Source organism: Podarcis pityusensis (assembly GCF_964106645.2).
Source record: "Podarcis pityusensis genome assembly, chromosome: 7".
NCBI classification, from domain to species: Eukaryota; Metazoa; Chordata; class Lepidosauria; order Squamata; family Lacertidae; genus Podarcis; species Podarcis pityusensis.
This window is the reverse complement of record NC_138031.1, coordinates 29601443-29673531: the sequence shown is the minus strand read 5'-3', so window position 1 is coordinate 29673531 and position 72089 is coordinate 29601443.

Here is a 72089-nt window from a genome sequence, read left to right as displayed (position 1 = left end):
TATTAAATCATTATTGAGTTTTCAATATTTAATGTAAAAATGTAATTGCTCATGGGTTGCCTAATTTCATGATGTTGAACAAATATTAATTTCTGTCTCTGTACTGAGACCAGGGCTGTTGAAGGGAAATGGCCTTCCAGCCACCTGAATTTCACTCACACCTTACCCAGTTTTAAGCAGGGAGAGTTGTAAGCAAGGGAGAGATGGAGAAACAATAGCGGAACTGCTAGGCAACCTAGCCAGAATTTCTTCATCATCGTTGTCACCACTACCACCATCATACAGTGCTTCCAATAGATGTATTTAAGTGGTGTGCAATGATATCAGTACCCTGTACTGTGGCAGGATGAATCTAATGCTGAAAGCCAACCTTGTTTCTATGGATATGACATTCTGGGCTTGTTGGGAGGAGGGTTGAACTTAGAAACCCAGAAAGCTGCCTCACACTGGGTCAGACCACTGGTCCATGTAGTCAACACTCACTGACAGCAGCTCTCCAGGGTTTCAGGCAACAGTCTTGCCAGTTCCTACCTGGAGATGCTGAGGATTAAACTTGGGACCTTCTCCATGCAAAACAAGAGCCCTGCACTTGTTTTGCACACAACCTTTCCCTAAACAATTAATTATCAGAAGCATTCCAATCTGGGAACGCAGGAAGCTGTGTTATACTGAGTCAGACATTAGGAACATAAGAAGAGCTTGCTGCACCAGGCCAAAGGCCCATCTAGTCCAGCATCCTGTTACAAATCACATGCCCATGGTAAGCTCACAAGCAGGACCTGAGCACAACGGCACCCTTTGCTGTGGTTTCCAGCAACTAGTATTCAGAAGCCTACTGATTCTGAGCATGGAGGCAGAGCATAAGCACTGTGGCTAGTAGCCATTGATTCTTTACCTGCCTTGCCAATAATTATGTCTAAACCTCTTGTAAAGCCATAAAAATGTCAGGAGCTCGTCCTACACTTGAGTAGGACCTGTTACCATAAAGCACCAATGCTGCAGCAAGCAAAGGCTCCAGCAGCTCAGCCAGCTGCTTGTGGCTGGAAAGCCAGACAGGATGTTTGTGACTGTTGCCATGGGAACAAAGGGGCAGTCCATTCTGTACTGAGCACCGGATGTTAGCTCAGTGTGTGTGTGTCATATGACCCGTACTGGATGTACTTGGGAGGAGTTTTCTTCTTGCTGTTGTTGAGTGCAGACATGATTCTCTGTACTGATGTAAGAGGCAGAAATAAATGATGTAAATAGTTTTCTGTCTGCTTCTTTCCCCTCCCTGGGAACACCAAAGGGGAGAGAGGAAGAACGGTGTGTTCCTCTCATACATCTGAGAAGAATCGCCGGACCTCGCCTGCTTATCAGCAGAGGTTGGAAGACACGGGGAGGTCGACAGGAATATCTGCCGGTGCCTGCTTGTGGCACATTCCTCTGACCCAGGCAGAATTCCAACAGGACCTTGGCAGAGACACATGCCCTACTGGCACGTTCTCTCCCTCCTGATCATTCATCCGGGAGCTTCAAAAGCTTTCTTCTGCCCGAACATCACAGCGCCCGATGCCAACAGACATCGACACACTTAGGGATCTGCAGAGTCCTCGCAGATTGCGTAACAGACCTCAGCAACCCAGCATTTTGGCTAATCTACTTTATTTACATATAAACACACAGAGAGCACTGCAACATGGTTCCCTCTCTCTTTAGCATCAGATAGCAAAGAGAAAGAACAAATGACAATAGTCCCACTTCATGGAACACAGTAAAACGAACATCCTGTCTCTGTCACTTCCCACTCTGTGGAGTCAAAACATATACTGTCATGTGAAAGACAATAATCCCAAGACTGCAATCACGGAGCAGGAATTCTAACAAAAAGTTGGCAGCCATCTCTGTAATGTATACATTATCAACTAAATATCTGCCATGTGGCTTCTTTAAGAGAAAGAATTATGACCCAGGAGGCCAGCTCCTGGAGGGCTGACTCAGAGGTGTGGCATGGCTGGATACGTTTGTCTCCAATCTTTGTGTGCTCCCAGGCCTCTTCAGAAACAAAGTTTGTCAACCATTAACTCAGCTTGTAGTGAGTTGGGAACTCGTTCATAATTGACACGGGCGCCACGGTTCATATGTGCCCGCACAGAGAACTGTTTTCGACGTTGAAGAAGCAAAGCTTCACTGTGAAACAGGCCAACGGTCAGGAGTTGGAAGCGACTGGAATTGGGACTGTGTATCTTGAGAGTCTGAACTTGACTATAAGTGATGTTTACCTGGTTCCAGAACTGAGATTTAATCTGCTGAGCGTGTCGCAGATTGCAAAGAAAGGACTGAAACTGTCCTATGATGCTAAAGGCTGCAAGATCTACAAAGATGGAGAACTGTTTCTTACTGCCAAAGAGAAAGATGGACTGTATTTGTTGACTTTTGATCAAAGTGATTACATGAAATGTAATTCTTCTGTTTCTAACGAAATCTCTCTTGCAGGGGTGAGCATGACCAGTGTGAGCACCAGGAAGGTGACTAAGACGAAGAAGGTCGACAGAGCATTTCAGCGGGTGTATGCTGATGTGATTGGTCCTCTAGAACCATCTAGAGGCGGTGCACGATATTACCTTTTGTGTGTGGATTGTTTCACTAATTATTCTTGGGTTTATATGATGGAGAAACCGCAAGAAACTTTAGAAAAGTTTCAGGAGTTTTGTGACAAGGTTAAAAGTATGCATGATGCTAACATTGATTGTCTTTTCACAGATGAGAAGCAAATTTTTCTGTTACAGAAGTTTCAGAAGTTCCTGGATGGAAAAGGGATAGACCACAAAGTGGCAGTTTCACAAGAAGCGTGTAACAGGGGGGTCTGTGTAAAAGTGAACAAAGAATTGCAAAAGGGGATGAATGCGCAATTGCTGAGTTCACATTTGCCACATGAATATTGGGCCGAATCGCTAGCGTCCTATCTTCATGTGTGGTTGAGAAAGGTCTCAACAGAGTTGGGATGTTCTCCTTTTGAGAAGCTGTTCAATAGAAAACCTTCTGTTGCCTATTTTAAGGTTTTCGGGTCTCATGTGAGAACAGAAGCTCCAGGTGGTGTAAAGAATGCCAGAGGCATTTTTGTGGGTTATGAAAAAGGTCTCTACAGAGTAATTTTGTCTGAATCTGGTCAGGTGATTCTCACAAAGTTCCTAGAGAGTGCTCCAGAGCAAGAGCGGATAGTACAGACATTTCCCACAGGAAACGATGATGATGATGATGATGAGTTTGATCTTATTGAGTTCAGTAGTACTGATGATGACACTGATAGCTCAGAGAGTTCAGTTGTAACAGTCATTGAGAGAAAATCTCACACAATGGATAGACCTTCACAGGTGAAGGAAGAACCACTGATTGCTACTGGTTCTCGACAGAGTCCAAAGGTTGAACCAGTGAGCACAGAGGATCAGAACCTCATGCGTAGGTCTGAGAGAGCAACGAAGGGTGTACCACCCAAGAGGTATTCAAAGGAGTTTGCTAACCTTGCATATGTTGCTATTGTAAACGACCAAGGACAGATTGAAGCTGTGTCTGAGTCAGAGACAAAGGCACAACAGAGAGTTGTTAACCGAGGTAATGCGAAGTCACACAACCAGAGAGGTACATTGGTTAAACCAGTGGCGGGTAGTTCCAAGGGGGGAACTGAAACAACAGGGGAATGTTATAAATATAACAACTGTTTGTTTTCTTCTCTGGATGACGCTTTGCTCGCAGCACACATTGATACTTTAGGGGGAGTATGTTACCATAAAGCACCAATGCTGCAGCAAGCAAAGGCTCCAGCAGCTCAGCCAGCTGCTTGTGGCTGGAAAGCCAGACAGGATGTTTGTGACTGTTGCCATGGGAACAAAGGGGCAGTCCATTCTGTACTGAGCACCGGATGTTAGCTCAGTGTGTGTGTGTCATATGACCCGTACTGGATGTACTTGGGAGGAGTTTTCTTCTTGCTGTTGTTGAGTGCAGACATGATTCTCTGTACTGATGTAAGAGGCAGAAATAAATGATGTAAATAGTTTTCTGTCTGCTTCTTTCCCCTCCCTGGGAACACCAAAGGGGAGAGAGGAAGAACGGTGTGTTCCTCTCATACATCTGAGAAGAATCGCCGGACCTCGCCTGCTTATCAGCAGAGGTTGGAAGACACGGGGAGGTCGACAGGAATATCTGCCGGTGCCTGCTTGTGGCACATTCCTCTGACCCAGGCAGAATTCCAACAGGACCTTGGCAGAGACACATGCCCTACTGGCACGTTCTCTCCCTCCTGATCATTCATCCGGGAGCTTCAAAAGCTTTCTTCTGCCCGAACATCACAGCGCCCGATGCCAACAGACATCGACACACTTAGGGATCTGCAGAGTCCTCGCAGATTGCGTAACAGACCTCAGCAACCCAGCATTTTGGCTAATCTACTTTATTTACATATAAACACACAGAGAGCACTGCAACATGGTTCCCTCTCTCTTTAGCATCAGATAGCAAAGAGAAAGAACAAATGACAATAGTCCCACTTCATGGAACACAGTAAAACGAACATCCTGTCTCTGTCACTTCCCACTCTGTGGAGTCAAAACATATACTGTCATGTGAAAGACAATAATCCCAAGACTGCAATCACGGAGCAGGAATTCTAACAAAAAGTTGGCAGCCATCTCTGTAATGTATACATTATCAACTAAATATCTGCCATGTGGCTTCTTTAAGAGAAAGAATTATGACCCAGGAGGCCAGCTCCTGGAGGGCTGACTCAGAGGTGTGGCATGGCTGGATACGTTTGTCTCCAATCTTTGTGTGCTCCCAGGCCTCTTCAGAAACAAAGTTTGTCAACCATTAACTCAGCTTGTAGTGAGTTTCTACATAAATAGCTGAAGACAACACATGGTGTCAGAAGTAACACTGCCTTCTGTGGGAGCAAATTCCATAGTGTGAAGAAGTACCTGCTTTTGCCTGTTCTAAATATTCCAATATTCAGCTTAATTAGGTGTCCCCAAGCTCTTAGTCTTATGAGAGATGGAGGAAAAAAGCTTTTCTCTATGCATACTTAATTTTATGTACTTCTAGCTGAGTGTTGAGTCCTGAAGCTGAGACTCCAATACTTTGGCCACCTCATGAGAAGGGAAGAGTCCCTGGAAAAGACCCTGATGTTGGGAAAGATGGAGGGCACAAGGAGAAGGGGACGACAGAGGACGAGATGGTTGGACAGTGTTCTCGGAGCTACCAGCATGAGTTTGACCAAACTGCGGGAGGCAGTGGAAGACAGGAGTGCCTGGCATGCTCTGGTCCATGGGGTCACGAAGAGTCAGACACGACTAAACGACTAAACAACAACAACAAGCTGAGTGTTGTTTACACTGACTGGTAGCAGCTTTCTAGGGTTTCAGACTGGGAATCTCCCAGTGCTACCAGGAGATGCTGGGTATTGAACATAGGGCAAAAGCTCTACCAGTGAACTACAGCTATAACTCTAGGCATACCTTAGTTCTCCTGCACCAGTGTGGTTAAGCCCAGAAGAAACCCAAGCTATGAAACCAGAGGAGAAAACTCCCATTGTCAAGATGCAAGAAAAAGATGAAAAGGAGAATGCTATATAATCTCTTTGGCTGCTAAAATCAGACCCCCACTTTTTTTTACTAACTGTGTCCAAAAGTTAGTGCATTATAACGTCATCATAATTTTTCTTACAGGGTAGTAATATCATGTGCAGCACACTTATAGCAACCATTAATCACACAGACACTTGGAATGCAAAAGGGCTTGACTTAATCAGATCGTGGTACATATAGCATGTTTCACCGCCTGACAGAAAGAAGAAAACATCGTGGTTATTAACTTGTAGGAAGGAAAGAGAGAACTGCATGAACCATAGTCTCAGAAAGACCTTCACAGTGCATGTGTGTGTGTGTGAAGAACTGGTAAGGAAGTCATCGTTCATGCATTCTAAGGTCAAGAGAATCACCACTGTGATTCTCTTTTACACGCTTCTGCATAACAGAAGCTGGAGCATATAGTAGAAGTGGAAAATTCCTTTTTGAAAAGACATTTTGGTTACAGTATTCAAAGAACTGATTAAAGCTGCTATTCTAAAGCATAAGAGTGACCACCCAACCCACACACTAATAATAATAATAATAATAATAATAATAATAATAATAATAATATATTTCTACCCCACCCATCTGGCTGGGTTTCCCCAGCCAATCTGGGCGGCTTCCAACAAAAGCTTAAAGACATCAGTCATTGAAAATTTCCCTAAAGCAGTACCTCCCCCCCCCCCCGATGATGCAGGGCTGTGTGTTGGGGTCTGATTCTTGAAATTACAGGCTAAACCTCATTAAAACCATAGGAATGGGAAACTGAACCATGCTCATCTCCATGGTCTACATACAACTAACTCTTGAACCATAGTGGTCTTCCCTACTTCCTTCTCCAACACTAAGAATAAATGTCTTTACACCAGGCTCACAATTATTTCAAGCTCTTTCAGACACCTTGCTTTATTCTGAATCCACCCCAGCTACTGCAATAATTATATAGTACAGTGGTACCTTGGGTTAAGAACTTAATTCGTTCTGGAGGTCCATTCTTAACCTGAAACTGTTCTTAACCTGAGGTACCACTTTAGCTAATGGGGCCTCTTGCTGCTGCTGCGCTGCTGCAGCATGATTTCTGTTCTCATCCTGAAGCAAAGTTCTTAACCCGAGGTACTATTTCTGGGTTAGCGGAGTCTGTAACCTGAAGCGTCTGTAACCTGAAGTGTCTGTAACCCGAGGTACCACTGTATTGTGTAAAAAAAGCTGAATATACTGATATTTAGCTTCAAGGCAAAAATACTGGGTTGAAAACATACAGGCAGGGAGGCAGGAGAAAGTCTGCCTAAGTGGTGGTCAATCTGCTTCCATGGTTACCAAACAACTGCTGAGATTTAAATATGGAAGTAGAAGGCAATCTCCTTAATCTTATTAACTAATCCAGATTGATTAACCAGACATAAAAATTATTCAAAAATCCATATACTACAGCTTGAGCACAGCAATGCTTATTTATCTTGCTGGCTGTTATTTATTTCCTTTGCATCATATATTAGATTCTTCTTAATTATTTTAATTAGAGAGTAGGCTTGTGCAAACGTTTATTTACTACAAATAATTTCCATTTGACATTAAACATTTTTTTAAAAATAGTCTCTGTCCAATGTTCCCAATACCTCATCTGCTTTTGAACAAAAAACACTGATGGTGCTCTTGGGTGCCTAGTTCAACAATTAATTACTTACAGTGGTACCTCGGGTTAAGTACTCAATTCGTTCTGGAGGTCTGTTCTTAACCTGAAATTGTTCTTAACCCGAAGCACCACTTTAGCTAATGGGGCCTCCTGCTGCTGCCGCGCCGCTGCTGCACGATTTCTGTTCTCATCCTGAAGCAAAGTTCTTAACCCGAGGTAATATTTCTGGGTTAGTGGAGTCTGTAACCTGAAGCGTATGTAACCTGAAGCGTATGTAACCCGAGGTACCACTGTATTTTAAAAGTTATTTCTAACTCGCCTTTCATGGCAAAGCAATCCCAGCAAAAACATCAAAAACAAAAAAAACCCATAGAACAGATGAAAACAGCATAATCCAGCACATCAAGTAGCTAGGAACTCAAACCCTGGATAAAGAAATAGGAGTTTAGTTGGTGATGAAAGCTCAAAGAAGATAGTGCCAGCTGTATCTCTGAGGAGTGGGCGTTCCATAGATGGGGCACCACTACAGAGGAGCTTTCTGATGCTGCATACAAGATCTCAATTGGCTTTGGCGCAACTAAAGGACCTCCTGTTTGCCATGCAGCCAGTGTGATGTAGTGGTTAAGAGCGGTAGACTCGTAATCTGGTGAACCAGGTTCGCATCTCTGCTCCTCCACATGCAGCTGCTGGGTGACCTTGGGCTAGTCACACTTCTCTGAAGTCTCTCAGCCCCACTCACCTCACAGAGTGTTTGTTGTAGGGGAGGAAGAGAAAGGAGGTTGTTAGCTGCTTTGAGACTCCTTCGGGTAGTGATAAAGTGGGATATCAAATCCAAACTCCTCCTCTTCTCCTCCTCCTCCCTGCTCATCTTTTCTTTTCAGATTTGCCTGTCTTTCAGCTTATGCCATTTAGCATTTTTCCTTGTTTCCTTTGTGGTTTTATAGCTTGTTTGCCCCCCCCCCCCTTGTTTAAGTGCCAGTGTAACTTAAGTTGAAAAATGTGTCAGAATATCAATATTGGAGTGACATTTCTATTCTGTTTATACTGAGCATGTAATAGAGTGTACAATTTTGAATATGATGGATGCTAAGACGAATGATTGGCAGCCTATCTTTAAGCATCTGGTTGTGTTGCAGCTTTTACTTCCCATCCGCTTTTATCCACCCGTGAAATAGTCCAAAAACAAGCATATTGATGCAGAAAATGTCAACAATAGGAGAATCTGAGAAATCCCGCCACAGAATTTTCCCATTTAAGTCATCAGAAAACAAACATTATGCAGTTCGGAATGGTGAATGTGTCATTTTTACTTTCTCTAAGTTTCTAATGTTCCAGATCTTAGGTTCTCCACATTCCCATATCAGTTTGTAGTTTGTTTGTTTGTTTGTTTGTGGTAAAAATTTTTTTAAAATAAAAAAGTTACGAAAATTATAAGCAAATTTTCATAGTTGCCCCTTTTTAAAAGGCAATTCTGTATAATGTACACGTTTCACTGGTAGAACACATTTTCAGCAGTGAAATATATGCATTTAATGTGCACTTTATTCTAGTATATGACCTTTTCTACACATTGCGTGGCTGTAAAACTGCATTGCAAAATTCAGAGAAGTGCATTGCAAAATTCAACATCTTTCTCAACGACTTGGATGATGGACTCAAGGGCATCCTGATCAAATTTGCAGATGACACCAAACTGGGAGGGGTGGCTAACACCCCAGAGGACAGGATCACACTTCAAAACGACCTTGACAGATTAGAGAACTGGGCCAAAACAAACAAGATGAATTTTAACAGGGAGAAATGTCAAGTATTGCACTTGGGCAAAAAAAATGAAAGGCACAAATACAAGATGGGTGACACCTGGCTTGAGAGCAGTACATGTGAAAAGGATCTAGGAGTCTTGGTTGACCACAAACTTGACATGAGCCAACAGTGTGACGCGGCAGCTAAAAAAGCCAATGCAATTCTGGGCTGCATCAATAGGAGTATAGCATCTCGATCAAGGGAAGTAATAGTGCCACTGTATTCTGCTCTGGTCAGACCTCACCTGGAGTACTGTGTCCAGTTCTGGGCACCACAGTTCAAGAAGGACACTGACAAACTGGAACGTGTCCAGAGGAGGGCAACCAAAATGGTCAAAGGCCTGGAAACGATGCCTTATGAGGAACGGCTAAGGGAGCTGGGCATGTTTAGCCTGGAGAAGAGGAGGTTAAGGGGTGATATGATAGCCATGTTCAAATATATAAAAGGATGTCACATAGAGGAGGGAGAAAGGTTGTTTTCTGCTGCTCCAGAGAAGCGGACACGGAGCAATGGATCCAAACTACAAGAAAGAAGATTCCACCTAAACATTAGGAAGAACTTCCTGACAGTAAGAGCTGTTCGACAGTGGAATTTGCTGCCAAGGAGTGTGGTGGAGTCTCCTTCTTTGGAGGTCTTTAAGCAGAGGCTTGACAACCATATGTCAGGAGTGCTCTGATGGTGTTTCCTGCTTGGCAGGGGGTTGGACTCGATGGCCCTTGTGGTCTCTTCCAACTCTATGATTCTATGATTCTATGATTCTAAGTGTGAATTTGGAGGATGGCTGCATATTGGTTCAAGTATTGTTTCAGGAAGAACAAATTTGGTAGGCATATCAAATTGAAAATGTGAGGCTACACAATGATATGTCCTGGTGTAAAGGAATCAGCAGTTGATTACATACTATGATCCTTGTCTGAGCTTCTAATTAACCCCTGCAAATGTGAAATTACAGAATTATAGGCAGCAGAGAGAAAATTATTTTGGGTCATATAGTTCATTTCGTTACTAGCGCTAAATTTTTCTTAATTTTCTTTATTAACTGTTTATTCTTTCTTTCTTTCTTTCTTTCTTTCTTTCTTTCTTTCTTTCTTTCTTTCTTTCTAATTAGGAAAGAAAGGAAGCAGTCATCTCTCTATAGCAGGTGAGGGAAACCTGTGATTCCAGTTGCCATCACACCTGATCATTGGCAATGCTGGCTGGGGCTGATAAGACTTGGACAAACTCTTGGAGGTCATAGATTCCCACCTCTGCTCTGTAGCGTGCAGGCTACTCCAGCTGACAATTACTAATTAATTTAATTTCTATATTGCCCGAGGATCACAGGGTGGTTAACAATATAGAAGCAGGAAAATACATAACATAGTAACAAACAAAAACAATACCCCAACAGTTTAAAAGGCCATAGGTAGTTTAATTTGCCAAAGGCCTGTGAGAAAAGGAATGCTTTTGCCTGGAGCCTAAAGATATGTAATGAAGGCACCCAGTGAGCCTCCTTCGAGAGAGCGTTCCACAAGCAGGGAGCCACCACGGAAAAGGCCTGTTCTTGTGTTGCCACCCTCTGGATCTCTTGTGGACAAGGAACAAGAAGAAGGGCCTCAGATGCTGATTTCAGGGTCCAGGTCAGTTCATATGGTGGGAGGCGGTCCTTGAAATATTGGGGTCAATATAAATTGAAAACCAACGAGGGAAATTGGAAGGAAAAAGCAACAGGACAACAGGGGAGGAGAAAGAAAAAAACACTGAGAAAAAGCCAGTAGGATAAGTGGAATTAGATAATTATTCAAAATACAAGTCTCCCTAATCTTCATTAAAAGATTTCAGGTTATGTTGACTATCTTTTTCTGATTTTCCTTGCCTGTAGAATATTATACATCTGCTCACTACAAATTCATAAGAATATTTTGCGTCATTTATCTAGATGAAGCAATAATCATACATTTTTGACACCATGAATGTGTATTTACCTCTATTCCACTAAATTTCCCAGTGTTCGAAAAAGTCTTATGACTGCTTTTATGATCGATAGAAAGTAGCTAGAGGTCCAGCTACGCTATGATGATAGATTTAAGAACATGTTTCCATTATTGATGCTGAACGAGCTGTGTCAATTGTGTCTTCTGTCTTAGGTTTAGAATTGTCCTGGGGGAAATCTTTACATCTGTATTTCATAGTTCTTACTAGGCTTAAGCAAAATAGGAAGAAAGATTAGTAAATATTTGAGGGTAGCTGGCCAGTTTTTCCTATTTTGGATTATTTTTTTAGTTCAAATAACAAAGGCTTCACATTTTAATTGGGACTGAATTCTATATACGTCAGCAAACATGCCATTTATCCAGTGATGCACAATGGTTTTCCCCACCATAGCTGTCGACTATTCCCTTTTCTTGTGAGGAAACCTATTTGGAATAAAGGAATTTCCCTTTAAAAAAGGGAAACATTGACAGCCATGTTCCCCACCCATTTTGCTGCAAATTTTTCCTATACATATTTTTATATGCAATTTTGCGAAATATACACATTTCTGCAGTGCAATTTTCTCCAATAGTTTTGTATGTTATTTTCATTAATATATGCATTCATGGGCACTTTACAGTTGTACATGCTTTTCAGCCTTGGGCTTGCCGATCAGAAGGTCAACGGTTCGAATCCTGTTGCTTGGTCCCAGCTCCTGCCAACCTAGCAGTTCAAAAGCACACTAGTGCAAGTAGATAAATAGGTACCACTTTGGAAGGAAGGTAAATGGCATTTCCATGCGCTGCCTTGGTTTCAGTGTTCCATTGCGCCAGAAGCGGTTTAGTCATGCTCGCCACATGACCTGGAAAAACTGTTTGCAGAGTGAACAAATGTTGGCTCCCCAGAGTCGTTCGTGACTGGACTTAACTGTCAGGGGTCCCTTTACCTTTACTTTTACCTTTACTGGAGAGCTGTAATGCAAAATTCAGAAAAGTGAAACACATTTCAAAAGATGGCTGTGTTTTGGTTCACATATTGTTTCAGAAAGTGCAAATGATGTAAGCTTGCCTTTAAATAAGCACTGAACAGAATTTTCCCCACATTACTATTTGCGAGTGCCTTTTCTTTCATCCTGGGCCTGTGAAGGAGGTAGGATCTAAACATATGAGATAGGCAGCAGGCAACACTGGCCCATGACTGACTCATTGAACTTGGATTTCTAAGATAATCTATGATTTCTTTTTTGCAATTATTTATTTATAATTAATTATCTGTATTTCATGTCAGTCCTCATTTACAGCTTTCTCTCTCTCTCTGTGGGGGTTTATTACATGAAATAAGCACAACTCAATAAAATGAAAACTTATCTAGAAATCACACACGTCCACCACTTTGTTTCTGCAGAACATATTCTAGTCCAACTAATTACATTCTGACTTATCTTTATTGCCACTGGAGATCTAAGGATAAATTATTTCTCACTTGGTAGTTTAAACAACAATATGGTCATATATATTCCATTGCAGGGGTTACAATGTAGCTATAGGGCTACATTGTTTCAAAGCTCCTGTGCTAAATTCTGCATTTTTCTTGAGTATTATCTGAATGTCACCAATAAACTTGAGGTTAACATTGCTCTTTGATGTTGCTGTTTAATTGCAGAAGGCAAACTCTGCTCATTTTATCTCAATGAGGACAATAGGGAGCTTTTCTTCCCAGAGTCCACTGAATTTCATATTTCCATTTCTTTTTAGGGTGCCGCAAGCCCAACGCTCACAGTGGAATCCTATACATGTCTACTCAATTGAGTTTAGAGGAGCTTGCTTCCATTAAGTGGGTACTGGATTGAAACTTTTGTGGGCTGTTTGCAGTAGTCAAAATGTCGAAACCATGTCGAGAGAGCACTTCACCATGTCCCAATAAACAGCAGCTGCCCTTTTGACTTTCACACATTGAACATGAAGGTCTGAATGTGGTTTGTAACTGCATTCAATTGAACACACATCAAAATCCTTCCCACAATCAAGGTTCCCGATCAAAGGAGGACTGTAACTACCTTCAGCTGAATGTCCTTAGAATCTCCATGCAAACTTGTGGTTTCAGTGCATGAAAGTCAGGAGATGAGATGGTGTTGCAAAGTAGGGAGACTGGGTGCAGGCAGGGCTAGTGTAACCTGCTGGAATATGTTCCTTTTAAGAATTATGGAGGGAGGATATTCCTGCACCTGCTCAGTAGAGAGTTGAAGCATGGAGCAGCCACTACTACTATGGGCAAAATGCCTATATTAAGAAAGGAAGATTACTTTCCTCAGTGCATGTAGGAAGTGCTGGTTAGATTAGATGATTCCTGGCTTCCTCCTTTGTGCAAAGTCCTGAAACCTCTAGGGACAGGTTGGTATTGAGGTTTCCTTTAAAAATGTAAAAGGAGTTATGAAGTTCTCCAAAAGTATAAGTTCCTTGTCTGTTGATATTCTTTTGTGTTATAAAATGGACTTTAAAGTTTCCTTTCTTCATGGAACTATTGGCACTGGAAGCCATTTTAAGAAGACTGGTGTGGAACTGAGGTGACTGAATAGAGACAATTGTTCCTCTTTGTGGCCAGCAAGGACTAAACTTCAAAGGAGAAAAACTGAACCAACTAAAAAGCTTCTGTAGTAGCAGCCTGAAAGAGAGCACTTTAAAAGCACAGTGCTCTGTTTTATTGTGTCATTTATGTAAAATCCTTATATATGTATGTATGATAGAAAATTGTGCTTGCTTGGTGTTTGAGAGTTACATGTTGTTTGTCTCATTATAAATCCTTTGTTGTGAAGTCATCACACACACACACACACACATACACACACACACACACACAGTGTGTCCCCCCCCCGGGATACGCAGGGGTACCCCTAAATATTTTGTGAATCTAAGTTTGACCTCACTGAGGGGCAGTATTTCAATATGAGTAGAAAAATGAGAGTACCCCTAAACTTTTTTAAAAAGAAAAAAGCACTCTCTGTGTGGGTGTGGGTGTGTATGTATGCAGAGTAACTTTTGAAAAATTATATTGCACATCTCATACACCCTGGGGTATATAGGGTGTTAGGGGAGGAGTAGTACCACTGGTGGGGGACACATCACACTCCTTCTGGGGTAGTTTGTCACAAGGCAGGGCCATGAAAAGGCAGGCTGCAAAAATAATCAGCACCTGCTTGGTATGCATAGAGAATTGTTTTTAAAATGTCTGGAAAGCACAACCCTGTGGTTGTGAGTGAGCTCTGGTATGAAGGAATCCACAAATCCTTAGGAGGTCAGCAGTTACCATGTCCCAGAAGAGCAAGGCAACCCTCAAGGTCAAGATTCTCCAAGATCCAAGGCTCTATTTTCTTGTAGGGTTCTGAACTCCCTCCCTCTAAGAGGCAGAGCCTGTTGATGTAATAATCGAAAGCATTGCTTTGGTTTCGAAGCATATGTTTCATTCTTCTTAACTTGATATAACAAAAAGTAGAGTTGGCAAGCGATCAAAATCGCCATATGCCTTTCTTCTGCTCAAAAAAGTGTGTAAATATTTTGGCACCAGAAGTTGAGAATTTTATTTGAATGCTAAGTACTAAAGCAAAATGGATTAGCCTTTAGTAAGGGGAGTTTGAAATTGCCCAGTGCCAGGGGGTTAATGGAAAGCAGTATGTCATATATGCTAGCTTCTCCTTTTGCTATCTCGGCCAGAACACCTGGGTAATGTGTTCTGCATAAATTAAAATTCCATCAATATTCTGAGAATCTTAACATTGGCTCTCCTTATATGTTTGAGGGGAAATTTCTGTTGTTAGAGCTAGGCATCTGGTTAAGTATTCTGTTCTGATTAGTCTTATCATTGATATTCTACATGCAAGAAAGGGTATATAATGCAATGTGGAAATCATCTGCATTTTTTATTGCTTTAGGGCCTTCTGAAATACAGTGATCTGCCACCCATTTTCTCAATGTGACATTTAGGAAGCATCCCCATGAGTTTCAAATGGTTCCTTTTAACTAGATTTGCAATATTACTTTGCCAGGGAATGCAGAAAGGTTTTTATCTTAGACTATAAACCAGAAAATTAAAAATGTATTTCCTGCACCTATTTAAGTTCTGCTGGCTTGTCACTGGGTTTCAATTGGAAAAAGGCAAGACACTATATTCTTACCAGCCAGCCATTATGCATTGCTTTACATTTGCAGTACATAGCTGTTGCTTTATCAATGGGGCTCATGCATCATTAGGTGACAGTGCGTGGCGTTTTTGAAATTTAACATTGAAAGCTTGACGAGAAAGCAAAATTGACATATTCCTGGCGGGGTAAGCCTATCTGAAATCTGGAGGGCGGGGGAAGCCTATCTGAAATCCAAAGTTTTACACCTTGTTATGGATAAATGGCCTGTTTAGCTCCGGGTCCAAATATAACAAGATAGATGGCTCTCTTCAGGCACTACCAATAAATGTTGCCTGTGTGTGTGCATATGTGTGTGTGCAAGGAGGAGTGTGCTAGTTCCACCCCTGGTCACTGTTCTCACCATCCTCCAGCCTCCTGAAGTGAGGAGCCTTCTGTGCTCATGGAGTTTTCATACCTTTTCATCACAGGACTCCTTTTCTGTCTTTTTAATCTACACTTGTGGTGATTTTTCTGTAGCACAGTGGTTCCCTTTGCTCGCCAGCAGGACTCTACAGAGTTCTTTTAGCTTGCCACTGGCTTACCAATGTAGAATTTCTCTGTTAGTCTACTCAGCGTAGACTGAAATTAATGAACATGGCTAAGTTAGGTGCATTGATTTCAATGTCATTTCTCTGCATAAGACTTTGTTGAATTTTAGTGGAACCCTTTATCTCTTTCCCACCTCTGAATCCAGTTTTCTTCCTCCAGCCACTCTCTCTTCCTTCTGCAAACTTTTTTCATCTGGTCTCTATGTATATTTCTGCCTCTGTTCTTATTCACTTGTACATTTCTTGGGACCTTCCCTCAGTTCTCCAGCATCCTGCCTTTGGTGGAGCTGCTGTGAGCATCTGGGTAAAGCTTCAAAGCAAAAAAAGAGAACATGCTTGAAAATCTCCACCTCCTGTAAAAAGACAGACTGTCTCTTTCATTCACCACATAACATCTTTCAGACTGTTTTTCTAGCTACCTGAACAGAACAGTGCTTTATCCACCCACCCCTGTAGCTTTTTCTAGTAACCAGCCACCAAGCAGGAAGCATAGCAGTTAAACAAAGGACTGCAAAATGTTATCTCTTTACCTTTTGACCATTACAGTTTGTGAGCACATTATCTTTAGTCAGGTTTTCATGCCTCCTGTCCTTTCAATTCAGGACTTCATGCTAGAATTGTAACTTGGATACCTTTATTGCAGTGTTACTGCAAATCTCTGTTCTAAAGCCAAGTGTTTTCCAAACAGTGTGAGAACCAACATTATAGATATGTTTTAACACCTTACCTCTCTGGCTTGTCTCACCAGGCAATCAACAAAATTCACAACCATTATATAAATGGCGGAACACCACATGACTAGGAGAAAGTGGAAAAATAGTGAGCTGAAATATTAAGATGTCTGAATTTCATGCAGACCATAAAAAATAAAACATAGCTGCTCTAAGCTGTTTTTATGCAAACAGTTCATAGGTTTTATGATGGTGAACATCAGTCCCTCTTTAAGGGAGAATAAGAATTTTCAAACTGCAAGTCATTTTGAGAGGTTCTACTATACTGTCTTCTGTCAGTTCATGTCAGATAGCTGAATGGGAGACCATATGAACCAGTCCAAATTGAAACAGATAAATTATATAGACTGGTAGATTACTGGGAATAGCAATTAGAAATCTGATACTTTTAATCAGTATGAACAAAGTAGGGCACCGTCAGTTAGGATATGGGGTAAAGGGGCTCAAAGATGTACTTCTGCCTTGATACAGCCAGAGTGTGCAGTATATAGAAGCAGGATTCCATATGTGGATTGCTGATGGAGGCTGGATCCTGCACACAAAATGGAACACCTCATAGGTGAAAACACACAACACCTAGGAATGAGTGAAGCCACTACATTATGCTATGAAATGTCTGAAGGGAAAGTACAATAGATTGTAGAATCTGGAATTCAGCAGTGACCAATTTAGTGCCCTCCTCCAGATATTGTTTGACTCCCAACTCTCAACAGCCCCAGTCAACATGACCAATGGTCAGGGTTGATGGGAATTATAGTTCAAGAAAATCTGGGAACCAAAGTTGCATGGGCAACTAGGCTGCCCATCTCAACTGTCCCAAGGCCTTAGCACAGTGAGAGTTCAGTAACATCACTGGATTGCTGCTACACAGGATACTTTCAGGCATGTACATTGAGAGTTCAGGACATTCTTTCCAAGCTTAGTCCCCTCCAGAAGTTTTGGACTACAGCTACCATTAGCAACAGCCAGTGTGGCAAAGTTGTAGTCCAAAATATCTGAAGGGCACCAGGTTAAGAAGACTAGCTTTAGGTGCCCTGGAAAGTTCCTGATGCATATTGGTGCATAGCCTGATTTCATCCCTACCCACACAGCACTGAAGAACCTTTATCCCATGCATGACACCAAACTGGAGCTCTCATCTCTGAAAGACCAGATCACCTGTTAGTGAAGAGATCTGAAAACAGGCATCATATCATCCCTTGCATCAGATGATTGGTAGTGGCAGTGATTACTTTGCCAACCATTTGTTTTGCAGAGATGGTAGCATGGAGATCCATGCATACAGCGGTATATATCATATTTATACCCCATATTTTATCCAAGGAGCTGAGGGCAGCATACATTATCTTCTCCTCCTCCCATATTATCCATCACAACAATCTTGTAAGATAGGCTAGGCTGAAAGAGCATCTGGCTCAAGGTCAGCCAGTAAGCTTTATAGCTGAGTAGGGATTTGAATCACCACAGTTTGAAGCAAGTCAAGCAATATATGTTAAGAGTTAAAGAGGACTCTCCCTGTAAGACCATTAAGTCTAGAGTCTAAAATTATCCAACTGCACCACTGCTAATAAGGTCAATTCAGGGCATTTATATTATAATGCATGGGCAGTATGGAGAGTAAAGTTTTAACTGAGAAAGTCTCTCCCCCCCCCCCAAGTTCCAACTTCTATTTTGTTTTATTTCTAATATGTATAATTTACCTTAGTGTTTGAATTGTTGAGCTTTTTTCTTGTTGTAGACTATGTTCAAAAGGATTGACCAAGACCTGTTTCAATCCTATTGATCAAATGAGCGCTTTTGAAAGTAGATGTTCCGTGATAACATCACACTTGTGCACAAAAGTTTTTTCTTTGCATAGTTTTTCTTATCTTTGTCTATTTTGACAAGTGTCTACACAAAGATTTTCTCAATAGTTATAAGTATGGAACTGGCAGAGATACATAATTAATCTCTCTCTATCTCATGGAAACATTTCTGAATGACAGCATGAAGGTAAAATTGTTACTATTGTTACTTGCCACATAGACTTTCCATAGTTTAATAAGTCATTTCCATTTCCAGCTGTTTCTCATGGGCCTTAAATATGCCTGCTTAAAATACATTTTCAGCAGGAAACTGGAATATTATTATGTTCCATTAATATAGCCTAGCTAACCCCTTAGCAATAGAGGCACGTAAAATGTAAGGTGGGAATTTCTGCATAACACAGGAAAGGAGAGAACATAAATATGGCACCCATTATAAATTAGAACAGTGAAGAAGTCTTCTGCTCACTCAGCCGTCATCTCTGCTGATAATCATATGTTAGAATACAAAGACTTACTTCCTGGAAAAGATGCTAATATTTTATTTGTCGAAAGTCACAGTCTTGTGCTGAAAGTTATAACTATGCAAGTCAAACAAGAAATCACAGATGTTCTTTTGAGAAATGCTAATCAATTTACTAAAATTATGGTAATTTAAGAAGGACTTGCAACTAGGTGTTCCATTTGAGCTCCTATGTGTGCTTTTAAAGTAACCAGTTTGAAAAATCAAGTTTCAGATTTTCACAAATTACCCATAAAAATTGTGTAGAATAGGGGCTCGGAAATCTGATGTTCTTTGACCACAACTCCCATTAGCTCCAGCCAGCATGGCCAATGACCAGGACTGATGGGAATTGAAGTTGGGGTTCAAAGTTTCCTCATTTTGGGATTTAAAAAATGAATGCAAAATTAATACGGGGTCTTAATAGAAATTCCTAGCATCTTCCTCCCACCCCTATCTATAAAGTAAAGCCAAGAGAGAAAGACACAAGCTGCTCCATCATGGTAAGGCGGTAAGCCAAGGAACCATATGGAATTAAGTCTTCAATCTCAATTTCATTGTAATTGGTCCAGTTGGATACAATATATTTCCTTTGGCACAAACTGGAAGAAGACTAAATGAAAAAGAAACAAACAAATAAAAGCATTAGAAGATCGGCATTTGAAAACTAATGTTTTGTAGTCAACAAGACTTAATGTTTGGAAGACCATAGTAACACTTCAGTGAAATCATTAAAGAAAATATAAAAGTCATGCTAGTGCATTGGCAAGGTCCATTTAGATCAAAGCCTGTTGTATTATTTATGTACATTTGTCAGTGTGACAAAGGATCGCTACCACCCACCACCACCATAGCAGGAATAGGATATGTGGCAGTGTCCAGGTGAGTGGAAACTTTCTGGGACCTAGAGACTCCAGGCTATTAGAATCAGCAGTATCAGTCAGCTAAAAGACAGCACAGGAACTCAAGAGGGAGAGTGAAGTGTTTGAGTACGTGGATGTAGATATGTCACAAACCTGCTTGTTACCATTTTCTCCACTCTAACAGTACTCAGTCCCTCTTATGCCACAAGTATGCTACTAAACCCCTTTCAGGTGCTTTATGGATGGACTCAGAGTAGTTAAACTAGTGATGCTCTTGCTATAAAGGAAGGCTGTGGGACCTTTTCCAACTCCAGGGCTGCATTCCTTTCTGGGTAACCTCCTGAGAATTACATGGCAGTGAAGGGCAGGGCCAGGGGCAAAAGTGGGCAAAGCTGTTAATGTAAATTTTACCTTGTACAGCAGGCTAGTTTCTTTACACAGTCCCACTCGCCTCTCTATTCTCTATCCAGGCAGGCAAGAGGAATTAACAGAATTCAAGGACTCATTCTAGCCAGGCAAAAACAATTGAGGAGGGTGTGAAGTGAGGCTGGTGAGGGGGTATGGCTTGGGGAAGAGGCTGGGGAGAGGTCCAAGGTCCAGACAGAGAGGCCTGGAGGCCACCAGGCCTGAGGTTCCCCACCCTTGATGTAAAGTGTAAAAGGGGAACTTGTGCCTTGCAAAGAGCGTACAGAATTACCTACAGAATCAGGGAATTGCATGGCTCATTGCACAGGTGATGCTGAAGTTCCCTCTTGAATTTTGTATAGTATTCAAAACATTAATTTGGACCTTTACATACTACCACCCATTCTCCTAGAACTCAGTTAACGGGGTGGCATGTCCCATTTAGCCGCTTGATGTGAATGGGGAACATGCCACCCACATCTGCTGCCCGCTGAATCACGTCTTTCTTACCTGTGTTGCACAGGTGTTGTCTGTGAAGCACTAGCAGCAGCACCAGCTTCCAGTAAGATCTCATGAGATCTCTGGGCGAGTGGCAGAGGTGAGGTGGGTGCCACCTCTTGGGCTTCAGCCACTTGAGGTGGGCGCCTCACCTTGCCTCATCAGTGGGCCAGGACTGTTGGTTAAGGAGGTTTTATTCTGAGAAAACCTGGTGTCTATAAAAAATACTAATGCCAGCAGTCCATGGGATCAGCTGGCTGGCACCCCCCAAATTCTGAAACATTGTAGTTGAAGGAGAGGGAGCAAGAGCCTTGAGGTAACTAGCCCTCCTTCTCTCATCCATATACCTTGGTTTCTCCTGCCCCTTGAACCTAGACATATAATTCCCCTGACCTATCATTGATTTAAAAAACCCTGGAAACTTAAAAGGACAGTACATAAATATCTAAAGAAGTAATATTTGGTTTTCAGTGTGTTAACAGTGACACTGAAAAAAAATCTATGAAGACCAATTGCCTCCTTAGTTTCACTTTCTCTCCTTACTCTGCTCCTCTCTAGCGCACTTTCCAGGTCAGTAAAATAGGATACCTTCTACCCTTTCTTGAACTCCTCCTTGCTCTCCTGTCTATCTATTTCACATAAAGTCTATATGTAGCATTTCAAGTACTTTCTCTAAAGATGACCTGAAGTATATTAGAGTGCTTCAATGACTCCTTGTCCATTTTTAGCATTGATTCACCTGACCTGTAATGGAGAGGTGGTAACACATTACAATTTTTCCACTATCTCCATTGATTGCTGTGGTTCAAAGGAATCCCTGCCCTTCTTAATAGAGCTATGAACTCGTATCAGAGAGGGCAAAGCCTGAAATATCAGAGGAATCATTTTCTCTTCCATTTCTTCTCAGATTTTTCCTAACATTTGAGCCAGGAGAGTCTCTGTTTCTTTTATTTAGTATGCAAGTGGATGACCTTTACAAATCATGTGTACCACTTTGACTTTGACTTCCCAGCAGTGGAGTTTTCTTCCTTGATTTATGCCAATGAAAATGAGAGGGGGAACCCAATTCGTTATGTAATGGATGCTCCGAATGAGGCCTATTAGGTCATAGAATACATTATTAATGTTCTCAGACAGTTATATGATTATGGTTGCAAATGAGTTTAACATGCCAAAGCTGAAGGAAGTATTTGGCCTTCTCCATACATTATTAGATTAATTATGCATCTTTGCCATTTCCATATTTCTAGTATAGGTAGTGATAAAATCTTTGTGTAGAAATTTGTCAAGATAGGCAAAGTCCCTTCATTGTAGAAGAGTCTTTGGCCCACCATGCACTTCTTGTAAAGCATAACTTCAGAGATTAATGTATGTTTGATAGCATAGTTCATGTGATCCATGCCCTTTGCCTAAAGGGCTTGAATGAACATTCTCCTCAGGTTTGATACAAATAACAAGAAGGGAAAGGCTTCAAGTCTCATAACAAAGCATTCAACCACAAGCAACCTGATGCAGACTCAATTCCTGCCATTGGTCCTTACAATGCTTTGAGCACATATTCACTAGAATTGTTTGATAAAATATTAAGAATCTGTGGTGAGATTCATGTTTGTATGGTCACTTTTGGACCATATTATTATATTACCCTTTGTTTTTCACAGAAGACATGCTATGGCAGAAACAAATGTGTAAAATGCTACATACTTCAGAATTCAGAGCAGATTCAGATTTGGCAGAAAAGAGCTGAAAGCAGGAATCTGTCGCAACTAGCCCTGACTTTGTAGCAGATGCTGAGCCGGACACTCCACAGATCAAGGAGCAGGCAGGGTCCCCTGAAACCAGAGCAGAGGATCCATTTGAGGGGCCCACCAGGTACTGCAGGACATGCACCTGACATCTCCAGGTAGACGTGGGGAAAATGCTTGTTTGAAATTCTAGAGAACTTCTACCAGTCAATTTATACAATGCATTCAATATGGAGATGGATAGACATAGCAATGTAGGAAGCTGTCATATACCACCAGACAGTTGAACCTGGTTCATTACCAGCAAGCTGCGGTTGGTGGAACTGGGTTTGGTGAGACTTCCCAGGCAAACAACTGCCCAGTTCCATATTATGGGGGAGAGATGGTGAGGCAGCCACCACCAACGGCTGGTAACTTCTGCATTGCACCAAGCAGTCATACTCCCTGGTGTGCAATGGGAAACAATCATGCAATGGGGAATTATCCAGCTGCAAATCCTGAGTTATGATTTAAGTGGTCTAGGCTCTCAGTTCTTATCTTTTGGTCTGGTTTCAGAACAAAGGAGCCTGACTGCCAATGGGGATTATCAAGCTGCAAACCCAGTACAAATGTTGCCTGAAGATTCCCAAAGTTGGCAGCAAAGCAATGTCTTTCCTTCCCTCATCACCTTCCAGGGTTACCCATATATAGAAGATTGGTTTTCTATCTTTTAAATTTAGTATATTTTAAAGTTTTTCACCATTTAGTGGCTTTGACTGGAATCATCATCTAGCTTTCCATTTACTGAAGCATTCACTTCCCTTTGTCCAAGCAAGCTAAAAGCACTTGGATATTGAAATAAAAAAATAAAAGCTTAACAATTAATTGGTCACTTGTTCATTGCAGCCAGATTGACATTGCCCAAACACTGGAGAGACTTATAATGTGTGCCATTGGACTACAGGTGTGATACTTAGCCCTCATGGAAATTGTGACTCAAAATGATATTTCTTCATGGTATTAAAAAAAAAAAATCAAATAAATTTGTTTTGATTTGGCACTCACTTTTTTATGTTAGCAATAAGAGCCACAGTAAAAATCCACCTTCCTATTATGCTTGAATTTGGAATGCATGGCACTGTATGTTTTTTTATTAACACACACACAAAACTTTATTGCATTCCATAGACCCAAAATACACAGTAATTCTTTTTATTTACATTGTCACTTTTGTTTTTATTTTATTCTTGCATTATTCCCTTGTATTCATAGATGCATATTTGTACTTACTGTCACACTGATTTTGAAGCCACTTTGTGTCCTTCCCAACAGAGGTTTCTGGGAGGCTCTATAGGCCGAGGGAACCGGCATTTGTCCACAGACAGCTTCCAGGTCATGTGGCCAGCATGACTAAGCCGCCTCTGGTGAACCAGAGCAGTGCACGGAAACGCCGTTTACCCCCCCTCCAGAGCGGTACCTATTTATCTACTTGCACTTTGACGTGCTTTTGAACTGCTAGGTGGGCAGGAGCTGGGACCGAACAACGAGAGCTCACCCCGTTGCAGGGATTCGAACCGCCAACCTTCTGATTGGCAAGCCTTAGGCTCTGTGGTTTAGACCACAGCGCCACCTGCGTCCCCAGCTAGCAATTGTGGTTATTGCAAATGTTAGTATTGTGTAGCTTGAAGCAATAGGATGCATAAAAACTGACTCCTCTTGGAATAAAAATTGTCCAGACCCATAAATATGATTCAAAATATTCTTTCACAGAACTTTCTTCATAACAGAAACAAAAAACAAGTAATGATACATGCAAATAGTTCCATAATATGACCTATGCTTGTCAAAGCATTGGTTAATCTTCTTAGTAAATTGAAGCAACTCCAAACAGACCTAAAATCAGAGGTTTGTCTCTCTCTACATCCTCCAATAGCCTGTAGCTGTTTTTCTCTCCGGGAGAGACTCATTTGCATATCTTTCTCCCACTGTGGCTGGGAACAAAAGACCAAAGTCAACTTCCTTCAAAATGGTGATTTGCAACTAAATACCTTACTCTCATGATCTAAAGTTAAACACCTCTTGTGAGCTAGCAAATAACACTCTAAGTTAATTATCAACCCTTTTAGAGAGCTATCCTTAGCTTTAGTATACCCCATTGGAATTTTCCAGTGTTAAACCCTTCAGCAATACACAAACAGGCATTTTCCATTTCAGTGTTCAATTAAACAATTATACTTAACAAGAGTGTGGTCTTGGAAGCCAGAGTATATAAGGGCTCCCACACGAGCTTTCTAGTTGCTGGAAATGACACAAGTCTCTGGCTCTTCGCTACTGAGTCTAGACCTCCCTGCACCCCCCCCCACCCGCCGCCGCCCCATGATGTTGACTTTCTCTCTGAATCACATTTGGACTTAGAGTGGCTCTCTGTGTTTGACATTTATTTGTTTGGACTATGCTGTGCCTGCATGTGACTTTCTTAGCATTGCCAAATGAAAGATTATTTTGCCTCCACTTTTCAGTTGTACGCTAAAGTGGAGCTGCATTTAAATCAATTTGATTTTCTAATTCCCCTTTGATTCTTGAAAGGATTTTTTTTTAAAAAAATTGCTATTTCCTCTGCACTTTCTTAATACGCATAGTGTAAATACCAAAACAAATTGCTTCTTGGCCTGCTCAGTACCAATTTAGCAATCTTATATATTTGCATAAAGGCTTATTGCAGTGTATCTTTTGTTATTCTTAGTGAGCCAGCCAGCAGAGCACACGTGGGAGAGAATTTTCTAGAGCTGCGTGAAAGATGAGTTATATCTAAAGGAACGCTGGGGGGGAAATGTGGGCATGTCTGGCACACACGTAGCTTGGCTACTGTGGGAGTGTCAAGATTAAACCATTGTAAAACTTTTGGTTTACACTTTCAGTGACCCCCGTTGCAAACGCCTGAGGAGCTTGGGAGGGAAGGCAAAGTTTACAGACGACGATTATTTGTGAAAACTGGAATATCCATCATCAGCATTATTAATTATTACTATTATGATTATTGAATTTATTACCCACTATTCACCTTTAGGTCCCAGGGTGGGTTACAACATTAAAATACAACATTGCAACACAATATTAAAAAAAAACTTTGGAACAACTTACAGTTACAGAAACAAAGTGGATCCTAAAAACATACACTTCAAGTGTCAAAAGCCAGGACTAAAAGGTGTGTCTTCAGTATTTGCTGGAAGCTGTCTAATGAAGGTACCAGACACACCTCTGTGGGGAGGGAATTCCACAGCTTAGGATCTGCCACAGAGAATGTCTTCTCCTCAGTTGCCATCTCTTGGGCTTCTGAAGCTGGAGGAACTACCAGGAGGGTGGCCTCTGGCAATCTAAGCACTCAGGAGGGTCTGTAGGGCGGGAGGTGGTATTTGAGGTATTTTGGGCCTGCATTGATTCAGTCTTTGAATATGGGGGCTATATAAAGGTAAAGAGACCCCGACCATTAGGTCCAGTCGTGGCCGACTCTGGGGTTGCGGCGCTCATCTCGCTTTATTGGCCGAGGGAACCAATACAGCTTCCGGGTCATGTGGCCAGCATGACTAAGCCGCTTCTGGCGAACCAGAGCAGCACATGCAAATGCCGTTTACCTTCCCGCCGGAGCGGTACCTATTTATCTACTTGCACTTTGACGTGCTTTCAAACTGCTAGGTTGGCAGGAGCAGGGACTGAGCAACGGGAGCTCACCCCGTCGTGGGGATTCAAACCACCAGCCTTCTGATAGGCAAGTCCTAGGCTCTGTGGTTTAACCCACAGCGCCACCCACGTCCCTATGGGGCTATATACAGAGGCACTAATTAGTATGATTGTGGCAGCCCTTGGGTCTGTAACAAGCATGAAGGGTTACTGAAGGACAGAATAGGTCAAGCAGCAGAAAACAAAAGAGAAGGTACTCAAAGCATCCCCCCCCCTTTATTGCAGGTAATGCTGATCAGCAGATCAAAGCAGGTGCATCAAAATATTGGTTCTGAATATAGGATTCCCCCCTCCCCCACAAACAACTTAGGCATCAGTGAGAATGATAAATTGAGAGGGGGGTCTTTGAGAACCTTATTTCTTCTTCATCTTCATCATCTTCTTTTGTATCCAGTGCCTCACTTTCCTTCTTTTTGGTTTAAGTAAAATAAAATGCTGCAACAAGAAAAAATAAGAAATGGGTCACTTTCAAGTATTGCCAGTAGCTTGATACTGATAGGAACTATCTCTATTGTGTCACATTCACAAGCAATATACAGTGGTACCTCAGGTTACAGATGCTTCAGGTTACAGACTCCGCTAACCAAGAAATAGTACCTCGGGTTAAGAACTTTGCTTCAGGAGGAGAACAGAAATCATGCGGTGGGAGGCCCCATTAGCTAGAGTGGTACCTCAGGTTAAGAACAGTTTCAGGTTAAGAACGGACCTCCAGAACAAATTAAGTTCTTAACGCGAGGTACCACTTTATATTTGGAGGCATATTGCTCCTGAACCTGGAAACTGTTTCAGCACCGTTCAAATGGCTCCAGGACAGATAATTGGGGGTTGTTTTGTGTGATTTGGAGGGAACTTGTTGGGAAGGGCATGGACTTGAAGGACTAGTCTTGCTTCCCCACCAATTTGACCCCATGCTTTATCACATCTTGGACTTGAGTTTGATAAACTCAGCTATTTATTGGCAGTTGCATTAAGGGCAAGAGTACTCATTTTATGTCAAAGGTGAAATTCACTTGAAATTCCAAGGTATGATGGTTTCTTTAAGAAGTGTAGCTCACCCTAATCTAAACTCTGTTCACATAAATGGAGAACAAAATCAATGTCTCTTTGAATCGCAGAGAGAGTTTCTGAAAGATCATTGCATTGCTTGGGGTCAGTTACTGAATACTGAAATCTCACCATGTTTGTGTGTTAGATGAAGGGAAAAGAAATATCTCCCCCCTCCCCCCAATGGAGGAGGTGTTTTCCAGGATTTGATATGTGTCTAAGGGAAGAGAAGGGTTCCCCGTCAAAGAAAAAAATAATTTCTCTTTGTAGACTGGGCAGCTTGATATTATGGAACCACTTTAGCCTCAGTACTGTATTATATAGCAGTGTCCTAGGCAGAGGAACTGAGGCAGAGCCTTTTCCTCCACCATCCACAGCATTCAGTAACTGAATTGTTTTACCATGATAAGCTGTAAACAGCACAGAACTATTGAGGAAACAAAATGCTGCTACTCTGCCTGCCTTCTGTGTGCTGGGTTTTCTTCCAGTCAATCAAATCTTCTGTCTTTTACTCATGCCCTTGCTAAGCTGCTAAGTAAGATGATATCGGGATTTTCATCTACCCATTTGGAGTGATGCATAATTATTTCATACTGAAAAGGACTCCCCCCCCATCCCACAATCCCTGTTTAGGGAAGCTTTTAATGTTTAATAGACTATTGTATTTTAATATTCTGTTGGAAGCCACCCAGAGTGGCTGGGGAAACCCAGCCAGATGGGCGGGGTATAAATAAATTATTATTGTTATTATTATTATTATTATTATTATTATTATTATTATTAATTATTAATTATTATTAATTTATTGACTAGCAATGGAGGAAACACTGGTCTTTGAAGTCTATCTTGTGCCCTATTGCCAGTGAAGTTTAGTCATTGTTAATGGCCTTAATGGCCTTATGGGGGCCTCCCACTTTAGATGGTAGGTGTATGATATTTCTTCATTTGCATCAACATGTTTTAAGCTTTTTTTGTGGAGGAGCAACTAGCTCAGTCTGCTCTATGGGGAGCCAGGGAGTCACCTGCCCTGATGGTGCCAGTGCCTATTGCCCTGGTGGCCTAAGTAGAAGGCAAGTATCTTAATCCTTAGAGAAAACACATGCTGGGATGAAACAACTGATAAGCAGGTTGCTGAACCACAAGAAGTGAAGGCAAGGAGAGGAGTAAATCAATAGAAGAGAATTTGCTTAGAGTGCCAAAGGAGACACTGGGCTTTGAAAGTGGGCAGGACATGCCAAGAGCAGGATGAATGGTGGGCAATATGGGCAACAGCAAGGTCTGCTTCCTTTTGCCAAGAGATAATATTTGACTTGAAGCTAAGCCTAAGTCTCTGGTTCCAGGGTTGTAGGGTACATCAATTACCTGTTAGCTGTTTTAGGGTCTCTAATGAAATGGATTCAACCCCATTAAAGCCAGTCGTTATGTATTTATGTTTTGATTGGCCTTTTCAGTGTTCAGGGTGCTTTCCCCTCAGTATCAGTAAAAGACAAAATTGTATTCCGGGAGGACATCCAAGTAATTTGACTAAATTGGTTGGATCAAGCTTTGGTATACACAATCCAACCCACTTTTGTCCAAATGTAAGTATTTATTATGGCTCACGTAGTTGCAGTGCCACAAATCATTAAGGTTTATTTTCTATGATTAATTTTATAGTCATGTAATCTGCTGAAATTATAAATAATATTCTACAGACATGGTAGAGAGCACTGCAGATTTGTTACTGAAGATAATATGTTGCAGGCATATCAAATGGGTCTTGGTGGCATTCCAACCGTCTTGGAGCTTGGTCTGCAAAATGTCACCATGGTTGTTAGAAATGCGCCTTTGAGATTGTACATATCTTTGTGCGATACCTGCAATTAATCTTTTGTGAGAGTGGTTTCAAACTCACCAAAGGTGTTATGTCCCTTGAATATAAATGAAATGAAATAAATAACACTATGAAATATGAACTTTTGTCCCATTCCTTAAATAGTGTTTATTCTGAATTGTGCCTTTTCTTGCTTATTCCCTTCTTCTTTGGAAGTTCATGGCTTGAGACAGAGGTCTAGAGCAGTGCTGGATTTACATATAAGCTAAACAAGCTATAGCTTAGGGTCCCACTCTCTTGGGGACCCCAAATTTTTTTAAAGAAAACAACAGCTGGATGTACATTTTCAAAATATAAGATAAAAAACAAATAAAACAGCTTTAGATACCTATTAGGTCCATAAATTACCATATAGCATATATTCAACACAAAAAACAGTGACAATTTGTTGTTGACAAGGGACAGCTGGACATATCAAGGGCCCCATTACCTTCAGTAGCTTAGGGCCTCATCAAACCTAAATCCTGCCCTGGTCTAGAGGACAAATGTGATCTTCCACCCACTCTTCCTGGTCCTTGGGACCCTCCTCTAGCTGCACACACCAGGTCACATCTGGGCTGCACACCACCCTCAAATGCTCTCTCTGTGTGTCTATAGAAGCCTGTAAGTCTTGCAGCCTGTTTTACAAAGGTAAGTCACATCTGTTGCTCTACCACTTTTGTTCTGGAGTCCTTCTCACTATGGGTATGTGGCCTCTCCCAGAAGGTTGTTCATGAGGGAATGTGGCCTTTGGCCTGAAAAGGGTTTTCCACCAGTGCCCTAAGACCTGTTTTCCCTTTTCAGCTTAATACAGCAGGTGCTAGAGGAGCAATGCTGCCTCTGCCTCTGAAGGGAGGGCGGGGTACAGGCATACATCTGCACTCCATGCCCATATGCAGATGGTGTGGGATGAAGGTATCAGAATGCAATGTAAGGCCATCCTTGCATCCTGTTGGCTCAGTTGGCTGTTAGCTCAGTGCTTGTCTGCACTTCCTAGTTTTGCACTAAAAGTCTCAGTCTGGCCATGAAAAGAGCCAAGAAGGTCGTTGTTTATTTGAATGTCACACACTTGTCCTATTGCCCTGTCCTACTTGTACTATTTGACATGTGGGGAACTGGGAGATAGTGCTGGTTGTAGTATTTCCTGAGCTAGGGCCAGTTCAAGACATTTTGCTGCCTGGGTCAAAGGACAAGATAGTGCCCTCTCCCAAGGCATGTACAGAAACCAATTTGACTGGTATTTGGCTCTTAATCCAACGGGGCTGAAAAGACAGTGTCTTCTACTGCTAGTGTAGTGGGTACAGGGCAGGCCACATGGCACTCACAGCTCTGACCCCTCCCCCACCTCAGCATTTACTCACTCTGCCTGACTGCAGGGTCCTGATTCCCCAAGAAGATGAAAAGGAAATCCCCATGGACCTTGAATGGCTCCCACACTTGAGGTTCAGGAAGACCTCCCTCAACATCTGAACGCTGCTGTATGTGAGTATTTCACAACAGGTAGCAAAATGTCTTTGTCTGGCCCTGCTATCTAGTAATTACTCCATCTAGCTATGGGCACCTTAAATCTTTTATTCCAGGTATTCTGGACATTTTTTGGGGATCTAATTTTTTTTTAGTGCTTCTTTAGTTCTTTCTTGTGCCCTTGTTTACAAGCCCAATTGAAATGGATGGATACTTCTCTGCTCTTGATCAACATGCATTTAGTGGTAAGTGCTTTTGTGTAGCTCCCCTTTGTTTTTATGAGACTTGAACAGAAGAGCATGTTTTTTACTGCACTGTGCCCTTAAACCTTATGTTCTCAAAGTTAAGTCACTGAGAGTTGTTCTGATTTCTAGCTGGTGAGTCATCATAAACTCAAGCCGTAGAAACTCCGGAGGGTATTGTGTTAATGCATGACTGATATGATTTAGCCTGTGGATCTCATTAGGAAACTGCTGAGGAATTACACAAGGGGAGGGAAGTATATTGTTTTATTGAGCCACATTATTAAAATTCCTAGAGTTAATTTGCATCTCCTTGATGTCAAATAGTAATACTATACTAATAGTTTGCTTTGTATAGATTAAAACATCAGTTTCATTTACGCTCAAAGCAGGCAAGCTGATTTTCTCAGATATGAATGTTTTAATGCTGCACTAGAACAGAAGTATACTGAAAGCAGTAATTTCAGGATTTGCTACATCTATAAGCATAGGAAGTTACCCTTTATTGTCAAGATCACTGGTCCATCAGCTGCAGTGCTCCAACAGAAGTTGTCCAAGGCCTCTGAGACACTGTGTTTTTCATACCTGGTATCAGATATCTGGCTAGAGTGCAGCACCTTCTAGGTAGCCCCCCTCTTTCTCTCTGTGTGTACAAATCTGGGGTCCCCAATAAGGTGTCCTCAAACACCCCTCCCTGGTTCCCACCAGGGACCCCTGCTGTTTCCCCTGCTGTTTAATGATTTAATTATTTTTATTTTGCTTTTTTAGTTGTTTGGTTGTGGGGTGCTTTTTGAGGGGGGGTATTGTCAGTCCCTTTGTCTGTTTTATTTTGGGAGGTGTAGGTGCTATGCTTGTGTATGTTCTCATCATTGCCAGTTTTTCATTTGTGAAATGGGGAAAAATTCCAAATGTGTCCATGGGCTCAGAAAGCTTGGTGATGCTTGGTCCATGCATCCATGATACCTATTTCCTCCTTTATTTCTTCATACCTTTGTGTTTTGGCTTCCCCCTACACTCAGATATCCATGTAAAGGTTTGCAGAGAGTACTGGATATCTTGCCCCATCCCAACTAATTCTGTCTATTCAGGGGTCCTGTTGGCATAAATGCACACACAATACTGGTAGTGGTTGTGCTACCACTTCTGTTCAGTTTAGCTTTACAGCAAGCACTCGCACCCATTGAGAAATGGAGAAGAGTCATGCTGGAACTCTGGGATGGTGTACAGATCATCCCAGAAATGTTCAAAAATCGCTTTTCTTATGGCGTACATGAGAGTGCCCATATATCTTTTACTTGAGCCCCAGCAGTTGCACATAGTTACAGGTAGACTAACTGTGCTAGTTGTAGATGAGACTTCACATTTGTATGTGCAGTGAACTGTACAATAATGCAGTACAGATAGGCATGGGTGTGCATTCATTCTGTTTTGCATTCAGTCTCTGCTTTGCCCTTTTCCTCCTAGCCCACACAACATTTTGCACATTCCATCACCAAATCACTTTCTTGCCTTCCCCCTATGGAATTGGACACAACAGTACAGGAAAATTGTTCACATCAGTGAAACAAGTGTCTGTGTTAGAAACCAAAGGTTGTGGATTACTGCTGCATCCCAAGAAACAGGAGAATATATAACCGTTGCCCTTGGGGAAGATATAGTTGTTGAAACGTGTCTAGCGTTTGTAGCTCAATTAATAAATTCCTCATTCAGCACCAGTTTTTATTAACAACTTTATTGGCTGGTTTCTATAATAGTAAACAATTTACAAGCATTTATAAAATGACTAGCAGCCTGGTATCTGGTGTTGCTCAGGTATTCTAAGGAGCAACAAGAACAGGCTTGTCCCAGCATGTCAATAGCCTTCTTAAATTGTGATGCCCAGAACTGGACACAGTACTCCAGGTGTAGTTTGACCAATAGAATATTATACTCTGCAGAATAGAGCCGGACTATTACTTCCCTTGATTGGGACACTATACTTCTGTTGATGCTGCCTAGAATAGCATCCCCTTTTTTTGCTGATGCATCACACGGTTGACTCATGTTAAGCTTGTGGTCTACTAAGACCATTAGATTCTTTTTACATGTACTACTGGCAGTCCAGGTGTTCCTCATCATATATTTGCGCAGTTGGTTCTTCCTGCCTCAGTATAGAACCTTACATTTGTCCTTACTGAAATTATTTTGTTAGTTTTGGCTCACTTCTTTCATCTGTTAGGGTCATATTGAATCTGTTTTCAGTGGCATTGGCTACCCCTGCTAGTTTGGTGTCATCTTCAGATTTGATGAGCACCCCCCTGAATACCTTCATCCAAGTAATTTATAAAGATGTTGAACAGCAATGGGTCCAGGACAGAACCCTGCAACACCCCACTTTTAACTTTTCCAGAATGACGAGAAACTGTTAGTGATCACTCTTTGGGTTCAGTTGGTCAATCAGCTACAGATCCCCTGAATAGTTACCTCATCCCATCCTTATCTTACCAGCTTCTCTGCAATAATATCATTGTATATAGCATTGATGGGATTAAGGATGCAGTGCTGCAGACAGCTTTGTCTTTGAAACAAAATGTGCGTCATCATTTTTCTCTCCATCCATTCATTAGGGAGGTGACCTCAAAAATGTGAGTTGTTCTGCTGATTGCCCTTGATAACTGCTGCTGTTAAAAGCTTTGTGCTTCTGTTGGTGCACTGTGGTGTTCTGCAGGGTCTGTGGCCTGCTTTCGGAACCAGCTCTGTGTTGCTCAGGGGTGAATTAAAAGCAGCATTCCAGACCTCTAGCATTGGTCTACACCTGAACTTTGAGCAGAAAGATGGAGAGGACTGCTGGTATGCTCAGAAATGAAAGCACCTCTTGTCAAAGCTTCAGATCAGCTGTCACAACATCATGCATTTAACATAAGCAAAGCTCAGTTGACCTGAAAAGACCTACAGGAACATAATTGGAGGAGCAGTATCAGAACTACAGTGCTGGTGGGAACATGAAAAAAGCATTTCCTCAGTCTAGCAAAAAGGACCCCAATGGCAGTGCTTTTTTTTTTAAAGAACAATTTAGCACCAAGAAATGGTGCATTAGTGGTGTCTAAAAGGTAGACAAATACATTCAATTAAAAGCACTTGAGAGTCACCAGACAATGTAATTTTAAAGGTTTACAAGTTTCTCTTTGGTTTAAAGGTAGTGAACTGGTCTTTAAAAACAGATTAGGTTTGATGCAAGATGTGTTTGAAAGCTTCCTGTGAAACATGATGCCTCATTGAGCTAAAATTGTGCCATGGGAAATACCAAACCATATTCAAGCCATTAAGTGGATCCTTTTATGTTACTGTAAGAGGTGGCAAGAATACACAGAAGAATTATACCAGAAAGATATGGATGGCTCGTACACCCCAGGTAGTGTGGTTGCTGACCTTGAGCCAGACATCCTGGAGAGTGAAGTCAAATGGGCCTTAGAAAGCACTGCAAATAACAAGGCCAGTGGAAGTGATGGTATTCCAGCTGAACTATTTAAATTTTAAAAGATGATTCTGTTAAGGGGCTACACTCAATACGTCAGCAAGTTTGGAAAACTCAGCAGTGGCCAGAGGATTGGAGAAGATCAGTCTATATCCCAATCCCAAAGAAGGACAGTGCCAAAGAATGCTCCAACTACCGCACAATTGCACTCATTTCACACGCTAGCAAGGTTATGCTTAAAATTCTACAAGGAAGGCTCAAGCAGTATGTGGACCGAGAACTCCCAGAAGTGCAAGCTGGATTTAGAAGAGGCAGAGGAACCAGAGACCAAATTGCAAACATGTGCTGGATTATGGAGAAAGCTAGAGAGTTCCAGAAAGACATCTACTTCTGCTTCATTGACTATGCAAAAGCCTTTGACTGTGTCGACCACAGCAAAGTATGGCAAGTTCTTAAAGAAATGGGAGTGCCTGATCACCTCATCTGTCTCCTGAGAAATCTCTATGTGGGACAAGAAGCTACAGTTAGAACTGGATATGGAACAACTGATTGGTTTAAAATAGGGAAAGGAGTACGACAAGGCTGTATATTGTCTCCCTGCTTATTTAACTTATATGCAGAATTCATCATGCGAAAGGCTGGGCTGGATGAATCCCTAGCCGGAATTAAGATTGCTGGAAGAAATATCAACAACCTCAGATATGCAGATGACACAACCTTGATGGCAGAAAGTGAGGAGGAATTAAAGAACCTTTTAATGAGGGTGAAAGAGGAGAGTGCAAAATATGGTCTGAAGCTCAACATCAAAAAAACGAAGAACATGGCCACTGGTCCCATCACCTCCTGGCAAATAGAAGGGGAAGAAATGGAGGCAGTGAGAGATTTTACTTTCTTAGGCTCCATGACCACTGCAGATGGTGACAGCAGCCACGAAATTAAAAGACGCCTGCTTCTTGGGAGAAAAGTAGTGACAAACCTAGACAGCATCTTAAAAAGTAGAGACATCACCTTGCCAACAAAGGTCTGTATAGTAAAAGCTATGGTTTTCCCAGTAGTGATGTATGGAAGTGAAAGCTGGACCATAAAGAAGGCTGATCATCAAAGAATTGATGCTTTTGAATTATGGTGCTGGAGGAGACTCTTGAGAGTCCCATGGACTGCAAGAAGATCAAACCTCTCCATTCTTAAGGAAATCAGCCTTGAGTGCTCACTGGAAGGACAGATCGTGAAGCTGAGGCTCCAATACTTTGGCCACCTCATGAGAAGAGAAGACTCCCTGGAAAAGACCCTGATGTTGGGAAGGATGGAGGGCACAAGGAGAAGGGGATGACAGAGGACGAGATGGTTGGATAGTGTTCTCGAAGCAACCAGCATGAGTTTGACCAAACTGCGGGAGGCAGTGGAAGACAGGAGTGCCTGGTGTGCTCTGGTCCATGGGGTCACGAAGAGTCGGAAACGACTAAACAGCAACAACAACAATTTTCTATTTGAGGCTCCAAACCGGTCCACATTACATATTCTCCAAGTGTGTGTATATATGTGTGTGTGTGTGTGTGTGTGTGTGTGTGTATGTATGTCCTGGGGTGTCTGCAACCCCCATTCCTCTGGACGTACTCCGGTGAGCATAGCTCTGGAAAAAGTATGCCCTTCTTCTCCAGGGCACTCCCAGCGACCTACACCAGCTGGTGTAAGCACGCTATCCTTCTGGCTTAACACAGCAAGAAGTTAGAGACATTGTAGTTCTAAACTACTAATTTATTTACAGAATACAGACAAGCAATCATGGTGCTCTCTCTCTCAGCTCTGAGAGCAGAAGAATCCACAGCATAAAAGTGAAAATACAGTTTTACAGTCTCATACCCGAAGAAAGATAAGCCTGTCTTCCCTTCTCACGCCCCTCACAGACAGGCGTGTGAATCACACAAATCATACAATGCAGCTTAGGAGGTTTGGTTTGCTAACGTCTCTCTCTCTCTGTGTGTGTACACATGTTCCTATTTTGTCCCTGGAAATGCCTTTGAAAAAGTTTTATGTGCTTGTATGCAACAGAGTTACATAACTGCCTCTCCAGATTAAAAACAAAATTGCTGAATGAGTTTGAGCTACAGAGTCATTGTGGCATTATTACGTAACTAGATCCATTGTGCAGCCAAGATAACCAGATCCATTGTGACATTAGCACAAGAGCTCTTGTCTTCATGTCCTGATTGTTAGCATCTGGAAACATCTGGTTAGCCACTCTTTGATTTTGGAATTCGATGAACCAGAGTTTTGATCCAGCAGGGCTCCTCTTGCATTCAAGATTCGGCTGTGGACTAAATGAGTACAACATACGGCACTTAGAAGAAAAACCTGCACTGCTGGGTAGAAGTGGAGGACCAGGTGCCTAGGCTCACTGCCTCTGATACAGTAGAGGATGCTATCTAATCATCAGTGTTAAAGCAGGAATCAACTACTGGTTCATTCAGCTCCTGTATGTGGGCATTTTCTTGCCCCTTGCCTTTGTTGTTGTTTAGTCATTTAGTCGTGTCCGACTCTTCGTGACCCCATGGACCAGAACACGCCAGGCACTCCTGTCTTCCACTGCCTCCCACAGTTTGGTCAAACTCACGTTTGTAGCTTCGAGAACACTGTCCAACCATCTCGTCCTCTGTCGTCGCCCTCTCCTTGTGCCCTCCATCTTTCCCAACATTAGGGTCTTTTCCAGGGAGTCTTCTCTTCTCATGAGGTAGCCAAAGTATTGGAGCCTCAGCTTCAGGATCTGTCCTTCCAGTGAGCACTCAGGGCTGATTTCCTTAAGAATGGATAGGTTTGATCTTCTTGCAGTCCATGGGACTCTCAAGAGTCTCCTCCAGCACCATAATTAAAAAGCATCAATTCTTCAGCAATCAGCCTTCTTTATGGTCCAGCTCTCACTTCCATACATCACTACTGGGAAAACCATAGCTTTAACTATATGGACCTTTGTCGGTAAGGTGATGTACATGAAAGCTCATACCAATAACAAACTTAGTTGGTTTCTAAGGTGCTATTGGAAGGATTTTTAAAATTTTGGTTCATACGTGTAATTCAAATACCACGAAATAGGGACTTCACTTGGCAATCCCTGCCCCAACCCCAACAATGCTCACCTTTCTTCTTGACCAAGGACTTCCCCCCTATATGAAAAATTGGGAACATTTTTGAAGGATACACATAATTTTAATTTTTTGGGACAGTTGTTTGTTCAGGTGTGCAATAGGTTCAGATGGCATCCATAACAGGTTTTGAAGTTCAGTCCAACCCATATAGCTCAGTGAATAATATTCATGGACACACTAATATTTACCTGAGGGCTAAGACAATGACAATATGAAAATGGTACCGTAGGCAGGGGGAAAAAACCTGTCTGCTCCTTCTCATGCTTTATTGGATTTATAGCTGACTGAAAAGCTTATTGATGTAGCCATTCTACTAATTGCCCTTGACTGTGCTCTATATTGCCACTATAATCCATTTTCTCTAATAGGAAATAAATACTCTCAATCTTTTGAGTGCAGTTGCCATTCTTTTGAATCACAATAGGGTTTCAGAGCATTATTTGCATAACTGGGCTTTTGTCACTGTTTGAATTTTTTTGTTTTTTCTTGTCCTGCAAAATTAATTGCTCATATTAAATGCAAATAAATTACATTAATACAACCTTAGGACAGTAGAATTAAACATTCAGAGCAGCAATCTGGCAGACAATTTAAACAGCATTTTCCTAATGCATTTAATTTTATCTCCCTACTTAGGAAAAAAGGTCTGCAAAATGTCATAATTCCAAGTTGGTGTTCAAAAGGGGTTTTGCATGTTTGTGTGTGTGTGTGTGTGTGTGTGTGTGAGAGAGAGAGAGAGAGAGAGAGAGAGACTTCAAATATCAAATAAAGAAAATGAGATGTTCTTCCATATAGAAGTTGTTCCCTTACTGGAGATCTCAAAAAGAAGACAGTATTAAATTACACCTTGTGGTTGTCTTCTTTAGGGATAATAACAAGCAAAACAAACAAGATGGCATCTCTCTCTCTCTCTCTCTCTCTCTCTCTCTGTGTGTGTGTGTGTGTGTGAGAGAGAGAGAGAGAGAGAGAGAGACAGAGAGACAGAGACAGAGAGAGACGTGCTTTCAAAATGATGTGCTCTTTCAGGTAGAAGGCAGTCTGAAACTGTGGAAAGTCACCATCTGTATATAGAGAACACTGGGATAGATGGTCTGTTTCAATAGCCTTTTCCCCAGGACAAATACATTTAGTCTGAATGTGCACAGGAGACAGTAGGACTGCAGCAGTCCATGTACATGCTTGTTAAGATGTGCTGAAGAAAAATCAGCCATGTGAGGTCCCAATCCAGAATGTGCTCCCAGCTGGGTGCTTTGCCTTCAAAATAGAAGAGCTCAGCATTATTGTACTTTAATGCTTTGTTGGAAGCTTCCCAGAGTGGCTGGGGAAACCCAGCCAGATAGGCAGGGTATAAATAAATTATTATTATTATTATTATTATTATTATTATTATTATTATTATACTTGATTTCATACTTGATTTCACACCAAGGGCTGCACACTCTCTGCACATGACTTGAATGTGCAGTGATAACAAAAGGCTGTTGCAATCCTTTTATACCACGTGGTCTTTTCTTTTCTTTTGGCCACAACACAAATCTTAAATGTTTGCATAAGTGGGACCGTGTCTTGAGTCTACCCCCTGGACAAGGGTTAATTGTTATCCTTGTCTACAGGTACACTTAAAAATGTGTTTCATTAAAGTGATACATGCTGCAATGGCTTTACAATTGATTATCATTTGAAAGCAGCGCCATTTGTCACAGAGTCAAACAGTGATGGATGATACAAGCGGGGAAGCCTACAAGAAAGCGCAGAAAGTTAGCACAAAATAGGGAACACCTTCTAAATGTGGTGGATTGATGGAGCTTCTCAAACCAGAGTGAACCATTGTGGTCTTGTTGATGCTAATTGCCATGGTCTTGTGCAGATCCATTGATATAGAGGCCCTGTGGGGAACTACCTTCCTTTGAGATACAGTAGACCTTCCCTTCAAATTTCCAGCTTTCCCTTAAAAAAAAAGGGGGGGGGGAGAGAAAAGCTTGAGGGGTTTAAAATTGTTTTTTACTTGTAAAGATTTATGGGTAAATATTCAAGTAAGGTTTAGTTTAACTGCTCTGCTACTGATTGTGGGACAAGGGAAGAAACAAGGATCCCCTTGGAATTGACTCCTGTCCAGAATCTCTTAAATTGGCAGTTCATTTTCTCCCCTGGCTTTTTGTTGTATTCAGTTCCACAACACTCCACAAAGCACATATACACATATTCCATTATCATTCACAACGTAGAGAATCCATTACTAAGATTCAGAGATAATCCATATACCCTGCAATAATCAACAAATTTAATCCATTTTAGTCTAAATGTATCTTGTCTATAATTATACTCCTTACATCTTTTGTAGTAAGTTAATTTTGTCATTATTGGATGATCCTGTATCTTATTATGGCTCTCTTTAATAATAGTAACCAATCTCTGCAAGCTGCAAATAAAGTCCTTGCAGCTGCCAGCAAATAAGAAGTCATTTTCTAATTTTCTTTCTTCACTAGCCCTTCTAGATAATTCAGCAAAAAAATATAACTGGATTTAATGGGACTCTGTATATCAGAATCCCTTCTAAATGAACCTTTTAAATTCATTTTCCGTTTCACATTTCCACCACAAATTCATTTTCATATGACCTGTTGCATAACCTTCTCATCCTTACCTATTCCCGTCTAACTTGTTTGCTTCAACAACTTCTAAGGGCCATTGATATATGCTATTAATTGTGTGAGTGCAATTTTGCCACTGATAGGATGTTCCCTTGAAATGCAAATAATAATAATAATAATAATTTATTATTTGAACCCCCCCATCTGTTCCCCAGCCACTCTGGGTGGCTTCCACAGAAATAGCAGCCTCAGAGAGGGACCAGGGCAGAGAGAGAAGAAATTACACATTTTCCTGGGTCCGAATTGTCAGTATCTTCAGCTCACAGGCAGAGGTACCTGGCCTCCCCCGAGGCAATTGAGCGAGATACTGTGTGTTTACCGTCCGTCTGCGATCCCGGCAGGCTAGGTAAACAAACCCGGCGATTCTTCTCATTAGTCGTGAGAAGAACACACCCTCTGCTTTTCTGCTTCTCTCTCCCTCCCTGCATTCTCCCAGGGAGGAGAAATGAGACAGACAGGAGTCCTTTCTACATGTTTTATTCCTGTCACTCAACAGTACATAGAAATGCGTCTGCACCCTTCAGTCTCCATCCGAAGAGTCACAACACTCCTCCCCTGTACTTCCAGCACAGGTCAGATGACACACTGAGCTAACATCCGGTGCTCAGTACAGAGAATAGGCTCCACCTTTTCCCCAACAGTACATCTGCAAAACACAATATGCTGTTTTGCATTCCAGCCATCTGGAGCTGGCTTTTGCCTTGGTGCTTTTTCCTGACACGAATGTCGTTCAGGCTTCGCTGCAGCTGCTATTTACATAAGAAACGATGTGTGCATTAATTGCATTCCAACAATTTGTGTAATGCCTAGTTTGGTTCTTCATATGAGCTATGAACACTGAGAGCAGTAGTCAGAGCATCTGAGCCAGATCTCCAGGAGAGAAGTCCATATGACTGCAGCCATTAGTCAATCAAAAGGTATTTGGACTAAACTGTGCAGAAGAGCCAGCAGAGGGAGGTCATTGCCTCATGTACCAGATACTGGGGGGCAACAGTGACAACCCCACACCATTCTCCTAAGCCTCCCAGGCATTGCCCTCTGTTGCATCTAAGAGGTATGTGTACTACAGGCCCATCATACCCCCCCCAAAAAACCCCTCGCCAGTTTTCCTTATTTGCCAATCCAGTCAGCTCCTGTACGTGAAATGCATCCTGCTTTCTGTTTTTGGCAGCAAAATGTCTTGGTCTGGCTTTGCATGGCAGGCCTAACAGGCATAACAATATAATCTAATAATAATTTATTATTTATACCCCGCGCATCTGGCTGGCTTTCCCCAGCCACTCTGGGTGGCTTCCAACACAATATTAAAATACAGTAATGGATCAAACATTAAAAGCTTCCCTAAACAGGGCAGCCTTCAGATGTCATCTAAAAGTCTGGTAGTTGTTCTCTTTGACATCTGGTGGAAGGGCGTTCCACAGGGCGGGTGCCACTACCGAGAAGGCCCTCTGCCTGGTTCCCTGTAACTTGGTTTCTCGCAATGAGGGAACTGCCAGAAGGCCCTTGGCGCTGGACCTCACTTTTTCTACTTTCTCTTAAGCAGGATGATTTCTACTTTTTCTTAAGCAGGATGATTAATAAGAGCTTTTCTTGCAACATACAGCTGGCCTTTGGAGTGATGCCAGAAGTGGGATGTCTGATGTGGAAGCAAACTTCCTGAATTGATTTCATACCCTCCTTTTCAGGAGGGCAAATTGGGACATCCCCCCATATCATGCCACTACCCTGTGCCTGCCGCCTGCCACTGCCTTACCTGAGTGCCTCCTTAGCTTGTGCTTGCTAAAGCAGCTACATGGGGATGTCCTGGACCAACATGACCAGCAGCGGACCTCTCTTGCTCTCTCTCTGCTGCGGGCTCTGTGGCTTCCACCACTCCCACCTCCGTCTCTGCTGTTGTGACTTCCATGGTCTCTACCTCCTCCTGCACTGTGGGAGTCATAAAGCCATGGTGAAGGCTTGTAATATTGCAGGGTGCCCCCTGACCTCGGCTGACCAGTACTCTGAGCTTTACAATGTATTGGAATGTATTAACCTTATATGGTTTGTGGGTGGGTTAAAGCCTTGACCGGATGAGGTAACGTGAGACATTGGCAAACAGCCATGCGGCTGGAGAGAGACAAAGGATAATAAAAAAGGTTACTGGAGGAGAGGGAAGTCCGAAGGGAGCTGCTCCTACCATCATGAAAATATTGCTGGCTCTCTGTGTCTTTATTTTATGCTAAACTTCGCCATTTGTAACGGCTGGCTCCGACAAGTGGTGCCCCGTGTGAGGCTGAATAAAAGAATACGTCTGAGGACTAAGAGGAGTTTAAAAGAAAACCGTGTGAGGCAACTTAAAGGAAACAGTCTGAGGCAGACTAAGAGGATTTTAAAAGGAGACCGTGTGAGGTTTATCGATCCTAGCAAAGGATATCATCGGCTTACCACGCCCGGCAAGGGCTCCAAGTGCTAATCATCTTAAAAAGATCCCGGTGAGTTCGATCTCTTTTCATTTTTTATATATTGATTTTAGAAAAATGGGCAGCTCTTTGTCTACTCCCCAACAGAAATTTTTAAAAGACTTAAAATTTCTCCTCTCCTCCAACAAATTGGAAGTTCCGGAGGGTGATTTGATACAGCTCATTCTGGCCATCGAAGAGCATTCCCCCTGGTTTCCTGCAGATGGGACTTGGGAATTAAAACTTTGGGACAAGATTGGTGCACATTTTCATGGGCACCCCAGCATAGGTGTTCGGATTTTAAATGCATGGTGCAAGGTTCGTTACGCCATGGGCTCTTTATCACCAAAAAATATCTCTATGGCTGCATTGCCAACACAACCTTCAGCTTCTTTAATTCAGCCTGCTGTGTTAGAGTCTGTTCCAATACTTGCTTTGCCAGCAGCTCCAGAACCTCTGGACTACAGTTCCTCACCAGAGGACCCAATCCTGCAAAAATACCGTGGTCTGGCTGGCAATGATCCTGCTCTTTCAGTGGCAGAACCAGCTACTCCTTTTCAACGTGCAGTCCTTGCCTCTTCCTTAATTCAGGATACTATGGCATTCCCTGTTATTGTGCCCCCTGCTGGTGCCCCAGCAGGAACCCAAGCCCAACACCAACCTTTTGACTTTAAGATTTTGAAAGAGCTGCAACAGTCAGTAAAGGCCAATGGACTCCAAGCCCCATATACGCAGGCGCTTTTAGAAGCCACATTAGCCCAGCTCTTGGTTCCAGAGGCCCATACAGTGTTACCCCCATCAGCTGGTGTTTTGTTTGCCCACGAATGGGAAACTGCCTGCCGTGCTTATGCTCCAGCCTTGTTACAACAAGTCAGAGGAAATAATCCAAATGTTACCCTCGCAGACGTCACAGATGCCATGATGGGGCGTGGTCCCTTCGCTCAAGCTTCAGTGCAAGCCACACTGCTGCAAATCTTATTGAGGGACACTGCTCTTGCTGCTAAACAAGCAATGAGAAAAATCCCAGAACCCACCAGTATTCAATCAAGGTGGGGTTCAATCAGGCAAGAGGCAAGAGAATCATATTCTTCCTTTATGGATAGGCTGCTTACAGCAGTGAGTCGCCAAATTGAAAATCATGAAGCCAAACAAATAATTATCAAACAATTGGCCTTTGAAAATGCCAATGAGGATTGTAAGGTTGCGTTACGACCGATAATACACAATCCTGCCACAGACACAGCAGCCATGCTTCGCATTTGTCAGTCTGTCGGAACAGCCAGCCACAAGGCTTATCTGCTGGCAGCAGCGCTAAATGAAAACCAGCCTGTAGCCACCTATACAACTTATTTCCAGGGTGGCAAACCAGGATCACCGATACCCCCGTGTGGGTAGAACAGTGGCCTCTACCAAAAGAAAAATCCGCAGCAGCGGCACCAGCTATCTCTGACCAGCTTATTTCTGAACAATTGACTTTTGGCCACATTGAACCATCTTCATCCCACTGGCTCCAGCAGGCAGGGAACGGTTTGCTTTTACATTGCCAGTATATCACAATTCGCAGCCCACCCAGCGATATCAGTGGGTTGTCCTGCCTCAAGGCATGCGGACCTCCCCTACACTTTGTCAACATTTTGTGGGTGCAGCATTGAAACCTTTCCGCATGCGCCACCTAGAGGTGCTGCACACGAGCTGCATCTGGCAGTGTTTGCCTTCCTAACCATTTGCCTTGCCATCCTTTGCTGCACCGTTATACAAGGATCCAGCAGATGACCCAGTCCAGTTGAAACCACCATAATTCACCTCATCGGCTGGCAAGCAGCTGTTGTCAGCTTCCTACTCTGGCTGGCAGTATCCACGGCTCAGCCACTTTCGAACTAGAAGAACAGCGTTGTTGAATAAGACTTTTAGGGGAGAAAATTATCATAAGATATGGAGGGATAATATTTTTGTACAATATATGATTATGTTTGCCAGTTTATTGCATGCTTCTAAATGTTGGGTGTGTATGCTAGTCATTCAGGCATAATGCTTCATGGTGTGCCTGTCAATGGATCTTTTCAATTTACTAATATTATATCCCCTAAGCAAACTTTTTGGCCTCCAGTACAATTGACCCTCCATGAGCCTCCCCCCATTTGTTTTCAAATTAAGGAGGGGAAAGAATCATGGGGCATATATCCAAACTGCAAATATACATTGAATTTCACTTTTAATAGCTCTTGTTCTCTTACAGGAAGCCTACCATGCAGCTTGGAATCAGAATTCTTATATTCTTGGCTTCCAGATTTTAGTGATCATTATAGTAGTTATTGATTTTAGTGATCATTATAGTAGTTATTTGCATTATTTTGTGTTGCTGTATCCAATGTATTCCTTCTTTAATTTCTATATGTACTGCATGGTTCTCCAGTCCGCGGCCCGCTTCCGGTGTCACAAGAGTCGCTTATCGCGCTCGATAACCGTATTGACTCTGATTAATAAAATAAAGAAAGAGGGCATGTGGGAGTCATAAAGCCATGGCGAAGGCTTGTAATATTGCAGGGTGCCCCCTGACCTCGGCTGACCAGCACTCTGAGCTTTACAATGTATTGGAATGTATTAACCTTATATGGTTTGTGGGTGGGTTAAAGCCTTGACCGGATGAGGTAACATGAGACATTGGCAAACAGCCATGCGGCTGGAGAGAGACAAAGGATAATAAAAAAGGTTACTGGAGGAGAGGGAAGTCCGAAGGGAGCTGCTCCTACCATCATGAAAATATTGCTGGCTCTCTGTGTCTTTATTTTATGCTAAACTTCGCCATTTGTAACGGCTGGCTCCGACACTGCACCTCCATGCCACGGTCAGAGGTGCTTCTGGAAGTACAGCAGCAGCAGTGGCGGAGGCCGTGGTGGAGGTGGTGAAAGAAGGGGAGGCAGAGGGAACCAAAATGGCACATCTGGGATTGTGATCAGAATCTAGGTCTGCTTCTGTCAATCCAAGATGTTCTGCTCAAAATGGGACACTTGCATGGTATGCAATTTAATACTAAGCTGCGTTCTGCTATATGATATTCTGTTGCAGCCATTTAAAAAAAAAAACAAACAAACCCAAAAACAATGAATTACATTTCACTGCAAAACAGAACAAGGAGAACTTCTCAACACCTTGAACTCTGTGGTGCCTCTGTGGTGAACACAATGTTGATGTAAATTTCCATAAAAGCTATTAATGAAAAGCTGGAAGTCTTTGTTCATAAACAAACCACTTACCAGAGCAAAACACGTTTACTTTAGGTTCATAAGTGTTTCCTTTTGACTGTAAGGTATGTGAATATGCACAGTTTGAAAGCTGTGAAGATTTTGGATCTGGCTGTCATTATTTGCATCTTAACAATTGCTGGAATTCTATTCACAGCTGCGATTGAATAATTTGAAAATACTGCATTATTGCCTATGAAGAGCATAGTCATTCACTCTTCACTTATTAAAATGTACCTTTGTGGTTTTTCCTATAGAATGTGCCTTTTTAATGAGCTTATAACCTTCCTACCAATACAGTGGCAAGAATATGGTGTTGAGTATCTGACACAGTTGACACAAGCTCCTGCTTAGAAACTCAGCAATCTACATCTACTCTAACAGACTGTCAGGTGTAGCTGCTTCTTCCTTTGCAGTAAACCTAGGCAACCCTTCACCAACCTGATGCCCTTCAGATGCTCTGAACTGTGATTCCTATCAGCCCCAATATATAAGATGCTGGTGCTAGTGGAGGTTGTATCCCAAAACATTTGTTGGTGAAGGCTGACTTAGACATTGCGGATTGAATCAGATGGCTTTATTTTGGAATTTATTTATTTTGGAACGTTTGAACACAGGGGACATGCTTTCGAGTAATGATGCACAGAATTGCACTGTTAGTGGTGTTTGGTGTTTCCAATTGGAATGTCTCGCCATTTAAAAATACATTCTCTATGCCAGCTACTGCAAACTTTGCATTTTTCATAAAGTTCTAGAAAGGTGTCACCACCAAAGCTTAATTTTCAGTTGCACAGGGGGCCACAGAAAACCTACGTAGTGGCATTATTGTTTAGTGATGCTTATAGAATTTCCTCTGTGTGGATTTCTTGATTTTGAAATTGCTTAGCCTTGATTTCGGAATTGTTTTTGGGTGCACAGATGCACCAGTATATTGCAATTTTTGTATTTTGGACTTTCCAGACTTTGTTTAGACCACTGTGCAGCTTTGCCCTAGTTCTTCAGTTCTTGTCTTTTTCTCTCCCCTCCCCTCTGTCTATCACTATGCCAAGCACATGCACACCTTGATTAAATCACAGTTCAGAAAGGAATCCTGATCTGCTTCTGTTATCATTGAAGATCTCTCCCCTGTGATTTAATCAATCTGCATAGGCACTGATGTCCACTGATAATCTTTGAGGGGGAGGGATGGCACAAACTGAAAACTCTAGCGTACTGCACAAGCATCAGATCTAAACTTAATTTTTGAAATTTTCCTGGGTTCAATCAAAATCAGGCAGGGCAGCTTACAGGGCAGAGCAAACCATGGAACAACAATAGTGCTCCTTCCTGCTTTGCATTCTTCAAGGACTGGTATAAAGTGTGCATTTAACAGCAAGCGTAGGCTGCCAAGTGGCGTCTCAGCATCCTTCAGGATGGAGCTCGTTTTTCTGCCTCCATTTGTATGTATCTTGCCTGTGACATTCACTACCCTCAACTGCCCATTATTTCTCTTCTAATGCCTCTTGCCTGTCTTCTTGTTCATTTAAGGAACTCATAAAGAACACATACTTGGTGCTGCCTCTCTCTGATCCTTCAAATAAACTCCTCAAAAGCTTTCACGTGAAGACTTGGACTTGCTTGCTACTCATTCCTCTATGTTAGGGGCAGGCAGCCTGTGGCCTCTGGATATTGTTAAGGTAAAGGTACCCCTGCCCGTACGGGCCAGTCGTGTCCGACTCTAGGGTTGTGCGCTCATCCCACTTAAGAGGCCGGGAGCCAGCGCTGTCCGCACACACTTCTGGGTCACGTGGCCAGCGTGACGAAGCTGCTCTGGCGAGCCAGCACCAGCGCAGCACACGGAAACGCCGTTTACCGTCCTGCTATAAAGCAGTACCTATTTATCTACTTGCACTTAAGAGTGCTTTCGAACTGCTGGGTGGGCAGGAGCTGGGACCGAAAGACGGGAGCTCACCCCGCCGCGGGGATTCAAACCGCTGACCATACGATCAGCAAGTCCTAGGCACTGCGGTTTAACCCACAGCGCCACCCACATCCTCTGGATATTGTTAGACTACCATTAATCCCAAGCCATCATGGCCAATGGTAACAAGTGTTGGGAGCTGCACTCCAAACATGTGAGAAGGGCTACAGGGTTCCCCACTCCTACCCTGAATGTGTCAAGTGTACATTCAGGTCATTAAATCCACACAGTCTTGTATCTTATCTGTGTTTCTTTTTGCACCCCATCCATCTTTTCATTGTCTCCCGCACTGTTAAAATTCAGACTGCGAGTTCATTGGGGAAGGGTGAACTCGCAAGTTAGATGCATTTCCTTGCAGACAAAGTACAGAAATTCTGTTAATTGTTCATAAACAGCCATTTGAATCCTGCCCTTGTTGCTTTGCTTGCCATCTTCTGGCAGAAGGATTATGCACACGCGTGCTTACTGTTGGAAAACTAGCCCCCTCGGGAGAGGTTGGCAACTCTCCCAGCGTCCCGGGGCTTGTTTACCGGTGATTTGCCCTGGCTGGCATCCTCGCAAGTCCAGGAAGATCGTGATAGGTGACATCTTGGGATGGCAAAAGCTACAAGGCACTGCTAAGGACGGCTGGAGACCAGGTGGGAGACGTTTTTGCTGATTTGCAACGTTCCACGGACCTCTGATTGAAGGATTGATGGCTGCATAATGAACGCGGATAGAACGGTTCTCCGGTTCACTGAAAAGCTGCTGTGTTTTTGGATTAAAACAGGCAGGGAAGGTCACATTCCACGCATTCCAGGGGAGCTGATAAGAACTGCCGTTGCCTGCCAAGAAGTCGTGAGTACTTTTGGAGCTGATTTATGAGCTAGTTAGCTTCAAAGGCAAAGAGGGAAGCAAGCCGGAGCAAAAGCAAGGCTCACAGGCTGAAAATAGCTGTTGGAATTTTCAGCGTTAGCTTGTTGCTTACAGACTGTTGGAAGGGACTTTCCAAGTGGAACTAGCTGCCAGGTGCTTGCAGTTTGTAAACAGCTCATAGACTTTTGGATTTTCCAGCTCGTAGCTGAAAGCCGAAGCTTGGAATCAAGATGGATGCCAAGAAAGGGGCGGGTTTGCCTTATCCACCTCCTCTGACTAATGACAATTATTCCTCATGGTCTATGAAAATGAAAGCCCTGCTTCAGAGTCAGAGGGTATTTGGGGTGATTGAAAATCCCATCCCAGCAGCACCCACAAAGGCTTGGGAGGCACAGAATGTGAAGGCCAGGTTGGCTATCATTTTATGCGTTTCTGACAATCAACTTGTGCATATAGCAGATTTGCAATTTGCACGTGAGATTTGGCAATCGCTACAGCGAATTCATCAAAGAGATGCCGCTGGCACCGCGCTGCTGCATTTTGAGAAGCTCACAAACATGAGACTGGCGCCTGATGGAGATGTGCAGGTGCATCTGACAGAGATGAAATATTTACGCCAGCAGATGGCGCAAAGAAACTTTCCTCTTCAGGAAGAAATATTCTGTTTTATGATTATCAACAGCTTGAACCGGACTTACAAAACCGTTGCAAGTCAACTTGGTTCTCTACCTGCCGTGGATCTTACAGTAGAGAGAATTTGTTCCGTGGTTCTGAATGAGAGAGACAGACTTGCTGCAATAGCTGTTGCTGATGGGGGGAGTGAAGCTCGGAGTTCGAGCAACCCCACAGGTGTTACTACAGAGGAGCAGGCTGTAGCTCTGAACGTTGTTCGTTGTTTTAATTGTGGTCAGCCTGGGCATATTCAAAAGAACTGTAAGAAGCCATGACAACAAAAAGGAGCCAAAGGGGTTTGCACAAAGCCTGAGGCTTCAGGCAAACGTCGTGCCAAGTCACAGGCAAGACCAGCTAAGGCTTTGCTGTCGCCAAAAGCCACATCATCGGTGGAAAACGCGTTTATTCTGGACACAGGAGCGACCCAGCATATGGCATCACGCCAGGAATTGTTTTCTATGTTTGAGAAGCAACGCTTCACTGTGAAACAGGCTAACGGTCAAGAGATTGAAGCGACCGGGATCAGGACAGTATACTTAGAAAGTCTGAACTTGACTATAAATAATGTTTATTTTGTTCCTGATTTAAAGTTCAATTTGTTGAGTGTTTCTCAGATGACAAAGAAGGGACTGGTGTTGTCCTATGATAAGGAGAGTTGCAAAATCTTTAAAGATGGAGAGCTGTATCTTTCTGCCAGGGAGAAAGACGGACTGTATCTGTTGATTTTTGATGAGTCTGATTACAAAAATTGCACTGCATGTGGTACTAATAAGTTTTCTCTTGCAGGAGTATTGAAAGAAGACAAGGATAAAAAGGCAAAAAAGGTTATCAGTGTTTTTCAGCGAGTGTATGCTGATGTAATTGGTCCTCTAGCACCATCTAGAAGCAATGCAAAGTACTATCTTGAATTTGTTGATCACTACTCTCAATATGTATGGACATACATATTGCAATCACCCAGAGAAACCTTAGCAAGGTTTAAAGAGTTTTGTGATAAGGTTAGGACTGTTCATGATGCTAATATTGATTATCTTTTCACAGATGAAAAGCCAGTTTTTCTTTCACAGGATTTTCAGGATTTCCTGGAGAAACAAGGGATAGAGCATAAGATTGCTGTATCTGAAGCTTCATGGAACAAAAGTGTGTGTGTAAAGGTGAACAAAGAGTTGCAGAATGGCATGAGAGCACAATTGCTGAGTTCACATTTGCCACATGAGTTCTGGGCTGAATCTTTATCCTCATTTTGTTACACTTGGGTGAGAAAGGTTTCAAAAGGTATGGAAAGTTCTCCTTTTGAGTGCAGGATAAAATTATAGACAGACTAAGATTAAAGATTAGGATTAAAGAAGTTTAAGGAAATGGAAAATTGATATTTAAGAGGTAAAATTTTAATGCTATATTATATCAAGATTAAAGATTAGGAGTAAAGAAGTTAAAGGAAAGGGAAATTTGGTACTTAAGAGGTAAAATTTTAATGCTATATTACTCTAAGATTAAAGACCGGGATTAAAAAAGTGGAAAAGAAATTGCTGGATAAACAATTTGAACTGGAATACAAAAGAGGGAGGTATGAGGAAGTCCAGAAAATAAGTAAATTTAAAAAAGGAAATGAAAAGGTGATATTGTTTTTAATTGTTCTGTTTCTTTTTTGTTGTTGTTGTTTGCTTTTCGTGCTTTTTTATTTCTTTCTGGGATTTGTATTGTGTATTTGTGTATCTTTTTTATGTCTTTTCTGTTTAATTTTTGATTGAAACCTTAATAAAAATTATTTTAAAAAAAAAAGGAAAGTTCTCCTTTTGAGAAGCTATTCCACAGGAAACCTTCTGTAAATCACTTTAAGGTTTTTGGTTCTCACGTCAATACGGAAACTCCAGATGGGGTTAAGAATGCAAAAGGCATTTTTGTGGGTTATGAAAAAGGTCTCTACAGAGTAATTTTGTCTGAATCTGGTCAGGTGATTCTCACAAAATTCCTAGAGAGCACACCTAGACAGGAGAGGGAGGTTCTCTACATATTTCCCACTGATGACAATTCAGATGAATATTCTGATACTGAGAGTGACACAGAGAGCTCAGAGAGTTCTGCTGACACAGTGATTGAGAGGGGTTCACACACAATGTCTAAGCCTTCACAGGTTAAGGCTGAACTAGAATTGACTGAACCACTGTTTACTGTAGGGCATGGTTCTCCAAAAGGTCCTGAGGATGAACCAGTCAGCAAAGAGGATCAGCACCTCATTCACAGGTCTGAGAGAGTCACAAAGGGAATTCCACCCAAAAGGTATTCTCAAGAGTTTGCTAACTCAGCTGTTGCATGTGTTACTATTGTTGACAACTCAAGCCTGGTTAAAGGTATGTCTAAGTCAGTGAGAAAGACACAACTGGGAGTTGCTAAGCGTAACACAACATTCCCTAACCAAGGTAATGCAGAAGCACTCATTCCTTGGAAAAGAGACAACCAGAGAGTTACATTGGTGAAACCAGTGGCGGGTAGCTCCAAAGGTGGAACTGAAACAACAGGGGATTGTTACATGTATAACAACTGTTTGTTTTCTTCTCTGGATGAAGCTTTGTTCACAGCTAACGTTGATTCATATGGGGGAGTATGTTGGAATATGAATACAACGCAGCTACAAACTGGCAGCTCGGTGTTTACATCACATGATGCGGCTAGCTGTGGGAAAGAATGTTCCCGGAAGTTCACAGGATTTACAGAGTTTTGTTTGTGTAATATGAGACCTTCCTGTTGCACATGTGAAGGAAGTTTGAGTCACTTGCTTGGAGGAGACTGAAATGTACGGTCATGTTTTTGTACAGCTGTAAAGTCAGAAATAAACTGCAGAGATGTAGACTTTCTGGCTATCTTCTTTTCTCCTGCTGGTATGCAAGGGGAGAAGGGGGTGTGCATCTTCCACGCTGGGAGATGTCGCCTATCACGATCTTCCTGGACTTGTGGGGATGCCAGCCAGGGCAGATCACCGGTAAACAAGCCCCGGGATGCTGGGAGAGTTGCCAACCTCTCCCGAGGGGGCTAGTTTTCCAACACTTACAAGTCAAAGGTAAGAGAGACTTTCCCAGACCATGTGTCTTGGCATTCCCTTGTTATGCATCTGTTTGAAACATGTGCCGTGTGACTGCATATTTGTCTATCAAGAAGGTAGGCTCCTGTATGATTCAAGGTTGCAAAATTAGAAGTTGGCAAGAAAATGCCAGGCGCTGATTCAGCGGCAACCCAGAGAGGCCAGTGCTAGCCTCCTTGGTTTTTTGTGAACTCTACAGATTGGATGATTTGTGAGCTTACAGAAGCTCAATGACAAATGCTAGAGAAAACAATGATCATACTTTCAGGACTTCCGGGGTGGGGGACTCCCTCTGAACTGGAGGGACTAGCTCCGCGGGAAACGGGTCTTCTCCGCTACGGCGAAGCGGGGACCCTTTTAAAAATCACAGGCGGATGAAGCCTGTGACCATGGGACTCGGTGGGCACCTTTAGCGCCCCCCCAACTCGCTAAGGAACCCACTAACGGGCTCCGAAGTGAAGAGGGGGAAGTGGCGCGGTGCTGTGAGTCAACTGCTATTTCCGTGGAGCGAAGCCGCATAGCCGTTGCCGGAGAGTGCTGCCTTTTTCCTGGGACAATTTGGACTCTAAAATAAGCACCCGTGAGTACTTAAACTTTGAACAACTGGACCTTAAATAAATACTTGCGAGCAGAAAGGAATTGGATTTTTAAAAAAATTATTTCAATTTGGTACTGAACGGGAAGGTCTAAACAGGAGGTCAGCCTTCCGTTCTTTTGTAGACAGAATAAAGCAAAGACAACGTAAACTAGAGCTCAGAAAATCGCCTTTAAAGGATTGGATTTCATCATTTAAAATTGTGGAACCCCCCTTCGACAGCAGGAGAAGAAGGGGGATCTTTTTCGGACTGTTTAAAGTGAGTTTAAAGTAAAGCAACTTTCCTCCGTCCTGATCCTGGAGCGGGGTGTCAGGACTGACGTTTGAAGTTCATTGACCAGAGACAAACGTTTTTGACAGATAGCTAAAAGAAGAGAAACATAGTAATTCCACTGTTTCCCTTCGCATTTTAAAGGGACAAATATTGACAAAGTATCTCAAAAAGGGAAACTTTGTTGCAAGAACAAATAGAAGTTTTCCCCCTAGAGGGAGACTGTGAAACTGTAACCAACTCCAGGGAGCCGGCAGCTGTTACAGATTACAATCGTGGGAATAGGCATTTGACCTTGCAGGACGATGTATTCAGAAGCTCTGTTGTGTGCTTTCTATAAAACAAACGCCCTACTGGAACAGTTACATGAGAAGATGAATTTGATGGCGACCTCAACTAGAAATTTTGAACAGGCAGTGGGAAATTTTGAACAGACAGTGGGAAAATATGTGGAGCCCACCCAGGAATTAAATCAGGAGTGTGTCCTGACAGAACAGGCCCAACAGGAATATGAGTTTTCAGATTTGACAAATGAACTTGGAAAAAGCCAGATTTGGAAAGAAAAAGTTTGGTTTGGCTTGGAAATGGGGGGCTGGATTGACCCCCCTATGCTGGGATGTTTGGACTTTTCAAATCTGGCAATGGGCCGTGAGATGTTTGGGATTGTGGGGGCTCTTAATTTTCGAGGATTTTTGAAACATGCCTTTAAATACCATATGGAATTTAGTGCTGAATATGGAAAAGGGGCTGATCTGTCGAGAAGGGTTAAAAATATTGCCAAGCTGGAGTTACCACGAGCAGGAGACAAGGGAAAATACAGATACAAATATGAAGAAGAGCTGCGGAAGGGACATGGAAGAGACTTGAGGGCCTCGGATATAAGGTTGCCAGGTTAATGGGCTAGATCGATGGGATAATAAGGACTGACAAAACCCGGAACCAGGAGGAAGGGACGTTGGATGAAGATTGGATCTGTTTGTATTTCTTTTTTCTACCATTAGGACTGTTTTATAAAATTGATGAATGTCAGAAAAATGTTGGAATGAAATTACTTGGCTTTAGTAAAGATGTTTAAAGAATTATGAAATAATATTATGGTTATGAGAAGTTGGTAAGGATAAGATTTAAGTTTTAAGCTTTAAGGTTTATTTTCTTATAGAAAGATAAGATTAAAACAGTTTAGGGTAATGTAATGACAGAATATTATGAAATATGGAAAGGATTTGCTGGGATAATTAATAACTAGGATACAAAGAAAGGGAGGAGGAGGAGGTCAAAGAAAGAAGGTAATGACAGTTGAGGATTCGAGAATAATGAATTTGTTTTTAAATGTTCTTAATTGTTGGTGGTGTATTTTTGTTTTTTTTTCTGTCTCTTTTTCTTATTTTTGAATTTGTATTTGTATGGTTGGAAGGGGTTTTTTTTTTTTTTCTTTTTCCATTTTGTTAATCATTTTTATTTTGTATTTTTTTTCCTGTTTTTATTTTAGTTTGTAACACTTTGAAAATTTCAATAAACATCTTATAAAAAAAAACAATGATCATACTTTCAGCAGGAAATACTGGACACTATATTTTAATGCTTCAAACAGATAACTTTGGGGTGGCAGCAGGAGCTTCAAAACCATAAAACCAATGCCTAGGAAACTGATGTAATGTAAGATCTTAAGCAATTGAAGCCCTTGTATTTTTTCAGGTCTTGTGACAGAAGATTTCAGTGGGTTGAAAATGTCAGAGGAGTCTGTGATCACTCTAAAGCTTCCAAGAGGGACTTTTGACTGCCATGTGAAGCTTGCAGGTGGGGGATGGAGAGATGTTACAGTTTCTTGCTGGGGGAAGGAGTATTGGATTTATTACAAAAAATGTTGGCTTAGGAGCATAAGATGACCTTGTGACTACCATGTATGTTCCTGATATTTATATCCACGGGAAAACAGTATTTATTGTTAGGTTCAAGATGGCTGTTTTCCTTTCTGAAGCAGAAAGCTGAAATTGTCGAGGAAGCCTCTCACCTAAGGCCACCTCATTCTTATCAATTCAGCCTTTTTTCCTGTCAGCAACAGAAAGTATATTGTGAAAGCTGTCGCCAAGAATACATTCATATTGAAGGTATTTCATTGTGCTATGACATGTGACTGACTTGAAGTGTGTTTTTACCTAAGCTGAGGAAGAGAAAAGAAAAATACTTTCCCGCCCTCCCAGCATTTGGGGCTCCCTAGATAGATAGCTTTTTTAATGGGAGATTTGCCCTAAAATCTATTCCCCCGTGTATTCTTACAAAACTATGCCAGCTGAACCCCAAATGAGAAACCCAAGATGATAAAAACATCTATCCCTGTTTTAGCCATTTTATAGTCAAACTGGTTGATCCATGTTTAGCAAAGTTTGGTTGGCTCTGTGTCATTGTTAGGCGAGAGCTGCTATCATGCGATTTTTAAAAAAAAACAACTGCAAAAGCTTACCATGACATTTGGACAATTTTCTTCATGCCACCATGACGAAAACTGTTCCAGTGAGGAGCAAAAGATCCCAGCAGCTCTAACATAGCCATCTTACAAATAAAAATAAGTGCTGAGAGCTAGAGGCAGAAGCACATCTTTCCTTCAACACTCCTGTTGAAATTAATGAGATTCAAAAGTGCTCGACTTTGGCTGGGCTGTACAGTTCAATAGTTCACCGATGTTGTAGTTAATGGAAAGCTGCCTTCTACACAGTATCCCAGTGTTGTTTGCCTAATTGCTTTCGTTTCAGACTTTCATGTAACTTTGTGTTATGTTCCAGCAAACAATCATAAGTCTTTGAAACTGGTGCTTTAGGATTGGTGTGTGTGCATGTCACTGCTTTCAAAACAAATACAGTGGTACCTCGGGTTATAGACACTTCAGGTTACAGACTCCGCTAACCCAGAAATAGTACCTCGGGTTAAGAACTTTGCTTCAGGCTGAGAACAGAAATCGCACAGCGGTGGTGCAGCAGCAGCAGCGGGAGGCCCCATTAGCTAAAGTGGTACCTCAGGTTAAGAACAGTTTCAGGTTAATAATGGACCTCCAGAATGAATTAAGTTCTTAACCCGAGGTACCACTGTATGTTCTTTGTCTATTAAAAACTACAGTCATACCTCGGGTTAAAGACGCTTCAGGTTAAATCATAGAATCATAGAATCATAGAGTTGGAAGAGACCACAAGGGCCATCGAGTCCAACCCCCTGCCCAGCAGGAAACACCATCAGAGCACTCCTGACATATGGTTGTCAAGCCTCTGCTTAAAGACCTCCAAAGAAGGAGACTCCACCACACTCCTTGGCAGCAAATTCCACTGTCAAACAGCTCTTACTGTCAGGAAGTTCTTCCTAATGTTTAGGTGGAATCTTCTTTCTTGTAGTTTGGATCCATTGCTCCGTGTCCGCTTCTCTGGAGCAGCAGAAAACAACCTTTCTCCCTCCTCTATGTGACATCCTTTTATGTATTTGAACATGGCTATCATGTCACCCCTTAACCCCCTCTTCTCCAGGCTAAACATGCCCAGCTCCCTTAGCCGTTCCTCATAAGGCATCGTTTCCAGGCCTTTGACCATTTTGGTTGCCCTCCTCTGGACACGTTCCAGTTTGTCAGTGTCCTTCTTGAACTGTGGTGCCCAGAACTGGACACAGTACTCCAGGTGAGGTCTGACCAGAGCAGAATACAGTGGCACTATTACTTCCCTTGATCTAGATGCTATACTCCTATTGATGCAGCCCAGAATTGCATTGGCTTTTTTAGCTGCCGCGTCACACTGTTGGCTCATGTCAAGTTTGTGGTCAACCAAGACTCCTAGATCCTTTTCACATGTACTGCTCTCAAGCCAGGTGTCACCCATCTTGTATTTGTGCCTCTCATTTTTTTTGCCCAAGTGCAATACTTTACATTTCTCCCTGTTAAAATTCATCTTGTTTGTTTTTGCCCAGTTCTCTAATCTGTCAAGGTCGTTTTGAAGTGTGAACCTGAAAATCTTTTCAGGTTGTGTCACGTGGTGACCCGGAAGTACTGAAAAGGGTTACTTCCGGGTTTTGCCGCACGCTCATGTGCAGATGCTCAAAATGATGTCACACGCATGTGCAGAAGCAGCGAATCGTGACCCGTGCATGCACAGACACGCAGACACGGGTTGTGTTCTGCTCATGTTGCGAACGGGGCTCCAGAATGGATCCCGTTCGCAACCAGAAGTACCACTGTATTGTAATATTTAGTAAGTACTCCCCAAACCTTATGTACCTGAAGCTTTACACTTAATATATTACATCAGCTTATGGTTTCTCAGGTAACAATTATATAAATCTGGGATCATAGAATCATAGAACTATAGACTTAGAAAGGACCTTAACGGCCATTTAGTTCAACCCCCTGAAATGCAGGAATCACAGCTAAAGAACCCTGACAGATGACAACCCAAACCTCCCCTGAAGGACAGTCTACTACCTTCCAAGATGGGATACCCCTTTCAGCCTGAAAAAGCCACATTCCCTTGCAAGGAACTTTCTGAGGGATGCATCCCAAGAACAGCCAGGGCAAGAGGCAAAAGTAGAACAGTAGGCTACGTTATGGACATGGAAAACACCAGAGATTTCTACAGAAACACACACAAACACCTCTCCATCTTCTATTCAGACAAGCAAGAGACAGTATCACAGTTCAAGCACCCATTCAAGCCAAGCAAAAGTACTCATTGGTGGATCAGGCTTGCAGGATCAAGCCAATGGCTCATCTGGTGAATTTCCAGATTTTAAATATGCATAAATAGGTAAATAAAATCAAGCACCTTTCCTCAAGGCAGACCCAGTGCACATTATTCTTCTCCACCTTTTTATGGCATTTTGGCAACAGGTGCTGATGCCCAAGCAGAAATTATGGGATGCATCAAACATTGCAACTCCACTGGTGCAAGGGACTTTTGTGTGCACCACAGAACTTCTTCTTTTTCTCCTGTCCGCTCCAGTCCCTGCATGCCCTCAAAGTAGGCCTCCCCATGGTAGAGAGATGCTCCAGAGCAGATTTTGGAAGTGCATGGAGAGGAAATAGAAGTCCCACAGCACCAGGAGAAACCCACTGATGCAGAATAGGATATAACCCCATGCATCAAATGCTTGTGTGTTTTGAAGGGTGCACGTGGGTATAATTTTCATGCAAGTATAATTTATTTCAAAACACTCACCAATAACATTTTGTTAAGTGCTGGGTTTCTGGTTCTTGACTATTTTGCGGGGGAAATCCATATATTAAACATGTGTAGTGAAACTATACGTCACAATTAACATGAGAAGCACATTTCCCCCCCCTCAAGTATCAGAACCCGGTTCTAAAACACCTTAAAAAGTAACCCTGAAACCATTTTCTTGTCACATTAGAGGGGAGCAGACTGATTAAAGCAAACCCATACTGAAAATGGGTGTACCTAAAATGCTGAGGAAGTAGTTTTCAGCAAATAATTTACAACACGAGGCTTGACCTCTCTTTCCTTTCAGCATTGCCTGCAAGCAGGGTCTGGTTTCCCCCAGATATATTTGTTGGAATTGCCAGCTATATTTTGCTGTAATGTTTATGGCACTTCACAGCCTGGCCAAAAATAATTTGCTGTAGGTATTCGGTGTGCTAAAGTAGAAGTGAGAACTTTGGCCTTTGTTTCTGATTGGCCTTATAAATCATATGGACTCCTTTCCTTTCCTGTTCCGAAAATGAAGTTCATTCTTACAACCAAGAACAAGTAGTGCAAAATCTAAAAGGGAATTTAGATCTTGCAGGAGGTTTACAGAGTAGTTTAACTTAACAAATTGTGTTTGAAAATTGAACCTGTAGATCAAAGAAGGGTTCTTTGCTTAAGAATTTTGCATTAATTTCTTAGATGGTAGCTAGCTGTTGCTTTTATTTATTCTGAATGTGGTGAGTCTCAAGGTGACCGCTGAAATAACATTTAAAAGCAGAAATCTGGAAATGCTTTGAAAACTAGGAGTATCCAAACTGAGGACGCTTGTGGTGGTATATCGTGCAAGCACTTGATTGTTGTAACGTGGTGTTGCAATACTGTATATTTTAGTAACCTAATTTGCTTAACTTGTGGCATTAAAAAATACTGTATGTTTAGCCAGTGTGCTAGGAATGTATCATCACTGCATAGGCTGAAATCCAGAAATACAATAGATAGAGATAAGAGAAAAATGTATCAGTTTAATAGATATATCCCTAACACAGGCTGTATATTGCTATGCAGAATCCACAGCCCTTCACCAGATATGAATGGAATGGTGATTTTGTGGTTCTTTCGAGACATTGACTGTGGGGAGTATTCCACCCGGAGTTCTGAATAATTAACTTGGTGCAGGCAGACATGTCATAGCGCTTTGCAGTCGGTTGCCTCTTCAGCTGCATATAGGCTAGATTTTCAGTGATAATATGAAGTCCCTTTAGAAACAGAGCTGTTATCACCAGAGCAAAGGAAGGCGGTTGTGGAGACAGGCCTGACCTTATTGCAAAGCAGGAGGATAGCTGCCTGATTCCTTGACCAAACTGTCTTGATGAACAATTCTTTCCAGATAGGAAATGCATCAGCTTGTCTTTTCCAGGTTACTCTCTGTATGATCTTCCTCTGATTAACCAAATACCTGGTTGTGTGCCAATCAGGACTGTGGGGCTGCTTCTGGACCACAAGCATCTCCACTGTCAACTGGTTAAAGGTCAGGCTCACGGTTAGTTTAGTACAGCACAGGACCGGCCCTGCCATTAGGCAAAGTGAGGCAGCTGCCTTAGGTGGCAGGTGTTGGGAGGCAAAAACCATACAACTTACCAGGCACCCTCTAAATTCTTTCAGATGCAGTGGAGGATGCTGCTCAGTCACCAGTGGTAAAAGTAAGATTTGCATCACTGACCAGTCAGCTTCTATATGTAGGGTGGGTGGGCATCTTGTCCTTTGTTTCAGGTAGCAAAATGTATTGAGCTAGCTGTGGTACTGGAACCAGCTGTAGAAGGAAAAGGCTTCTCTGTTTGGTTGCTTGCTGTCAATGCAAAAATGTTTCTGAGTTTAGGCATTTGGGGCTGACAGGCATCCATGACTGAGAGACATAAGCAAAATTAGATTCAGGTAAGTTCACTGTGCTATCCTGCTGACCAAATGGATCTCTCTCATTTTACTGTTCAAATTCTTCCTCTTGCCTGGTCCCTTTGATGAGTGATGCCCCATTAATGAGCATATCTGTGTGCAGGTACGGTAGTGCAGGGTCAGGGGGTAAAAAGTAAGTTGCCTGGCTCCAATGATATTTCCAAATCTGGATTTTAAAACCAAGTTCTGCAGGAATCTAACGACCATGCATTGGATAAATAAGTCCCTACCTGTTGTGTTGAAGCATACACAAATAAGGAATTTTAAATCACATTAAACCTTTGAACTTTTATTTCACACAATGAAATAACAAGCTCATTTTTCAAAATGCTCACATACTGCAATTATAGAGAATGTTTGCCAATTTTACTCCCTAGAAAAAGGATTATCTTGTAGAAATCCCTTTATGAAGCCCATAATCTACTTATTTCAAACCAGATCTGGGATGTTACTTAAGGCTCCTGTGGACCTCTTCTTCCTTCTGCCACTCAGCTAAGGTGTCCTGTTGGGGTTCCTTGATTTCCCTTTGATGCCTCTTGCTGAACTCCAAGTATAGTGCTAAGTAACTATCCCATAAGTGCAAGAATTTACACTTGTATAATGATACTACCTCTCCTCCCACATACCCCTAAATCGGTTCTGGTTTTCCCCCAACCCCTGGAATAGGGTGCATGTGAGGGTAAGGTTGGGGAGTCCTAATGTGCAATTGTAAAATTTTGCACTGATGGGATGGTTACTTAGTATATAAGCTTGAGGTTCTACAACATTGGGCTGGGTAGGATCCTCACCCTATACGTTTCTCTAAATGCTACTTTAAGCTTGATCAGTTTGCTTGTGTGTTAAGAAGGGTAAGGGCTGGAAGTGCGACTCAAGGAGGCAAGCACGGGCAAAAGGAATTGCAATGCATGCGTGGGCCTGTGCACACATATCATTATTACTGTTATAATATATTTATTTAGACCCTGGCTTTTTCCCAGACAGAACTCAGGGTAGCTTACAGATAAAAATGAGAACCACTAAAGACGTAGAAAAAAACAATCATTGAAACAATTAAACATTGATAGAATCTAAACCATGGGTAGGCAAACTAAGGCCCAGGGGCCGGATCTGTCCCAATTGCCTTCTAAATCTGGCCCGCGGACGGTTCAGGAATCAGCGTGTTTTTACATGAGTAGAATGTGTCCTTGTATTTAAAATGCATCCCTGGATTATTTGTGGGGCATAGGAATTTGTTCTGTCTCCCCTCCTCCCCCAAATATAGTCCAGCCCCCCACAAGGTCTGAGGGACAGTGGACCGGCCCCCTGCTGAAAAAGTTTGCTGACCCGTGATCTAAACTATATGCTGTACATATATAAAATCTATTGAAACCATACCAATATTTAAAATAAAAACAGTGTGGCACCTTGTTGGAACAAGGAAGGTGGGAAAGGAGAACCCTGCAGCCCTTCTGTACATGAGCAGCTGTGTCTACAAAAACAGCAAGATTATGCCCTGCACTAGTGATAATTATTATTATTATTATTATTATTATTATTTATATCCCACCCTCCCCAGCTGAAGCCCAGCTCAGGGTGGCTAACAACAATAAAATAATACAACATTCTAAAATCATTTCATTAAAATTAATTCAACTCAAATTGATGGCAACCATTAGGCTAAAGTTCTGTGAAGATTGCCAAAGGAGGGAGTCAGGCTGTGCCCTAACCAAAGGCCTGGTGGAACAGCTCTGTCTTGCAGGCCCTGCAGAAAGATGTCAAGTGCCGCAGGGCCCTAGTCTCTTGTGATAGAACATTTCACCAGATTGGGGTCACGGCCGAAAAAGCCCATAGACATCCAATGAGTTGGAAGATTCAGAATAGATAAGCCGAAAAAGCCCTGGCTCTGGTCGAGGCCAGCCTAACCTCTCTGTGGCCTGGGACCTTCAGGATGTTTTTGTTTGAAGACCGCAAGTTCCTTTGTGGGACATACCAGGAGAGGTGGTCCCGTAGGTACGATGAAGAACTACTGGTCCACCACACTTTTCCATCTGGCCTGCTGGCCTCTACTCCTCCTCAACCTCTCATTGGGCTCAGACCACCCCTTCTGTCAATGCCTCATTACAGTGACCAGCTCCTGTGCCATGGAGATCAGCATTGAAAGCTTCCTACTGCCAGCTCTGCCCACCTTCTCTTGTGCCCTGCCTCAGGTTTTGACTGAGCCACCTTCTCTCACAGTCCTGCCCAGCAGCTCCACCCACCTCCTTCTCCTCTGGCCAAGGCAATCAGCCTGAAAACTTCCCCTTGACTTTTTTTTTTTTTAAAAAAGGGATGGGTTGGTTTTTTTCCCATCTTGGGGACTAATTATAACTGGTTTTTAAATTGTTTAATGGTGACCTTGTGAACTGCATTGTGGACCAGGTAATAGGCTGGAAATAATAAATGCTAAAAGAAACAGAAATAAATTAAATATTAGTTAAAACCATCAGTCACCTCCAGCCGGTGAGTGCTGGTCAAGAACAAGCTTTTGTTGAATAATTCAACCCCTCCTTTGATTGCCAAGGAGCAGAAGGAGAATGTCCCTATCTTCCCATCTGAATTTTAATAGGGCCTGACAGTTGAAGCCAGTGAAAGTCAGGATTCTTGTATTGTCTGAAACGCATGGATGACTGAGACATGGATACAGAAATGAAACATATCTTTGTGCGAGTATGAATGCTAACCTGTGTTGTGAGGCTGTCCAGCGCCTGAGGGGCACTTGGTAAGAAACAAGGGGAATACAATCGGTTTCCTTACGAGATTGTCTCTCACGCTTATCTGACCAGCTAGTTTTAAAGTATTCTAATGGCATGAATGCAAATGAAAAAAAGAAGCAGGTAAATCATTAAAAATAACTCCCATAAAAATACCAGTACACATAGCTTCACAAAACCTCTTCTCTTTACAGGGGAAAGAGTATTAGTCCAATGTCTAGATCTCGGAAATAAAGAACTATTATTAAAGATGCATGAAAAGGTCACCGTTTCTTTAGCAAAAATAGAACTCAAGTTTCTCCCATTCATTTCTGGTTATTATCAACTGAAACATCAATAAAGAAATCCTGGCAGGATGAAAGACCCATTATTATCTGAACTGTTATGCTTTAGAAAAGAGGATAAACTTGAGTGATCTGAAACTCTGGAACTTTAAGTGAATTTAATGCCAGTGAAAAGTTGCCAGTCTCCTCTGCTGGGAATGGATGGGTTGGATAGAAGGCCAGATGCTTCTATTATGACACATTTTTTCAACACATATCGATATTTCTACTCTTATGGGAAAGCAGCCAGAGTTAATTATATGAATTGGCCCAGGGTATTGAAAGGTGGCAATCAAACTTGCCTCTGTTGTACTACTTATCTTAATTCAGTGAGTTAGAGCCAAGCTATCCATGCCAATAGGATTCTTCCATTTGTGGCATTTGACAGATGGTTTTGTTGATTCCCCTCTCCCCACTGAAGTCCCCTGTGCCTCCCACCGAAAGCTTCTCTGGAGTTCTGGAACAGTCTGGGTTATGTTGCTAGGAGCTTCATTCAGGAAGAAGGGGGACTCTCCTCTTCCTCCAGCAAGAACCCCTCCCCATTGAATCTAAGCCACTTCTATGAATGAAATGAGTTTTTTCATTTGTGGAAGGGCAAGCCTAGATCCAACCCCATGCCCTATTTTTATGTTTGTATACCTGCCCTCCAGATACTGTTGCACTTCAACACCCACCGGCTCAAGCCAATCGTCATGGGTGAGGAGAGCTAAAGCCCAGCAAAATATGGGGAAGGCTGACCTGTGCATATGATAATCACCAAGGCCACACCTGTGAGGCTTCTAACAACCAAGAATTAGCTACTTGTGCGGAGTACTTCATGGCAGGAGCAGCTTGGCCTACTATACCTGTTTTGCTCATGGGTCTGGTGAATGGGAACTTCTGTTTACTCTTTACTTAACCACTGAGACCAGTGACATTCCCAAGGGAGGGCAATGCCATCAAGCCACTGTTGGACAGCTGACTGGGTCCAGTACATTTCCACTGCACCATAATTCCCAGCCAGTAGCAGAGCAGCAGCGCGTGCTTGATGTGTGAGTGAAGAGAGAGTCCATACGCTGTTTCTTTCTAATCTAAACAGCTTTATTTACATCAGACAGATAAAATAACAAACACCGTCAGAGACAGCAGCCATCGCTTGTGTCTCTGCTCCTTCTCCGTTGAGAAGTGAAAGTAACTCACAGACAAAGAACTCAGCTCCCTGATGTAGGAAGCTCCTCCCCAGATGCAGGACACATGGAGGTTAACCCTATAAACACCAAACCTCACAGCCACCTCCTGGAAGAGTTTTCGCTGCAATCTGTCTGGTAGAAATGCCATGTGGCAGGAGGAACCCCGATCCAGGCACCATTATCTTTTCCATTCCTGGATTTGATCTTGGGTGGCAGAGGAAAGCATCTCCAGTAACTGGCCTGATCTTGCTCTATCTCCAAGGCCGAGGCAACTGAAACCTGAGCAGAACCAACATGTAGAGTAAAGGAATCTATTCTTTTGTTGCAAGGCAGAATATTTACATGTGGAAGCCCCCACCCCAGCTGAGACCAAACATAACTTTATTCAAAGATACAGTGGTACCTCAGGTTGAGAACTTAATTCATTCCGGAGTCTGCTCTTAACCTGAAACTATTCTTAACCTGAGGTACCACTTTAGCTAATGGGACCTCCTGCTGCCTCTGGAGCACAATTTCTGTTCTCATCCTGAAGCAAAGTTCTTAACCCGAGGTACTATTTCTGGGTTAGCGGAGTCTGTAACCTGAAGTGTCTGTAACCTGAAGCGTCTGTAACCCGAGGTACCACTGTATTTGTAAGTCGCATGTGAAAAATGGCCATGCCAAGAAACCAACACACAGTAACACAGTCCTCATTCAGATGAAGAGATCATGTTTGGCACCCCACAAGGCCACAATCCGGGAATTTGCCTTTCCCTCTGCACACAGCATTAACTTACACATGCAATAGGGTCCTACCACTTCAACATTTCAATGTGACTTACAAATATCTTTGAAATGCCTTTTAAATGCAAGAGCTGTTCTGGATCAGGCCTGTGGCCATAGCTGTGAGGAAACTGAATTGATATGCAACTTGGCAAATTTTAAGGGGAAAATGCAATTCCTATATTTGATTATTTTTTAGATAGTGGTGGTCTCCTCTCAACTAGAGCAATTTAAGCTTTCTAAGCAGTCTGTAAAATGCAGAAGTTGCAAGATGCTATTAATTGAGGACTATAACTTCACAGCTCTAATGCCCATTGACTGCCTAAATACCTTTCTCGCCTTACTGGGGAATGAAAAGGTTATGGTGGCTAAGCTTGGCAACATATCTTGTTCATTAGCGGGTAAATTGTGCAACATAGATCATTAGATTGACTTCTGTAGAATGTGGTCCAGATGTAATCGTGCTTTCTCTCTTTTAGAGAAAATGGTTTCAGTGTACTGCTAATGGACAAAGCAGCTTTCTGAACAGTAACTGGCAACATATTTCTGAATCCATAATAAAAACAGATTAAAATAATGAGGCAGCCCTTCAATTAGATGACTGTCTTCTGAGAACTTTTCAAACAGAGGAATGTTCTTCGTAAAATACAACAAATGGCTATCCCATTATACAATATCCTGTTCCTAGTGAAGCTCATATGCATTGCTGGAGGGATACCAGCAAAGAGTAGGACCTTGGAGAGCTCCAAGTTCTGGTCTACACATCCATGTCCCGGCAGAACAAGCTCCAATGATAGCCTGGAGAGCACTGAAGGCTAATATAGTCTGCAGCCTAGCAGGCTCTTCCTATATTCTTATGTTCACAGCAAGAGAGCCTAATATTGGTTTAATTGCTGCAGATTCTGAGTTAAATGATTAATAAAGTTGTGGCCTTTTACCACAGCTCTTGTATCTTGAGTCTTAATTCCAGGATGTGCTGACAATTCCTTTCTCCCCTTTCCCCCCCTTGGGGCTAGGGAGAAACCTTGCTGTAGACTTGTTTCTTGAGCCAGGGAACTCTAGAAAAAACTCAAACAAACATATTCCTGCATGAAGGCTTAATGTAATCCACAAAGACTCAACAGACAAAAGAGGATGAACAGAGATTATGAACATTGAAACCCCTGCTTTTTAGATATCCAGTCAGGAGTAGCCAGCATGGTGGGACAGTGTAGCAGAGATGCCTCTCTCACACACTTCTGGCTACCAGGATGGGGGCGGGGCAGAGCAGGATAGCAGTGCAGTTGGGGCTGTGCAGGCTACACACTAACCAGTGATCCACACAGCCCTGGCCTTGCCACCCTTCTGCACCATCCCTGGAAAGTGGCCATGATGCCAGACTCCTGCGTCCAGTCATGTGCAGCCTGTCACTCAAATAGCTAATCCTGTGATGTGCTGGAACATTATTCTGTATTGATTGGAAATTTGGAAGTCGTTTGCAAACACATGCCTGAGGAGTTGGTACTTTGTGGATCTGTAGCACACTGGCACAGCTGCCATAGCTGCCTACAGATTTTTTTAATTGTGCAGATCTGTGTCATAAGGTGTTAAGGAGCTAATGAATAACCTAACTGAATGGTGTGTGTGTGTGTGTGTTAAGAAAGGATTTCATCTGCAGTTTTTAAAATGGCTTAAAGGGGGAAAATGTCCTTTGGATCTCAGTGGAATAATAAATCCTTCATTTCTTCCATCAGGTCATAACTGGCATCTTTATTAGCATTGTGGAATATTTTTAAATCATGCCCCCGGTTACATGCTGCAGGTTCATCTATATTTAAAGGCAGTGAGCATACAGAGATCGTGGGTCCATACATTTTTCAGGCACTCTGCAGTCATTTGGTGTTATCTGATTTACCCCATGCAATTAATTAAAACTTAATGCCCACTCACATTCATCATTTATCAGACACTCATTTGAATAACAAAGAAGATCAAATGAGAGACCGTACAATGAGGCGGCATTGGCATTCACTCTGGAAAAGGCAAGGGCTCATTAGGACCATATTAGGTCATGGTTGCATGAAGGGTATTGAGATATGCAGAAGCATGGGAGCGAATGACAAGCTGTTTTGAGCTGCTCATATTGCGAGCTGTGGTAGCTTGCCTTCCTTTTGAAGATGAAGTGATTTGCGTGATGCGGGCAGAAGGTGGTCATGTCATTGCTGTAATGGTATTTTGTTTGTCTATTTTTTTAAAAAAAGTGATGTGTCCCCTGAAGTTGAATGCTTAAAGAGAGGTGCAAAATGCACAAGTGGATGTTTTGTGGCTGCTGGGTGTGTGTAGAATCATAGAATTGTAGAGTTGGGAGCACAAGGGTCATCTAGTCCAACCCCCTGCAATGCAGGAATGCTTTGTCCAATATGGGGCTCAACCCACAACCCTGAGAGTAAGAGTCTCATGCTCTACTGACTGAGCTACCAAGGTAGTGTATGTTCATAGTAGCTGACCTCTCTGTCTTTGCAGCCAGATCCAATGTCCATGCATTGATGACTTACTGATCATAAATCTTCCATATGAGTCTATGTGTGCAGATGCTGAAAGCATGATATTCACACTGAAATTTTCCAGTGCCTCAATTGTGTGATTGGAACTCAAGTCTGTTTTAATCCCCAGTGCAGATATTGTTGTTAATGTTGTTGATGATTACATTTCTATATCCCCATCTTCGTCTGAGGATCACAGGTGGTTTACAGTATGAAAACACAGAAATGCACACCATGGTAACAAACAATACCCACCCCGCCCACACAGTTTGAACCCCATAGTATGATCAATGCCTGAACATCTAGCACATGCAGAAGGTGGATTGAGGTGCTGTGATCACAACCTCCATGCATCCATTGAATGTCTGTGCAGGCCTACAGTTAAAAATACATGTTTAAACAGAACCAATGAAAATGGATAACAGCAGTGCAATAAAAGCACAATAAGCACAACTCAGCAAGGGCAAAGGCAATCCTAAAACAGGCACAGTTTGAATATAGTTAAATTTGCTCATGCTGAGCTGAACAAGGAAAGCTTCATGAATTTCTTCTGCACTTGAAAAGGATGTAGAGCTCTGTCCTCCCACTTCCTTATAAAACAATAAGCAGCCTAATGGTCACTAGTGACTGGTGCTAGCTCTTTTACTACTCCACCAATATGCTTAACAACATTTGTTGTGCTGACATTTCCAAAGTCATTGGAGCAGGGATCCCTGGGAACTTTGGTGGATGGGTAGAAAAACAAAGGGGGGGCACAGAAGTTGCAACCAGTGCACTGTCTTTCAGTTGTTTTCAGTTGGAGCAAGGGGCTACTGTAGAGATGTGTTATGACTGGAGGGAAGCCAGGAAAACTACAAGTATAAAAAAAGGAGGCAGGGGCTACTACAGAGTTCTTCTGCCTCCCCTTCAGTCATAACATTGGTAAACAAACAAACAGCTGATATGCAGGTTATTGGCTGTAACACTTGTTGTCCTCTGCCATCTATCTATCTATCTATCTATCTATCTATCTATCTTTCTATCTATCTATCTATCTATCATCTATCTATCTATCTATCTATCTGTCTATCTATCTATCTGTCTGTCATCTATCTATCATCTATCTATCTATCTATCTATCTATCTATCTATCTATCTATCATCTACCTCTATCATCTATCTACACCCACACTCACCACCTTTTTCTCTGATGGGACTCAGTGGGAGGCAGCATGTTCACCTTCTGCACACTTCCTCCAGCTATAGTTTTAGGACAGGGAACAGAGAGTCCCTTCCTCAGCTGAAAGACCATTGCTAAAGCTTGCATTTAGGGAATGTTTCTGGATTGCTCAAACATGCCCTTTAATTCAGATGGTAGGTTCCTGGATAATGGAGCAACACACACACACACACACACACACACACACATGATTTAATTCTCTTAAAAACGTTGTTATGCCATTACATTGCATCTCTGTGTATATATAATTGTGTGTGTAAACATTTAAAAACCTCATAGAAAATAAAAAGCATGAAGCTCTATTTACAGAAACCACCTTAAAATATTCCATATTTGATCAAATACCATATGCTTGGAAACAGATTTTATCAAATATTGCTTAAAAGTTGCACTTGTTTTTTCTTGCTTCATGTCAGCATGTAATCTATTCCACTCGCCTCTATTCCAAGTTCTCTTTTTATATATTGCAGGTATTCAAAAACCTATCGCTTCTTAGATGATTTACGCAGAATATATAATCATTTGCTATGTACAAGTCAGAAAGGAGCAGTTTTATGTGTTTGTTCCGACTCAGCCCTGAAAGTGGAGCCTTATGGACTAGAGGTATGACCTCTAACTTGCCAGGTACCCAGTGGACTACTCTGCATTCTGATGGGTCTACATTGTCAAAGCCCAATAAATATCTGGTTCATGAAAACTTTGCTGCCAGGACCTTGTCTGGATGATTGGGAGGCTGCTGGATGATGGAGGTTGTGGGTAGGAGTGGAGGAGGAATCTGTTTTAAATGGATTTATACACAGAATTTGTTAGTTCTAATACAACTCAGCTTTGATCACACGAGCTCACCTCTTGTACCAAGTTTCTCCTTATTTCCAGCTCCTCATGCATTGTTGATTTGTTTTCTGTAGAAGCCCAATTTTACTTATATGCAAAATTATATGTAAAACTATATTTTAAAAATTCATATATGCATAATATCTACATTAGAGGCATCAATCCCCATGCTGTAGTACATTTCTGCAGCATAATTTTAAAGGTATATTAATACATATGTATTTGTATACAGTTATATGAATTTTGGCATGTCTTTGTTCCTCTGCTTGTTTATTTAGGAAACCTGCAGTGTATATGTATATAGTTGTGTGTGTGTGTGTGTGATATTTTACATATAATAATGCATTTATTTTGGGAGAATTGTTTGTATTTTGAGGGAATTGGGGGGGGGGAACCTTGCTTGTTGCAGAGATTAAGGAGTAAGATAAGAGCTAGAAAAAAAATATGCAGATAAACGTAATACTGAGCTTTTCAGAAAATGCCAACCCTAGATAAGCTGGCTAATAAAATTCATACCAGTTAATAAAGTTACTGTGGTGACATTGGGGTATGGGGCTTTCTAGGGACAACGTGTGCTGGCCTATCCAACTGCATCTTTGGGCGTCAGGTGGATGAATGATCTCTGCTTGGTTGCTGATCAGAAATGGGAAGGGACTGATAGCACTTTGGTTCTGTTTATCTACAAATTGTGCCCCCATTATTTTATTTATATGGAGTGTTCTTCAGTGGCTACACGGAATTTAGCAAATATGAGTTGATCGCTGGTAACAAAAACAAGCCACACATTTTGTTTTTCAGCTTGTGACACATCCAAATTAGTATTTTTCAAGGGCTGATATGTTTCTCATATTTGGAGGATGCCTGCTTGAAAATAATTATTGTAGACTGTGCAAGACATTCCCCCAACACTAGTTTGCACCTGCCAGCTCTGTGAGAATGACATGCAAATTAAGGGAATGAATGCAGCCAATAGTGTTTGCTTCTCTCGTGTGATTTATTTCTGAGACTCTTTTGGGTCTCTCCATTAAAAGAAAGCTGGCAGTGTGAATTCAAGCAGTTGTTACTCATGCTTCCTCCCTTCTCCTTTCTTTATTAAATGTAAAAAGGATAAAAATATTTTTTTAAAGAAAAGAAAGGAAGCTGGCAGTCTGACAGGTGATTTGGCAAAATGCCTTGCCAGTATTCCTGAGAAGCTCTGGGGCAGGTTGTCTGCTTGCACTGGAAACTTCTATGGATATGAATAGGAGATTTCAGTTTCGTTAGAGACCTGTCACTAGGCTGATTATTTTGCATCAGTCTATGAAACACAGCTCCCTTCGGCGATTCTCAACTCTTCTACCAACATAGCAGAGCTTCTGCTGTTGCTAGGTTGTGTGTGAGGTCTTACCACGCACTCATCCAAACTGGCCTTCCACCAGGGCTGGATTAACCGTAAGCAAAATAAGAATGTGAAAGGGGGGGGGGCACCACAGAAATTTCACATTGCAGGATTTACCATGGACCAGCAACTCCATGTTTCAGTTAACGAATTCTGAGACAAAATCTGTCTATATTAAAGCATGAGAGCACAAGATTCAGTTGCAAGCTAGTAATTAAATTGTTCATACCATGGAATAAAGTAGAGGTATACAAAGATTAACATTATTTTCCATCTTACTGTAGGCTTTGTTTCATTTTGAAAAACAAAATTTTGTTTTTGCGGTTTTTATTGTTTATATTTTGTTTATATTATTTTATATTATATTATTATATTGTTTATATTAGATATATACGGGGGCACCAAAAACTTTTAAGTGCTCAAGGCCTCTAAAGTTCTTAATCCGACCCTGCCTTCCATCTTTATGCGTGAGCTATACTGATTTTTAGTGTTGTACCTCTGTCCTTAACGCTTGCTCCTGAACATTTTACTCTTCAGTACCAACCCTCAATCCATGTTACTGGAGGGGGTTAGGTTAAGGTGGGTGGTCTACAGAAAAGATCTGATGTGGTGTGGGTTGGGAGTAGGATCCCAGTGACTTTGAATTTTCTTAGCTGCACCAGCCTTAAGCTGGCATGAGAGTTACTAATGATCACCAAGTCTAATGGTTTTAAAAGTGGGTTGGACAAATTCAGGGAGGATAAGGCTATCAATAGCTACTATCTAACTCCAGCTGCTAAGAGAGTATTGTTGGGCTCATATCTTTCTTAAGGACTGTTGACTCTTACGTCAATGCTGCTGACAGTACAGTGGTAACTCGGTTTACGAACTTAATCCATTCTGGAAGTCCGTTCTTAAACCAAGGTGTGCTTTCCCATTGCAGCGGAGGACTCAATTTACAAATGGAACTCACTCAACAGGAAGTGGAACATGTTCTGGTTCCAAGGCAAAGTTCACAAACCAAAACACCTACTTCTGGGTTTGCAGCATTCTTAATCCAAGTTGTTCATAAACTAAGCTGTTCTTAAACCAAGGTACCACTGTACTGTGTTAT